This window comes from Homalodisca vitripennis, chromosome X, assembly GCF_021130785.1.
Source record: "Homalodisca vitripennis isolate AUS2020 chromosome X, UT_GWSS_2.1, whole genome shotgun sequence".
Lineage (NCBI taxonomy): Eukaryota > Metazoa > Arthropoda > Insecta > Hemiptera > Cicadellidae > Homalodisca > Homalodisca vitripennis.
The window spans coordinates 128,135,943-128,208,031 of NC_060215.1; the positions used below are offsets into that span (position 1 = coordinate 128,135,943).

At 31.7% G+C, this 72,089-nt stretch overlaps 1 protein-coding gene across 1 annotated transcript; it reads right to left on the reverse strand.

The window, feature by feature from the left end:
• Nucleotides 1–29,819: 29,819 nt before the first annotated feature.
• On the reverse strand, nucleotides 29,820–59,992 carry LOC124369620 (neuroligin-2-like). The gene is made up of 3 exons (XM_046827669.1): nucleotides 59,718–59,992; nucleotides 52,134–52,428; nucleotides 29,820–29,968 (listed from the first exon to the last, which is right to left on the reverse strand). Exons 1-3 carry the CDS (start codon nucleotides 59,826–59,828, stop codon nucleotides 29,820–29,822), a joined length of 555 nt encoding a protein of 184 aa, XP_046683625.1. The 5' UTR covers nucleotides 59,829–59,992.
• Nucleotides 59,993–72,089: the final 12,097 nt, after the last annotated feature.

The window sequence follows — 72,089 nt, forward strand, 5'->3', positions numbered from 1 at the left end:
CAAGATCAGTTTCAAACCTCTAAGAATTATTAGTGCCAAGATTACTGCCTTATATATGGTATTTAAGTTTATCATATACAGGCATGCAACATTTCCAGTTACATTTATATTAAGATTGTATAAATTTAAAATAATTGCATAGGTACTTTAAGTAATAGAAAAGATCACAGGCACAACTCTACAAATATCATTTATATAAGAATTTATAATAAGAACCAAAAGTTATTTATCGTAAATTACAACACATATAGCATAGAACCACTATGTTTTTAAGTATAAAACTAACAGAGAGAAACAAAATTCTATTACTTAGAAGAAGAGACCCACCTTCTTTTACTGCCCGACCTCAATCGCCACTGGACTGTGGGAAGGCTTTGTCGAACAGATTTAAAACTGCGCTTTATCTAACTCAGATATGTTGCCCCGACGTCTTAGAGCGCTCTGCCATCGGCGCTCAGCATAGATATCACACATTAATCTAAATCTTTTACTTCAAAGACACGGCTGCAATGCCACTACTGGTGCACAGAGAAAGAGGTTAGAGAGAGATAGTAAAAATAAAACGGTAGAACTCGCGAAACATTTTGAGATAGAAAACTTTATGTTGCTGACGATTCTTTTAACACGCTTTCATGTTGTGGAAACGCCTATTATATGGACACAATAATATAAGGAACATTATTTTGTCATGGCTAATATTACAAAATATTTTGTATTGCCATAAGTCATATGTACTTTATACTCAGTTCTGGATAAAAATACAGTATAACAAATAATGTGCTCACCGTAAAAAATATATTTCAGTGTTACATTCTTCCAATGTACTGAATAAAACAGGGGAATAACCCGTTTATCTCATAGCTCAAGGCGTATTTTATGAGATTTTTTATACTAAACAGATATACTTGAGATTTTGCTGATGACATAATACCGAATTAGAAAAACTGTAATTTCTGTGGTATAGACAAAGATCGATTGATTTTATTAGGTGTTTAGTGTAATTAAAGCGGGGATATAACTGTCCTGATTTGAATCAGTAACAAGCAACTATACGGGCACGTATTAAATACGTTCTCGTTAATTGTTGACTGTTAAAATATTAAAGACTACAACTCTTTAAATATTTAAACGCAGATACATGTCTTATATTAATGGGACACCAGATTAGAACTTTTACTGTGCATTGACATATTACAGTATTTGGGAGCGCCCATAAACTTTAAAACTGTCTATCCTCAAAATATGAGTATTTTATAGCAGTATATTACTATTAATAATAAGATATACAGTTAAAAGAATCTTCACGAGATTTTGAACGTACTATTTTAGACATTATTCATAATTTTTTTTAATACATTAGGGGATATTAGGAGTAAAAACGTCCCTCTCTTTTTAAATTGTTTTTGTCTGAGGTCACATAATCACTCCGCAGAACTTTTCTGAAGTACAGCATAGTGTTTAAATACTCATAGATTTAAAAACACTGTAAATAAAACATATTTATACAGAGTGTTCACAAAAGGTTGTCACAAACTTCTGTGGGTGACAGTACACTTTTGCCCGTACTAATAAATAGATCATCGTACTTGTAAAATATTAAGTTATAAAACAATATGCTTGACACAGTAGAGAATTATTTTCTGGTCAATGTATTTTATTACTATCTTAATCCTGTTCCATCCAACAAAGTCGTCCCATCCAAATCATTTACCTGAAGAGGCTAACTGAAGCCGAGAATTGTCAAAAACAAATGATCGTGAAGTTTGGTCAACTTCAACAAAGTCAAATGTGCAAGGGATGCCAAGGGTATCCGATCTGGCATAAATTTCTGACAAGAATTTCAGATACGTTGGTTTGTTATGTTTTCTCATACCTGAAGATCTTTTTAGCTGTTTCAGGAGTGACAAGATATTCTGGATGGATAAGGTTAGGGATCAGGAGGTAGAGGTCACCTCATTTCAAGATCCATGAAAAGGTATTTTGGGCATTAATATCAGTGGTGTCTTTTCGAAAGATGGGGAAGCCAGCTCTGTACCAGTCTCTCTGGCAAAAGCAGGCAGGAGGTGGCACACATTTATATCTAGGCTAGCTACAGTACTTAACACTTACAGAACCCCACCAACTATAAGAGTCATATCCCACAGTAGACTTGACCATCGATCTTATCTCTGAAGCCAGTATCTCGAAATTTGTGTTTAGTGATGTACTGCTCCTGGACATCCGTAATGTCGCCTATATTTAATCCCATTGGTTTTGACTGTACCCAGATAGATTTAAAACTAGAACGTATAAAACAGCCATAAGAGAACTCTCCTGGAGATCACGTTGTGGCTAAAAATAACAAAACTTTCTGATTTGAGCTTAATAATTAAAATTATTATTCATCCTACTGCACCGCACGTTGCTAAAATATTATATTGTATATCGTTTTCTTTTTTCAAAATCGCCGTAACGTGGTAATAAGCAATACAGTTTAAACCTATTTCCTTAACCTTTTAACGCTGATTGTTTACATATTAGACGGTTATACTCACACAATGAAGAACTTAAATCCATGGCAATTATAATTTTAGTAATCAGTAATTAGCCAAAACGATTACCTTGATACTCCGGTTCCATATGTATAGTGATCATCGGCCAGGGCTACACATCGCTGGTCAAAATCACTAAAACAACTAGAGTGATTCCACAATTCTATGGGTAAGAACTCCTCACAGTATTAATTTGATTCATGTTTGATAACTGACATAAAACCAACCTAGTAGCGAAGTGAGTAGATTGGTTAATACAAACATTTTTTGGAGGGGACGGTATTTCTTGTGACCGCATTGTCGCAAGTAGCAGTTAAAGTTATCCGCCTTTTTCCATCCTGTATAATGGATAAAACAATTTAGCCTTTATTGAAGACTAAAACCGTACTGAGTAACTGTTATACAACTTGCACGCAATGAGAATTACAGTTGTTTATAGATGTGAAAATAACTAGTTGAAATAAAAATCTAGATGATACTAATGATATAAAGCAACAATGTATAGTTTTTAACAGTAACATATAATTTCACGGAATCTTATATACCCATATTTTTTTTTGGTGTTAAAATATACTGACTCATGTTGTACCTTCATCAAAACTGTTATATATATGAAAATAAAATGTTTTCTAAGAGAATTAATTCCAGGAATAATATGTAGAATAGTAATGCATAGAAACATATCTCTGTAGAGACTTCCGTATCCTGCAAGGTCAAATGAAATGTTGATACGACGTTGGATAGAATTGGTGAAGGTAGTTGGAGCACCGAGACCCTCGTTCATGATTTCGTGAGATTTGAGAAGTACGCTCGCTGACGGTCTCTACGAAGAGTTTACTGGTGAAGGAAGCCAGTTTCATCATTTTGTAGCCACTTAATGGTATTCTGGTCCTTGGAGCTACCTGCCGTCACAGCTCAGCTGCTGCTGCATTTCGGGTTTGCCGATCGAGTCGCGATTCGCACCTCACCTGTCTATCGGATATCGAGCCGTACCGTTTGGGACCAATCGTTGACCTTTCGCGTCCAATTGTTGTGAATGCCAATATAACACTATTTTGGGACTTCCTTTCTCGATCACGGTTCAACGGAAGGACGGGACTCTCTGAATATATACTTGTAGACTTCACTTCTGGAGAACATTCACCCGCCAAACCAAAATTGATTAGTTTATTTTAAGTAGCTTGCTAAGGTCATTTTATTGTTGTCAGATTGTGTATTTCTTGTGTTACTATGTTAATTTGAGCAGCGGTGGCCACCGGTGAAGATAGGAAGTGTTTTGGTTTGTACTAATTAATAACTTATCTCATATTATCGCCACTTGGTATTAAATTTAAGAAGGCCTACCTAATAATTGGTTTAGCTATACCCATATAATACCGGACTTAGATGATACATTGGTAATCAAACTAGTGAATATTGTCACGTTTTTTCAACTTAAAGACTTAATAAATAATTTTGTGAATTGATAGTTTTGTTGCAGTATACTGAGATTATATAAATTCTTGTAATAAGTGGCTATAGTTATAAATAATGCTTATATTTAATAAATAATGGCATTTATTTCAAATATGAATAAATTTCTTTAATCCTGGGAATACTGCTATCTTTTATTCACATTTTGGTATCGGGCCTCAAGAGTATAACAGCAAAAAAATATTTATTTGATGATCAAGAATTACTTTTAATTTTATGCTAAGGAAAACTATTAAATATAATTAAAATTTTCAATAAGCGTTATAGTTATTCATAAATTTATCAGGTTACCATGTTAATTTCAGCAGTGGCGGCCACCGGTGAGGGTATGAAGTATTGTTTTGGTTTGTACTAAATAATAACTTATATCAAATTATCGCCATTTAGTATTACATTTAAAAAAGCCTACCTAAATAATTCGTTTGGCTACATTCATACAATACTAGACTTAGAACGTAAATTAGTAATGGAACTAGTAAATATTGTCACGATTTTCAACGTACAGTCTTAGTAAAATACTTTCCAATAATGTTCTGAATTGATGGTATTTCGCAGTACACCGACAGTATATACATTCTGGTAATCAGAGGCTGTAGTTATGATCATGTTTAAATGTAATAAATAGTGGTATTTATTTGAAATATTAATTAATATCTTTAATCCGGGGAATACTGCTTAGCTGTTATTAACATTTTGGTATCGAACCTCAAGAATATAACAGCAACAAAAATATTTATTTGATGATCAAGACTTACTTTTAATTTTATGCTAAGGAAAACTATTAAATATACTTAGACTTTTCAATAAGAGCCATAGTTATTCATAAATGTATCAGGTATATGGATAAGATTGAATATCTGATTATTTTGCAAGATGTGGGTCGACCATAATACGCAGCATATATTGACGTTTTAACTGTTTTTGAGGGCGGTGGTCTCCTTAATTAGGGAGTATTCTTCCTTGTTGGAATTCTATATCAATCCCTGAAACAAGATGGCGCCCCGGGAAGTAAAGAGACTGCTACATATTTTAGGATATCCATATCTCTCGGAAAGAACTTAGTGACTCATTAGTAGAACCTCTCCCCCCCTTTAACTAGCTTATCTAGTATGCATCCGTGGATAGGTTGCAACGTTTAATAGTGAAATAAGGATCTTAGTCTATTAATTCCTTTCTTCTAAAAAGCCATACATGTCTCATACATGTTGCTAGGTAAACTGCAGTTTATAGTTTTCAAAAAACTTTTTAAATGCCATTAATTTTTATTGTACATAAGAAATAATCAGTTCGTTAAAAAAGCTTTCTATTTCTGAAAGACTAATCATAGAAAAACTTAGAAAATATGGATTAACAATGTTACTGATATATAAAAATAACATGGTATATTGAAGAATGACGAAAAACTCCGTTTAGGGTTTCTATAAAGTTAATAACTATTTTTTTTTTTTTACCTAAAGTATTTATGTATGGATTCAGAACGCAAAAGTAAGATACTACCAATAGTTCCCAAGCGACAACTAACCCGCGTCCCTAAATGATAAATGATTAATAACAAATTATTGTAACCCTTAGTAATTGACACGTAAACTCTTCACTACACAGGGTGAATAAAAAGTCAGTGACCTCACACTATCGTTCTAAAGTGGCGTATAGGGAGATATCCTTTAGGTAGTGGTGGAAAGTGGACAGGAATTTTGGTTTGTAGTTTGTAAAAATGTTTTGTGTAACCCTATAATGCGGGATTCTTGGAAAACTAAAAAATTACAAATTTAAATCCCTCTCAAGTTATCCCTTATTTTGAAGAGTATATAAAACTTTCAGAATTGTGAAAACTAGAAAATCATTACCTATTTCCCATACAAAGTAATATTTAAGTCGAAAAAATTTTAATTTAGTCTTTTACACTTACATTTTTGTTGTTGCAAAGTTAATGTCTGCGTGCAAACCGGTTTATTAGTAGATTGTGTTCTGAATCAGTTTAGGAATGCAATGCATGAAGGATCCAATAAATGTTAGAAATTACACTGATAAGAAGTGTATTTGCAAAGAGTGACCGGGCTTTCTCGGTCCGAACTACGGTTTTAGTACAAAGAAGTCCCTTTTTTATCCAATCTCGTCAGAACAGGTCGTACCTTTAAATTGGTTATTACCCAATGGTATCGTTCAAATATAGGGGGGTCCTGACCTTTTACTAACCCTGCATATTTATTATTCTACAGTAAAATATGGCTAACCCAAATACTAAATTATGTTCTCTTTGAACCCGAGCGATCGCCGAATTAATCTAACCCCTCCTGAACTACAACGCTGTTCAATTTTCTGTCTAGTCCGCGTTCAGTACCGTATTCCCTTATCAGTCAAACTGATCGACCGGTACGTAACAGTCAGGTAGCTTTATCAGCAAGCGTTGCTCACAGTACTAAAGTGGTACATGGCTTTTTATGTGTTCCACGGACTGAGAAGGAAAAAACGTAGAGAAATGCCTTGTATGTTTACTAAATACTAAATAAACAATATTGAAGTTTTATTTTAATATAGTTATTTTTTATAGCGTATAAAAGATTAGTTCATATAGAGAGTGTTATGAACACTCCGGAGACATCTTGGATTTGTTCCTAAAGTGCAGGCCACCATATGTCTGTCTATATGTTTTTTATAGATTGTTTTCTTAAACTAAAATAAATAGTAAAAAAATTGCAAATTTTAACCAATAATTGTTTTATTTTCGAATATTATGATCATCCGTGTAGCTATGGTGAACATATGCTGTTTAAATTGTACACTTCTGACTTCCCCATTTGTGTGCAAAATTGCACGGTCCACATTAATGCAAATGATCGTCAGTGTCACCTGGCTTATGATCCTGGATCAATTATGAGGGCCGTTGGTTTAATTAATCCTGGTATTAAGAATATCAGCATTAGGTCTGCTCACAATGGTCTTCAGTTGACTGCCAGTAAGTGCACTGCCCTTTATCTCGCACCACAAGATTTGCACAAGCCGTCAGCGGCGAGGGGGTGAATGTGAGGCTCGACGGAGAGGGTTTGACTGTGTATCAACAAGTGAAGACTCTCAGATTGTGCTGAACAACGATCTCCCTGTCTCTGATAACGTCACCCACGTCATTAAGCGTGCATTACGTAGATTAGCGGACTTTACAGACCCTAAGGCATATTACCGCAGACTGCCTGGCTTTAGTTATTGAAGTCACTGTTTTTATCACTATTTTACTATTGTTAACCGGCCTAGTTGTAGTGAAGTTGTACAACACTCCCGGTCATCTTGAAGCATCTTTGAAATCTCTTGTATTTAAAAACAAGAAAAAGATGTTTGAAACCATAGCAGTTAAAGTAATTGGTTTTAGTGTAGTTTTTATTGGTTACGTTACAGTTCCTTCTTGTTAGATCAGTTCTAATAGTTTTAATTATTTATTTAATATACTTTCAGGTTCGATATCAACTAGTAAGAAGTAAGATGTGATTTTTTCTGACCTTGATACATTGGGAAATCATTTTAATTTTTATATGCTAAACCTAATATTACTAAAACTGAATCTTATGCCTTGATATAAATACCCTTAATACAAACTAAATGTTTTGAGCACGTTCCTTCATGAAACAATGACACCCACAGTATTCTATAAAATACACCCATCTATCTCATTTGTAAAAGCCGCATTCAAAAAGAGCAGCAAAAGTCTTGGGTAACGTGGGAAGCCAATGCAAGAGCTTAGCGCAAATCTGCTTTGTCTCTAGCATACTCCACTGATGGTTATTGCAAACTTTCCTGTCTAGTTAAATAGTGCTTATGTCACGTAGTGCAGGAGATTGATGTTGAACCGCATAGTGTTATGAGAACAATTAGTGGTTCTCTATAGCTAACCCTAATACCGTGGCTTCCTTAACTGTCTCATATAAATCCTCTTAAATTAAGAGACAAGAATCGCTATTAACTGAATATAGGAAAATAAACTCCCAGATAAGTACTTACCTGCACAAAACCTTTCGTCCAATGTAACCTTGACATACGATTGGTATATGTTTGAGGGACAGTACGAAGCTCGGTCACTGTTCCTACTCTACCATTAGATTGGAATAAATCTATATTGACATTTCTGGCCTTCTATAAACCGTTTCCGAATTGATGTGGATTCATGTGACTCCAGGCCCAGGAAGAGGAGGCCCATGATTGTGAAGGAGAGTCCCAAAAAATAGAACGTATTATGCGATTCTGTCGCAGTCGGTTATTTCCAGGAGATTATATTGAATTCCACATCAGCTATGTGAAGTAATAACATGCCTATTTTTACAAAGCCATCGTTGACAAAATATTTCATTTTAGTGCTAGGACCTTTTATTGACATTGTTTAATCTGTGTACTACCACATAATTCAAGTGCAATCTGTTTGCCACAAATATAATGTGAGTCTGAATTGATAAAAGCATGTCGTTCCGGCGCCAGGTCCCAACTGCATAACTTTACATAATAACCTATTATTTCAATATATATGGGATAAATTTATAATATTCATTATATTCAATATAATAAACTGACTACCCTAGAATCTCAATTTAAAACTTACCCATTCATAAATAAAGTACGTACTAAATAGAAGAGCAAACCCTGTATTGCTCTAAATATACAGGGCTCAAACAAGAGACTGCAAGTTTTATTCAGTAATTGAATATTTGAAATCTGGAAAACGAGGAGTCAAGATGCTTATTTTAAATATTTTAAAAAGTATCGCTTAGGACATATCAACTTCTCGCGCATAGAAAATTAATTAACACAAATCAATACAATACATTCAAAATGTTCGACTTTGAAACTATAAGCTAATAATGAATTAATTGATGATTCATACAGTGGCAAGTTGATTTAGCTTTTTGCCACCTAAAATTTACAACATATTTATTTTAATCAGAGTAACCCTGAGGGAGGTTATTGACAAGATCTGCCTTGTCCATGTTCCTTCGTCTTGGGTCACCTCATGGGGTATCATAAAAGATCTCAAACCAAGAGTCTTGTGATATTAACCGCACAGCATGTCTTTGTGGTTAATCAAAAAGTAGTTTAAGCATATTTACACTAGTTACAAAATTGATCAAACTCTCATTGTTACAAAGTGTATTTATGTCTGCAATGGATATATCAATCGCAATTCCGATTTACAAAAGATGAAACCCTACATCTGAAGCAAATAGTTGTTAATTGTTGGACTATAGAGTCCAATTTCCATTCTCGCAGTTAGGAGAGTTTTGTAAAAAGTCTTCTTCAACAAATTTGAACAATTTCTTTGCCCCTTCAAGGTTCTCTCCTGAACAGTACAGGTTTTTAAAAAACAAATCGACCACCGCTTTCGTAACTAAACTTTTTGATAATGTTGTCAATGGCATGTATAAAAGTGACATGTGATAAGCGTACTCTGTGGAACTCTGTGAAAAAAGGTAAGAGGTGTGTCTCAGAGATTAATATTAGGGCCAGTTCTTTTTCTTTTTTATATCAAAAGATTACATTAATCGCTCGATAATAGTAAGGTGAACAGTATGTTGATAAAACAACTCTATCTTAAATTTAAGTAAAAATATTTGCACTGGAATCATTTATCACTTTTAATTCGTGCATTAACTATTTTTCAAGACTCAATTTAAAAAACAATACCATACAATTAAATTCAATAAGTTTTTGTTTTCAGTAACAACAGCATCGTAGGTACTGTCCATGATAATGATAAATGATTTAGTAAGAATCCAAATCCAAGTTCAAAGTTCCTTGGAATTTACTTTCATCGAGGGCAAACGTATGAAGTTCACATTGACAGTGTCTGCTCAAAGGTTGCTTCTGGAATTTATGTAGTAAAAAATGACATACTTTAGTCTCGTACATCCACATATGTATTAAAGTTTGAAAATATTTAAATCTCCAAAGAAAGCTTTTAGAATTCTTTACAAATTAATTTTGGAGAAACGTACAAAGACGACTTCTATGAGCTTGGATTTCTTCAGATCCGCATCTTCAAAAATATATATTCCTTTTATTTTGTAAAGAAAAAAATAGAGAATAACGATTTTGTGCCTACAGCCACAGAAGGTCTTGGCCGTTTTCCAGTTCACTAAACAAACGGCAGTAAATTTGCATGGGAATTTACTGTTATTCTAACATAAACATAAACACACGGGTTGTTTCCGCGTAATGTGGTTTGCAGTTCTGAATTTTCTTGTTTTTTAAATATAAAAGATATTGTGTGTTTTTAAAATGTGGTTTCAACATGGACATTGAAAGTATTGCACTTATAAAATATATTTTAATTGAAATCCAAGATAAATATCATATTTAATTAGTGCACTTCCCTATATGATAGATTTAATGAGAGCTAGCATTATTAAAATATAATCATTCCATTGATGCTCTCGTATTTTCAATATTTAAATATACCAAGATGACTGACGAATATCAATGAGCAAGAACTATGCGTTGAGGTAACGGCCGCATGTAATATGAACATTTTTGAAAATTTAATGGAAATTATAACTTTTAGTGACTTTTGCACTTTTGAAGTATTAAATGCATGTAGTGACCTTACAATTGGTTTGAATATAACATCTTTGTGAACACGATTGCTCAAATTTAGCTGTGATGTTTTAATACATAAATATAAAATGTAATAGGAGTACTTTAGTATAATAGTCAACTTATAATTAGTTAAAAGCAACAATGAAGATGTGAGAGTGTGGCTACAAATATCATATTACAAATGGGACTTGAATTCAGGTGCGCTTGTAGAGAGTAAAACTCAAGATGTTACTGCGGTACAGCTTACCTACACATAGCCTACACACTTCGCTTTTATGGAAATAACTCACTAAGGTAGAGAAATATGCGACATCATGAGGAATTTAAATAATTATAAAAATAAATGTAATTTCAATAGAGATATTGCTACCGAAGACTAGAAACCTTGTAGCTGTATTTTGTCTAACGATATTAAATTTTATTCGTTTATATATTATATCCGTTTGCTAGAACATGGCAGGTTCGTTTTTCGATGAATCTAATGAGTAGATTGTCGTTTTCATTGAACCATACCCATGATTAACGTCAATAAAAATTAAATGGATCGAAGTTACGACCGTATCTGGCTTAACTTGAGAATTATTAGGTGAATTTACGACGATAATAGTTCAAAATTGACAATATCCAAAAATTACATTTAATTGATAAAACGTTTAAATAAATATTGTTTTACATGATGAGTGTAGTGTTCTCGCCAGAATAGGAACTGTTGAAAGCACATCACTATTGCACTTTTGCACAGACATTCATAAAGTTTGTCTTCACAAATATTAGATTTATTCACAACGTAGTTAAAAATGGCTTTTTTAAACCTATACATTTTCTAGTGCTTATGGATGTGGTTAGAGGAAAATAATGGAAAAAACTTTTTCAAATCTTTATTTCACGCCTTCTTTTAGATAAACCCTAAATACAAGTTTACGTACGCAGAATATTTCAATAATAACCTATACGGTTGATTACACAAACTGTGTTAATCAAGCCAAAATCTATTTTTATCGTAAATCTATTAAAATACCAAAAATATATTAAATACCGTGCTGTAATACTGACGTGGTAGGTTTATTTATGTATAGCTATCGTTTAAGTGTATTGTACTAATAATGTGAGAGTAAACCAATATTTGAATGGGTCCCTCGAACAACGTTGTAACTGACAACTTTTATGAAAATGACTTTTTCGCGGAACAACGTTGTAACTATCATTCTGCATCGTGTGGTAAATTTTGTTTTGAATAAAACCGCCCTGGCAGCCCTGAACGGCTGATCGAATTGGCGGGAAACTGCCATCCTCGCTCAGAACAACGTTGTATCTAGCATGATGTCGTCCGAACCTGGCGTTGTCATTTCACCCGGCGTTCAAAATAGTTTGAATAAGGGAAGAAAACGCAAAATGAAGATTAATCAATGGAAAGACACCAACCGCAAAAGAGCCAGGGATGCTGGGAACCCCTACATTTCCAAGAGGAAGAAGCCCGTTCCTGGAAAATTGCCACCTGAAATGGTAAGCAGAACAACGTTGTATCTACACTTAATACTTATAGTAAAACAACCTGGTATAAACACGTCTTCACAAACACTATGTTTTTTAAAACTAATAATAATTACTAAACTAAGATTCCAATGCATTTTTTAATTAATTGAAATTTAAATTAACCTTTTGTGTTTGATTGAAGCCGATTAAAAATCTGAATCTATTGCTCTGTTCAATACCATACATCACGTATATCTCCAAACTACTCTTCTGATTTGCTCAATAATGCAACAAAAATTTAATTATAACAAAAATAATAAATTGAAAAGGCACCTATATTAATACACTTTGTTTGATTACAGGGTAGACAGTGCAGCTGCAAGTTCCAATGTGGTCAACTTAATCATGAGGAAATCCTACAACACTTCAAGAACTTTCATGGATTGAGCTACAACAGCCAGACTGCATTCCACTCGTGTATCAAGGTAGTTGATATCAATCGCCATACGGTGAGTGAAGATATTTCCAAGAGGCATTGTACTGTTGAGTATTATCTCCCCAGAACAGATAGTAACATTTCGCATTTGTCAAAAAGCAATGTGCCACATTTTTAAAATCACTCCTCGTCGTATCCAGATGCTTGTAGACAAAATCAAATTTAATGAGCCCTTATCTGATTGCCGTGGGTCCCATGGTAAACATGGACATGTTTCTGAAGAGACCAAAGAGCTTATAAAACAGCATATTCTCTCATTCCCATATATGGAAAATCACTATTCACGGAGAGACAGCCAATCAAAATGTTTGGATCCGTCATTGAATGTTACAAAAATGTGGGAACTTTTTCGCATTCAGCATCCAGAGAAAAATGTAAAACTTCACTTATACCGTGACATTTTTAACAGTAATTTTAAATTACGATTTGGTCTGCCAAGGTCCGATACATGTGCCTATTGTGATCGCCTATACATTCAACTTGCAGAGTGTAAAAATGAAAACGAAAGAAATAAAATAGAGGCTGAAAGTAAAATACATCATTTTAGGGCAGATGCTGCTTACAAGGCTCTGGATAAAGACAAGGTAGATGCCCAACAAAATCCTACCGATGTAGTTTTGTGTGTAGACCTTCAGCAGGTTTTGTTTTGCCCTAATCTCACACACAACAATGTATTTTATCAACGACAGCTCTCATGCTACAATTTAGCAGTACACAACCTGGGCAAGAATGAAGCTTGTATGTTTTTTATGGAATGAAACTGTAGGCAAACGGGGATCAGCGGAAATAGCATCATGTATTTTAAAGTATATTGAACTCAACTTTCAAAAGCTCAAACCAGGCCAAACCCGTACACTGAAGCTTTGGTCAGACCGCTGCATCGACCAAAACAATAACTGGAGATTGATCGGTGTAATGCAGCACCTGGTGACCAATCATTTCTTTACTACCGTTGAACAAAAATTCATGACTACAGGTCATAGCTTCCTCCCATGCGATCTAGATTTCGCTTTGATAGAAAAGGCAAAAAAAGGCAAGCACGTTTATGTCCCCTTCCAATGGGTTGAAATAATAGCTCATGCATCACCCTTTTACTGTTTGTCTTATGAACACTGAGGACTTTAAAAAACACAGACATTGTGTTGAATAGCTTGGCCACAAATAAGTTCAATATTACAAACCATGTTTGGTATCAAATGACTGCAGACGACCCAACTACTTTGCGCGGCAGGACGGCTCATAATGTCTTACAGCATATGGTATGGTCATGTATTATCCAAAATAATCAGAGAACGAGATGATGTAAATAGATAAAAGACGAGCACTTCACAGAAGAAGAGGCCTTCAAAGAAGGAGGTGCGTAGATATCCTCCCGTTGTAGTTCAAAAATTCCCACGGGTTATATGAAGGCACCTTACGTGCTAAGCTGCTAAGAAAAAAGACTTACTGGATATGTACAGGTACATACCTCAAGAGTATGTTCCATTTTACGAGAATATTGCGGTGGAATAACCAATATAGTTTATGAATAAAATGTAAAATTTTACATGATTGAATATTTTAGTAAAAATGAACAATGAATACTGTAAAGTCCTTTTTTATAAATACATATCAATTGTGTCTTACTTAAGTATTACATAACAATAAACTACTGTTTATCTGAACTCTAGTGTCATCTTTTAAAGCCCATATTTTAAACTATGACTTGTCCGAAGAACAACGTTGTTCCATAAAATTTGGATGTAAATCCACTTACAACTCAAGTTACGCAATACATTTAAAGTTAATATTTGTTATATAGTTGTTATTTTATACAATGAATAGTTTTACATCAAAATAACTTCATCTCCACAGAAAATATCCCAACCAGAAAGTTTTTTTCACTTCCTGAAAAATTTAACGTTTGTCAGTTACAACGTTGTTCGAGGGACCCATTCATTTATTGTACAAGTTTTGAATATACATATCTAATTGTACCTGATTCGAGGATCGTGCAAGATACAATACAATACGAAACCAATGTAAAACTTAGATATGATGAGCAATTTTGACGTCTTCATTGAGTAGTGTTTAGAAAATCAATCTAAAAATATACATCTATGAAGTGAAACTTATGAATGTGTTTCATATTCTTTCGTTGTCTTTCAGAAAAGAGATTGTTACTACCAAAATGGTAACAAATTAAAAATGTCTTCAGACATTGCTATTAGAGCCGGTTTTTATTTATTATAAGCTTCATTATAAATGGTCTTTCATGTAGTTAGTAAAGAATGTCATTAGTAAGATTAAAAAACCTTCGAATGCTATTTCTTTGTTCACACAAATTTCCATTTACATGATAATGGACTCAACTTAATCAATACTCTCGACCTTAAAAGTCTTTGTAGGGTTTTATCATATTCGACTACATAATCAAACTCTGTGTTTAAGCTTTTTATCGACACCTGACCTTATACCGTAGTTTGTGTTTTTCATCAGACGGTCTAATACATATCAACTAAAAACACAATAAACAAGACTAATATTTTAAGTTAGTTTACACCTTTCAAACAAATTAATCTTATGACAAAAATATAAAATTTCATTTTAAACTCTTCTTTACAGTTTACTTTAACTGTTAAAATAATTGCACAAGTAGTTTATTATTAGTTTATTTTCCTCTGGTATAAGCCATTATGATATTTAAGCTCAGGCTGAACTTGGCGTTTTATTGTAGCTGTAATCATCTAAGATTCTGTGAATCAAAACCCTCTTACCAGTGACTTCTGATTGATACTGAATTTATATTAACTTATGATACCATACATACAGCTCGTCGGTCTACCGCCATCGACCAATTAAATACCTATTTTACCAAAGTGTGGTTAACCACTCGGCTTCCTGTATAGCAGGACATATACAGCAACGACATATACTATCCTTTTTGTGTGTTAATACTGAAATCTCATTAGCTATTGCGGTTCGCTTTTAAAACACATCCACTATGTGGTACTTAACCCCCGCCCCGAAACGTACTATATCAAAATGATGTAATTTAATTTCAATAGATATCTTGTAACTAGTTGCATCTTAATGAAATTAAATCGGGTTTGACACATATTTGATATTTACGGGCTAGGTTGGCACTTTTAAGTACATAAGTTACGATATAATCGACCACATTTTTCATTTTTTTGGCTTAAGTTGAGTCATTGGTATTAAAACTAAACAGCAACTATTTTTCTAATCTAAATTGGCATCGAATTTAGCTCTTACTACAATAGCATTGACACACGCTAAAACAACAATAATGAATCAATAAAATAATACTAATCTGCCTGTATTATGAGTTTTTCTCCTGGTATAAAAAGGGTGAAGAATTATGCAAGCCTAAAGAGATATAACAATTTACAAATCTGGGGAGGTAATAAACTATTTATGCACTGAAACTTTATCAATTATTGCACTCCCTCTAGCTTGGACATGAATCATCATTAACCTTGCTGAAATTTCATTGGACGTAATTAAATCTTTATGGTCTAAATTCTGAGATACGCCTTTTAAAAAACCGAATTTGCACGACTTTTGCAGAAGCTGTAGGCCTCAAAAAAACACTTTTTGTGGGAAATGCGTCAATACAAGCATATTACGGATAATATATGATCTAATTTAACCATCATTGATTAAATAGGTGAAAAGCTTGGTTTTAAATTAATAATTCAATATTTTATGTTATTATGGATTACCTTTACTGGATTTGAAAGTCATGATTTTTTTATTTGTGACAGATAAATTTGAATAACCACAAATTGGATAATTTTTTGATACTGCGCACTTGGTATATGTCAAGAAGATCTCTCTGAATCTGTTACAAGTATGTCTATTTTCCCCTTACATATATCCTTAATATTTGTTTGTTATTTGAAGGTTTATCGAACTTGAGCTTACAGTAGCTATGTGCGTGTGTGTACTACTGGCGTTTGATATAATAGTGTCTGGTAAGATTATTTGTTAATTACTCAGAAATACAAGTTCTCATTCACATTTATGAGAATGATGGGTTCACTAATCCATAGACAGATTCGGGAGCACAATGTGTGCCCTGAGTAATCCCGATAGTCGTGAGGGAAGCGCTATGGTGATAATAAAAAGTTTGCACAATGATGTTTCGTGATGTAAAGTCTTTCGCCTGAATACGTATGCGGTCTTGCGGAATAGATAAGACGCTTTTAAACAGTTTTCACTTACCCAATTTACTACTGTTTCTCCGTATTCAATTAGTTGTTGCTAGTAATCAGCTGATTATATTTTTGATTGTGTACTTGATACATTTTGCAACCTCAATTTTACTAAACCGGTTGACCAGATGTTTTAGGTTTTAGTGTTTACTGTGCTTTCACGATAATGTTTCGTTATTAAAAATCTTTCGCCAGAATAATGATATAAACAAGGGTGATGTTGTAATTATTGAGTGTATAAAACGGGGCAAGAAAGACTTGAAGTCTATTTTTTTGTCTGAGATGCTCCCCTGAGACTCACTATCCGTCATGTTGTCATCATGTCTGCTACAGATTAGAAGGACAATCCGAGGAGAGCGTGGGTAAATGTACCAGAGTCGGCGACCAACTTTCCGCTTAGTGTGCCTTACTATTACTGCGGCTTTCTGACTAGGGAAACTTAGGTAACTTAACTAACTTGTTCATAACATATTACTTAGTATTTTTATGAGAAAATAAATACGATAAAGAATTATGTGCATAAGATAATGATTTCTGTTTAAACACAAAACACTTCAAAGATGTTTTATTGAGTGTTTTTATAACACTTCTTCCTCTACCCAAAATACCTGAAAATACATTTCAGGCCACACTTACAGAAAAAAATACCCAGCAGTCAAATACTAAAGCATGGTCGTGCAGTAAAATAATAAAGTCACAATCGAGTTTTTAACAAATATAAACTATAAAAATATATTTAATACAAGTAATAAAACTTAAATATTCTCAACATAGATATAGGCTAAGTAATTTTTACTATAAATGTAGGTACAGTATACTAATAATTTTGTAAGAAAGTAAAGGTTTGAATTACTTGTTTGCCGGTTAATAAAACTCCAACTTTCAAAGCACGTGATTAGCGTAAGAACGAGAGAAGGACGGTCCATAAACATTTATCGGTTTCACTAGAGATCAGCTTGAATTGGTTTTTGGCACATGGAAGTCTTACCCAACTAAACCATATAATTATGATCACCACGAAATGAGGACAAGATAACAAATTTTTTGTTAGGACGCTTTGTTTTAAGATTTATATTGATCGGATGTATAAATTAATTATTACTTTGATTTAATTCAGCATATCAAGAAATATATGTTATATAGCCTAGTAACCAATAGTTTTATTTTTTTATTCAGAAAACGAATTAAACGGAAAATTCGTTAATACTGAATGACATATTATTTATATACCATTCTACAATACAATCTAGGTTTCTTCTGCAACAACCTCACATACCTGATGCCCTTGATTCGTGAGGGTATCTTGATAAATCTGTAAATGGTTGACAGACATCATCGATCAGCAAGATTAGCGAAACGAGGCCTAGACTTAAACCTTTTCAATCACCTAAATCCGTAATATATATATATATATATATATATTATATATATATATATATATATATATATATATATTGAATTGAATTGAAGTCAATAGCATTTATTCAAGAAATGATACATTTAAGAGGCCACGCTAAGTACAATACTTGTCAGCGGGAACCTATATAACTATAAATAAAATCCTTAATGTAGTATTTTAAATTTTACTATGGTGAATATTGGTATATAATATACATACCACAGTGAATAATTAATTTGGAGTGATTTAAAATTATTTTTTGTAATTACTATAAGTTAATATAATACATAATTTCTATAACACTATCAAATATTTAGAACATACTATTGATTACGTTTTTAGATAACCTGAAAAGTTTGGAAACAGTGAATACATTGGGTGAATAGGCCAATAGTATTGACCGTGGCGAATAGTCAAAACTCATTAGTCTTATCAGTTATTACACATTCCTATCCATTTGTGTAATAATCATTAAAGATGTTGGGTTATCGGAAGAGGTAGACAAACATTCTATTGTAACGTGTCTATAGTAGGGTTATCTTCTATAAACCAATTACAACTATTTTTGTTTTAGTATAAGAGCGATCAATTGTGTTCTGAACTAATAACCCTTTATTTTAAGAATGCACAAGTTCCAATGGAATTCAATAATTAAACTCAGTATAAAATTAACAGTAATTTTAATAAAAATTTGAAAATCAATAACACAGCAACGCCAAGCTATCTTTCTTTACCTTTAATTTATTCTCAATTAAATCTTATTTATAACCCATCAAATGTTCACAAGTTCAGTCTTAAAACTAACAATCAATCAATCATTCAATAATTGTGTCCTTCAAGTTCTTAGTGCTAATGTTTTCAACACAAACTCAAAATAAAAATCTTCATTAAACTTCAAAATAAAATAATCTTCTTCAAATGTAAAATGAAACAAATAATAAAATAAGACTTCTTCTCAAAATAAAAATCAAAACAAATTAAGGTAATATTAATATTTAATATATGAACAAAGACAATGTCCAACCAGTTAAACTCAAAATTGTATCAATTTCAAACTACTTATTTTCTGTAAATTTCCAGTTTACAAATTATTGAATTATCCAGAATTGTCCGCTTGGCTTTGAATGTTAAATTTATGAACTTGTTAAAATATTAATGGAATCTCAGAACATTAAATGAATTTTCTTTTTTAGTAGGATATTCCTGATTAAACCAAATTGTAACAGGAAAATATCATCAAGTAATTTTCTATTTCAATATTAAATTCTAACTTTCACAGTTCTAAATTCTAACCTCACACATCTGCTGAAGACTTCACCAAGTAACCAAAAAGACTATTATAGATTAATTAATTTAAACTTGAGACTTTAAATTTTTAAAATAAATTTTAATCTTAAACTCAACCTTCTTCCCGAAAAATCAATACGGCAAGAGTAGGCTATCACTTCTACACGTACTTCTCTCTCTGAGCACACAGCAAAGAATCCCATGAAAACGTGGTTGAAGCCACCGGAAGGATCTAGAAGTCCCTCCCACCATCTAATCAACCTAACATTTGCCAATCAAAGTTGAGCAAACACAATGTCTGAATTGGATGGTACCTATCCAACCCAGACCTGTAACCTATGCTCAATACCTAGATACAAAAGGAAGCTTCTAGGCATTCCTCGAAACCCGACTCAACAAGAAATTCAGCACTGCTGGAAGGATCACAATCTTACAATTCACTTATTATATTAGTTCACAATTCTCTTAATAAAAACATAAATATACCAATTACATGGTATACTTTAAATAAAAATTAAAAATTTAATAAATAAAAATTTATTTTAGAATTGTAAATGGATAGGGAATAAAAAAGTAAATTTATATTGTAATCCAGCGGCAGGCACAACGCGCTTGGAATCTGGTCTAGACCTGACTTGATAGCAGTGAATGCTAAAAAATAGTTTACAGAGGACTCAATCTTTGGTTAGGGGGCGAACCTGCGTTGAGAGAGATTTAAACAGGCCTGCAGGAACAGGAGCGTAGTCGGTGCAGGCCGAGAAACCACGCTCTGCGAACATTCCGAGTTGAGAAGCGATAGAGTAAAGTCTTTAGTGCGAGTTTAAAGGTAGTGTCGGGCGTAGGATCCGTCGGTATAATTTAATTAATACCGAACTCCAAGACCTTCACGACCAAAGAGCTAAGTACTTTGACTGAATTATTAAATTTTTCTAAATTTGAAATTTGCAAAATTAAGAAGTGAATTCATTTAAAATTGGAATTGAAAATTTGAAATTAACGATCAAATTCTGTTGAGTGAGGACTATAATATATATATGAATTGTAAAGGAGTAATTTATTAAAGTCGAACGTAAAATTTAATTGAAATTCTAAGGATTGTAGTAAAATTAAGAGCTGCAAGTGCTGCACCATATCCTGTAGGAACTTGTGAAAAATTCCTGTTGAGAACTGTTTAGTTTTGTTTGAGAATTTAATTTGAAGGAAGTTTATTATTATTATTTTATTAGTTTTGAGAAGAAGCCTATTTAATTTATTTCATTCAGATTTATTCAAGACTATTATTTTATTTTTTATATTTTATACTCACGTATTTAAAGGACAGTGAGCCAATATTAAATCGAAAGTGCCTTGCCTAAGGAAGTAGTAATTTTAACCTATTGTTCAAAACATTGTTTTGGTGGAATACAAGGTTAATAATTGACATTTGAATTGATTTAATAAACCTGAATATTTCTAAAAAGGTGCAGTTTTAATTTCCACCAGTATCTACTTAAATCTTAAGAGTTCGAGACTATTTAGGGTCATCATAATAAAATAAAAAAATTTTGTATATTAACATTCAGTATACAAATAAGTGCGCCACTCTGCTTTATTCTGGTGAACCTTAATAAAATTGAACTTAGTGGTTGTAAATTAATAAGTGGCTTGGATACTGGAAAATTATAAAGTGTTTAATATTAAACTTTTAAAATGGCACTTAAGGTGGACTTGTTAACCAAGGAGGAATTGGACTATGAAATTAGGTTAAGAGGTGTGGAAGTGTCTCCTAGTCTTAAGGTGATAGATTTAAGGAAAAAGTTACGGCAGTTAATAAGTCTTGATGTAAATAGTAATTATTTGAATCTGAGTGGAAAGGTCGTTTTCAAGGAGGAATGGGATAAAATTAAGTTAGAAACCCAACTATTAGGAACTAGACTGGAGGAATCCATTGAAACAGGGACTAACATTGGACATAGTTAGGTGTGAAACAAAAATAAATCATTGGCAGCGCCGTCTGACTAACTTAAGTAAAATTGTTTTAAAATCGAAGAGAAGGATATAGCTAAACATGTTGAAAACCGGAATAGTATATTAAGTGAATTGTTGTTAAAAATAAAAAAACCTAAAAATTGACAAGGAAACATCTGATAGCTTGGTGCGCAAGTTATCTGATTCCAATCTGGAAAATAGAAGGTGAGCTGGAAGAGGCTGGTAAACCGGAAGTGAAAGATAAGTCTGGTCTAAATATGAGAGATGATGTGTTTGTTTCGGGACGGCCACATTTAAGTTATAATAAACTACCGAACCCCATTGAGTGTTATTTGAAGGAGTTAAAAATCTGCGATGGATTAAATGTTCAAAAATTATTAGAATTCTTTAAAATAATCTTGAAACTTAAAAAGGAAACTAGATGTACGGAAGAGGATATTATGGAGATTGCGATTTCACATAGTCAGGGAGCTCTTTTGTCGAAAACTATTGGAAATAAAACAGGACAATGTCACGGTCAAATTAATGCTTGAAATATTATTGAATTATTTCGTGCCATATCATCAGCGTGAACTTTTGAAATTTGAAAAGGTGCACCGTCCCCAAAGATATAATGAAAGCTTATCCAACTACATTATAGACATTAAGGAATCAGTAGAAGTACTTTGTTGTAATATAAATGAAAGGGATGTTGTGGAATTAATTAAGGTGGGAATTAATCCTGAAACCAGAAATAAACTAGTGTTTATGGGAAATCCGAGCACATATTCCGAACTGGATGAGATGTGTATAAGGGCGAATAATGTAGGTTATGCTGACAACGTGAGGAAAACAGGGAATAATTTGAATGTGAATAGAAAGTATAATGTACCGGTTAACAGCATCAGGGCGAGGCAAGAAACAATAACTTGTTATAAATGTAATAGACCTGGTCATTATGCTTATCAGTGCCGGGAGCTAAACAGGAAACCTGTTGTAAACCAGCGGAGACCTATTGTAAACCACACTCCAGCTATTAACCCCGAAAATGTAGGTCGTAATGTACACGAGTCAAAAAAACTAGTTAGTAGGGAAAGTTCGAACAATGAGTTAAGGAAGGGCGAACTTTCCCGGTTACCTAAAATTGTGTCCAACAAAAATTCACATGAATTATCTGCTAAATTAAATCATACTTGGCAAAAGAAAAATTCGGAAAATATCAGTTCAATGCCCAGCTTAGAAATAGATTTTGGCAAGAATATATCATTAAATGTATTATTAGATACTGGTAGTAGTATAAATATAATAAGTGATAGACTGTATAAACTATTATTAGAGAATAAGATTGTAAAGTGTTACCAGTTATCTAACCTGACATGTATGAGTGCTGAAAATAAAAAAATGTCCGTAATCGGCAGTGTAAATATAAAAATTAAAATAGATATGTTCACCTGGAAAGTGGAATTTCTTATAGTGAAGGATTTAGCCCAAAAGGCAATTTTAGGAGCGAACTTTATAAAACATTCTGGTTTGTTAATAGACTTGAAAAATAATTGTTGTCGATTTGACTTTAATGTAGAGAAGTGTATAAAATTTGTGCAAAATATTACAGTAGCTTTTATGAACACCAATCAAACATATAAAATAGGATGCGAAGAGGCCAGTAATGAAATAATAAAAATTATAAAGGAATTTCCAACGGTATTTACCGACAAAATTGGTAAAACTCTAGATTATGAGTATAAATTAAAAGTTAAAGATCATGAACCCGTAAAACTTAGACCGTATCCATTGAATCCACCTAAACAATTAAAAATAAAAAAAATTATTGACGAATTATTGGAACAGGACATTATTCAACCAAGTGTGAGTCAGTACTCGAGTCCAGCCTTTTTAGTAGGTAAGGAAGATGGAAATTCGGAAAGATTAGTAGTTAATTACAAGGAGTTAAACAAGAAGTTGGAAGGAGTGAGTTATCCTATAGGCGACATGCATGAACTATATTACCATTTGAAGGGAAACAATTATTACTCAGTAATAGACTTAACCAAAAGTTTTTATCAAATAAGTTTAGCGAAGGAAAGCCAGGAGTTAACTACGTTCTCGGTACCTTTCGGAAGTTACAGCTTTAAAAGAATTCCTTTTGGATTATTAATTGGAAGTGGGGTCTTGTCGTCATATATGAATAAAATCTTAGGAGAATTGAGATTTACTTGCACTCTCGCCTTTTTGGACGATATTATTGTGTATTCGAAGACATTGGAGGAACATTATATGCATTTGAAACAAGTGTTAGAGTGTTTAAAGAAAAATAATCTTACTGTGAATCCGGAGAAAGTAAAATTTTGTTATAATGAAATTAAATTTCTGGGACATTTGGTTTCTAAGGACACTATAAGAATGGACCCTGACCGTACACGGACGTTATTAGAATCTCCGAGACCCCGGGACAAGAAAGGTATTGCGAGGTTCATAGGGATGACTAGTTATTTCTCTAAATTTATTCCAAATTATGCGGAAATAGCTCATCCACTCAATGAAATGAGGAAGAAGTCGTCCAAATTTGTGTGGGACCAAAAATGTCAGGAATCGTTCGATAAACTGAAACGAGCGGTTACCCGTCCCCCCGTATTAGCCATCCCTGACTTCAACAAGGAGTTCACAGTCCAATGCGACGCGAGTGATAAGGCCCTCGGTTCCTGTTTATTACAGGAAGCGGACAATGGACATTTAAAACCGGTGGCCTATTATTCGAGGAAATTTAATGAAAGTGAGGTGAAACTTACTACCTATCAAAAGGAAGCTTTGGCAGTAGTCTGTTCAATAAATAAGTTCCGTAATTTCCTAGAAATGAGACCATTCAACTTAGTGACCGACAACTCAGCATTGGCTTGGGTATTGTCCCACTTTCGTAAATTAGGAAAATTAGGGCGCTGGGTGGAGGTTATATTGTCTCTACCATTTAAAATTACGCATGTTAAAGGTAATCAGAACCCAGTAACGGACTATTTATCTAGATTATTTCAAGATAGTGAAGTTGACAACAATGTGTTACATGAACTAGAAAAATTAGTGAATAAGGACAAGATGAACGATAACTCTTTAAAAATGAAAAATGAAACTGTAAATAATAAGGACTTAGTAATAAGAGAGGAAACAGTGTCTATAAACAGTATAAGTACGATGCCTTTTATCTTTATGGACTTAAAAACGCATCAGAAGCAGGATGTAAATATAACTAAAATTATGGAGGGTGTATTGAACTATACCAATAGTGATGTTTACAGTGTGGAAAAAGGGGGTGTTATTTTATGTGAACAATAAAAACAATTCTAAAAGGATCTATTTACCTGAGCACTTATTCAAGGTTGTATACGAGTATTATCACAACTCATTGTCTGGCTGTCACTTCGGCATTTTAAAAACTCAACAGAAAATAAATGAAAGGTTTTATCACCCTAAACTAAATGATTATGTGAAAAATAATGTAAAATGTTGTGAAGTATGTTTGAAAGCAAAAATTAGCAACTGGAGGGACCAAGGACCTTTGAACAGCAATCTGAGCAGTCGTCCAATGCAGAAGTTATATATGGATATTTATGGGCCATTACCTGCATCTTCCAATCGAATGCAATACATCCTGATAGCAGTAGATGACTTTACCAAATATAATTGGATAATGCCACTCAGGAAATGCACCTCAGGTAATGTAATTAATGCATTAGAAAATAATATATGGAACGGATAATGGAACATATTTTGTCAGCGAGGAATTCAAAAATTATTTGTTTAATTTGGGCATAAAACAAAAGGACCATTATACCTTATACTCCTCAAGGAAATAAAAGTGAAAGGCAAATTCGAAATTTAAATCATATTCTGACAGCTTATTATCATGACTGTAAAAAGAATTGGGACAAGGATTTGTACCATGTGCAAATGGCCCTAAATACTTGTCACAATGAAAGCATAAAGTCGTCTGCATTTGAATTAATGTTCAGTTTCAAAGCAAATGATGGTTTGTCACTAAAATGGCAAATTAAAGATATTTGTGATGAAAAAAAATGGAGCAAAGATAAGAATGCAAAGATGGTTGAAGCTATTCAAAATTTAAAAAGACAAAATGAGCTGAATTCGAGAAGAAAACCGATACAACCGAAATCACAGGCAATTAAAAATGTATGATGTAGTCTATTGTAGAATTACAAATCAGCGATATAAGCTAGATCTGAAATATGAAGGACCATTCAGAATAATTTCAATTATTAGCTCCAACTCATATGTAGTTCAAAATTTAAAAGAATTGAATGAGTTCCGTAGAATACACTTGCAGGATGTGAAACCCACTGGGGAAAGAAGAATGCATATTTAAATATAACAAAACAAAATAATTACCGAGGGGTAAATAATTTGATTTAAAAAAGAAAATTTTAAAAAAGGAACTGATTAAAAATTATGACGAATTAAATTAGTTGTAAGAATGAAGAAAAACTATATTAGATGTACGCTGTATGTATGTATGTTTTGATTTGAGAAATTTCAGTGACAAGGAAGATTAAATTAAAATATATTGAACAATTGAGGAAATTCTACAGCCCTGTTAAATTGTAAATATTAACTTGAATTGTAATCTTGTAAAAATGTATTTTAAACTTGAAGAAACCTCAAGAGGGAATAAAAAGTTTATGATTTAGATAAAAGGGCACAGGTGAAGTAAACAGTGGCGATAACTACATGGTTTGGGAGAGGAGGGGTGTATTAAAACAATTCAGTATTTATTTTTCTGAATAATGCACAAATCCGATACTCATGGTCCGTAATTAATGTTATTAACATGTGTTATTTATGTTTGTATGTAAATTAATAACTAACACGGATGTTGGAATATTAATTTAAACTTGTTAGTTTTGATAAAATTTAATGCCAAGGAAGAGGGGAACAGAAGAAAAAAGACTGTTATTTCTATGATAAACAACGGTATAGGTAAAAATAATAAAAATAAGAACTGACACCCCCGTCTCTGGGGATATGTTTTAATTCTATATGAAGCTGCGTCAACCAGTGAATGGGCGAGCCAACACACACAGCCGTGCAGGGCAAAGGTTCCAAGGACGACCCAACTAATATCAGACCGGACCTGCAATAAAACATCCCACAACAACAATCACCGTCTACCTCGTTCGACCCATTGTGAAGGATTATCTGGATGGACTATCTTTATGGTAGGACTTAGAATTGTAAAAAGGTAGGTGGCAATTGGACTCTTAATATTTGCCATAGTTTAGGTCAAGGTTTCTATTGGGGAACTTAATTGTTTAAGTGTTCAAAAACAATCTGACAATGTATGGACTCTTTTAAAAAAGAATTTATAATAATTAACGCTTGGTTAAAATAACTTGACAAACTAATATGCTGCCACTTCTTACAACTATTATCAAAAATAAATTAAAACAAATATTATAAATAAAAAAAAAGGTTTTGTAGATTTTTATGATGCATGTTAAAGCTAGGTGGAAATACAATTTCTAAAGGATGTGAGATAAATTTCTTAGATTTAAGTATTAAACTTGGCAGATACCAAGCGCTTTAAGGGGGGGTGTGTATACCAATTACATGGTATACTTTAAATAAAAATAAAAATTTAATAAATAAAAATTTATTTTAGAATTGTAAATGGATAGGGAATAAAAAAGTAAATTTATATTGTAATCCAGCGGCAGGCACAACGCGCTTGGAATCTGGTCTAGACCTGACTTGATGGCAGTGAATGTTAAACAATAGTTTACAGTGGACTCAATCTTTTGTTAGGGGGCGAACCTGCGTTGAGAGAGATTTAAACAGGCCTGCAGGAACAGGAGCGTAGTCGGTGCAGGCCGAGAAACCACGCTCTGCGACCATTCCGAGTTGAGAAGCGATAGAGTAAAGTCTTTAGTGCGAGTTTAAAGGTAGTGTCGGGCGTAGGATCCGTCGGTATAATTTAATTTATACCGAACTCCAAGACCTTCACGACCAAAGAGCTAAGTACTTTGACTGAATTATTAAATTTTTCTAAATTTGAAATTTGCAAAATTAAGAAGTGAATTCATTTAAAATTGGAATTGAAAATTTGAAATTAACGATCAAATTCTGTTGAGTGAGGACTATAATATATATATGAATTGTAAAGGAGTAATTTATTAAAGTCGAACGTAAAATTTAATTGAAATTCTAAGGATTGTAGTAAAAATTAAGAGCTGCAGGTGCTGCACCATATCCTGTAGGAACTTGTGAAAAATTCCTGTTGAGAACTGTTTAGTTTTGTTTGAGAATTTAATTTGAAGGAAGTTTATTATTATTATTTTATTAGTTTTGAGAAGAAGCCTATTTAATTTATTTCATTCAGATTTATTCAAGATTATTATTTTATTTTTTATATTTTATACTCACGTATTTAGAGGACAGTGAGCCAATATTAAATCGAAAGTGCCTTGCCTAAGGAAGTAGTAATTTTAACCTATTGTTCAAAACATTGTTTTGGTGGAATACAAGGTTAATAATTGACATTTGAATTGACTTAATAAACCTGAATATTTTCTAAAAAGGTGCAGTTTTAATTTCCACCAGTATCTACTTAAATCTTAAGAGTTCGAGGACTATTTAGGGTCATCATAATAAAAACAAAAAATTTTGTATATTAACATTCAGTATAATAAAGATTCCTATAAACAATTAAATAATATAGGAAGCATCCTATAGTACAGTTCAAATAACACACATAATACAGTTTTCAAAAAACGATTAATTGCCGTTCATTGGACAACAACCAACAGTCATGTCGTGTACATACAGACGGGTCGAGGTGAATTATTGATATGATATAAATGCGGTTATTACAATTGTTACAGCTATCCTGATTTATTTATTTTCTAGAAATTATGTATATAAAATTTACTCATTCTTACTTCATAACTTTTCTTAGCATACACGTATTTGATCATATGCTGGCAAACTGTGCGTCGGTTATATCTTTGTTATATGTTGTGTAAAGTGTGATTGAAAGTATTCAACTGTTGGATCTAATTATTAAGCACGCATTTTAAAGCAAGCAGCATTTAAGCATGTAACATGGTTGCTCTAATAAATATGTATATTATTAGTTATGCACTGTATCCTCTGGTGGAGATACTCCATGACAAATAATTATAACCAGATTATTTGGTTTGTATCATAAATAATAATATTTAAATGGAGTTTGTGTTCTGCCAAATGAAATTGTAGTCTTGTAATGTTAAAAATTTTTTTTTATTTATCTTGTTGCAATCTTCAATTGACAATTAATTTTGATGTTTTGTACATTTTTGCATTTCTTAATATAATTTTAGTAAGAGCACATTTCATTATAAATTTTCAATAGTTAAACTATTTTATATTCCTGACTATAGCTTGAATTGTTGTATCCAACAAAAATAAAATACTTCTTCTTAATATATTAAACTAAATCACTTACACCTTTTATTTGGTTTCTTGTCCGGTTCACCGAAAACCCTAATAAGAAACAAATTACAAATCTGATTAGAATTGTAATGTAGTTTAGATTTTATTACTTTGTTAAAACAATTTACTTCTTAGTTATTTAAAACATTTTAGTGAAATTTTATTGATATTTAAAATTTTTTACACAGTAAAGATATGTATGAATTTTTATTTAAATTAAAACAATTTGTTGATTGGTTCAAAGTTCTTATAAAATGTACATACCCGTAAACTGGGGTCTTCTTTCAATCCGGACTACTAACTATGTGCCTACAAGGCTAAACTACACAATATAATGAGCAGAGCTCTCCAGTAGTTTTGTTCTAACATTACAAGACAAGTAACCAACTAGGTTTCCTATTGGTTAGCAAGTTTTAGACCTCTGAACCAATCAAAAAATTCAGTTTCTTACAATGGAGTACTATTGTTTTAAATGTACAGAACTGAACTTGTCCAATTCAAGCTATTTCAGGGATGCCTTATTTTAACATTATACCAATCTTAGGTTTTATTTATTTTTTTTTAATTAAACTAAGCATATTACATATAAAAATATTTGGTTCAATTTTCCATTTTTTTTTTTTTTTTTAACAATGTATTATTGTAACTATTTGCATATACGGTACAAAATCTCTCCCTCAAAAAAAAGGAAAATTTTCCAAAATATTCAAACTTGCCAACATGTCATTTTTCAAATACATATTTGTTTTACACATAAAAACTCAAAATTCAACTAATTCCTATCTTCAGGCTTAATTCTTAAAGTAAAATAATCCCTTTATATCTTAAATCTATTTGAAGACATATAAACTAAAACTTTATTTTATTAAATCATTAAAAGTTCAATTCATCATTCCTTCTACCTGTCCCATGACACTGAGGTACGGGCCCGGTACCAGTAATGTTAGGGGCTAGTGAGAGTAGGAACCAGCCACATGCGGCTGAGGGTGCGGGCCGGGCCAGGGCGCGCGGCAACAGTCAACAATGACAACAATGTCCGTGCCACTACCGGAACCTCCGCCGTGCAGCAACAGAGGTTTGAACTGCAGATACAACTCAGCTCCACAGCACATTCACTACAACTTAAATAGAGTCATTAATCACTGTCAACCTTATCTATTGCACGTTATTTCAATGATGTTTATAGATAGTCTGTTATCATCATTATAAAATAACCTAATGGCATTACAATGTCATTACATCATTATCATTCTAATGATTTCCTGCAATGATGTCTTTCTAATGAATTTCTTATCGTTTTGTAAGTGTACTTTTATCTTAGTCTATTACTGTATGTACATTTTGTTTGAATTACTGGATTTATTTTTAAGCAGGTTAAAACCTTACCAAAACTAGAAAATATCCTGAAAGCTTTCAGTTCAGTTGAGTGCGTTCCGTGGAGGTAGTCGTATCAAAAAGTTTGTTTCGTGATACCGTGATTCAAATTACGTAAAAGTTCAGTGTGTAGTCGCGGCGCATGTTGTTTTGTCTCGTCAGTGTTAGTGTTTCGGTTACAAGGAAAGCTTTCAAGTGTAGATTTCCAAATTTTGAATTTATTTTACATCCAGTGAGTCAAACATATTTAATACACTTTAACATATTAAATTCAGTATTATGAATTCTATTAACTTCAAGTATTTACATTTACAACTGTTTAATGCCTTGTATTTACAATAATTATTTTATGCAGTATATTTTACAACTTAACTAAATTCAGCAATTCTACAATATTTTATGCTGGTTTTAACTGACTAATATGTGCTCTTTTCACAATATGTGGTTCACCAATTTTTTGAATAAGTACAACAACAGGATTTAAGAAATATATCACAGAGTAAATGCCAGTGTACCTTAAACCAAGCTTATTTTTGAAAACTTATTTGCTTTATTACTGAGAAAATGAGTTTTTAAAAATACCTTTGATCCTAATTTAAATGGGTGTTTGACCTTTTCCTCTGAATATCTCACTCTTCCTCTATTGTGTTCTACAGATTTCTTTACATTCTTTATTGCATTTTTAATTTTTATACTAATTTCTTGAGGTGTTACCTTATTGTCTATCAGGTCATTTATTCGCCATAAATTACTTAAAGCATGGTTAGGACTATGATTAAACATAAGCTTAAATGGAGTACTATTTATACTTTCATTTAAAGCTGTGTTCAAACTCATTTGTAAATAATTTAAATCTTTGTTCCACATATCTTGCTTATCATGATAAAAATGCTTGTAACATGCTTTTTAAATTTCTAAGGTATCTCTCAGATCTATTCCCTGATGGTATGTAAGGAACTAACTTATGATGTTCAATACCATACTTAAAACAAAACTGCTTAAACTCTTCACTTTTAAAACAACTGCCATTATCTGACACAAGTACTTGACAAGTTGAAAAATTATTAAAAACAATTTCCTCTAATTTTCTTATGACAGATATACTCTTACAATTTCTTAAAGGTATTAACCAAACAGTATCTTGTCATATCATCAACCACAAATTAAAATATTATTATAACCATCTTTAGTTCTAACTAAGCTACCAAATATATCAATATATATTCTTTCCAAGGCTTGTTTGGCATGAGTAGCGATTAATTGGCCCTCGTATATACGTTGAGCAGGCTTAGACATTTTACATAAAGCACAGTTCTTAATTTTATTCTTAATTTCATTAACTAAGTTTGGCCTGTAAAAATGTTCTGTGACTTTTGCAATGGTTCTTTTTATACCTGGATGACCTCCAAGAACACTTGAGTGATAATAATTAAAAATCATTTCAATCAACATTTTTGGCAAATAAATTTTACCCTTATTTCTATCACTTATTCTAAACATAAGTACACCTTTATTTAAATAAAACTTATCACTATTTTCTTTTCTCTCTATACTTTTAACAATATCTTGAATTTCTACATCATTTTTCTGGTGTTGTACAATTTTAGTGAACGCTAATGGGAAATCTTTTATAACATTTAATTGAATAACATCAATTTTGTCATCTTTAACTACCTTCTTATTTACACATCTATGTTTCTTGTATTGCCTATTTTTCTTATTACTATTATCTGTACTAATTTTATTCTTATTATTAGCTTCATCTAGAACAATTTCATGCATCCTTGATAAAACAATCAGCCACCTTGTTGTCACTTCCTTTCACATGCTGTACTCTAAATGGCAAGCTTAATATTCTTTCTACCCACCTACCTAACCTACCAAGCTTTCTAAAATGACCTAATACCCAAGAAAGTGCGCTGTTGTCAGTAAATTAATAAAAAAGGCTGAATTTCTAGGTAAGAATGAAACTTTTCCATGCTTAAAATGACCAGAGAGTGCTTCCTTCTCATATACTGACATACATTTCTCTGCGTCTGTGAATTTCTTTGAATAGTAAGCTATTGGTAACCTATCTCCATTAAATTCCTGAAGTAAGGTACTTCCTAAACCAATCTCGCTTGCGTCACACATAAGTATAAATGGTTTATTAAAATCAGCTATCCTGAGCACTGGGGGGTTTACTTATACATGATTTTAGCTTCACAAAAACTGTCGTTACACTCAACTGTCCAACTAAATTTTACTTTCTTTTTTCTGAGTTCATTTAATGGACTAGCTATTTTAGCATAATCTTTTATGTATTTAGAAAAAATATGATACCATTCCTATAAATCGACTGACTTGTTTAACATTCTTTGGAGGTTCAAATTCTCTAATTGCAACTGTTCTTTCAGGGTCTATTTTTATTTGATTTTTACTTATTTTATGGCCTAAAAAGCTCACTTCCTTATAGGCAAACTTCACTTTACTGGGATTGACTGTTAGATTGTGATCACTTAATCTTTTAATGACTTCTTTTAAATGAATAATGTGCTCTTCCAAACTTTTAGAAAATACTATTAGGTCATCTACAAAATTCATACAATACTGAAATTTTATACCATGAAGGACTCTATCAAGATATGAGCTTAATAAGCCAGAACCACAATGCAGGCCGTAAGGTACCCTATTCCACTCGTAGCTCGAAAATGGAGTAGAGAAAGCTGTTAAGTGTTTACAATTTTCTTTAATCTTTATTTGATAAAAGGAATTACATAGATCCAAAACTGTAAAATAAACAAGCTCCTTCCAAGTAATGATAACTTTGATGTAAATCACCAATAGGATAGTTAACCTTTTCGAGCTTTGAGTTCAACTTAGAGTAATTTATGACCATGCGAAATTTATCACTGTTTGGTTTACCAACTAAAAAGGTAGGACTAGAGTAGCTCGATAAACTAGGTCTAATAATATTTTGTCTTAATAAGTCATCTATGATTTCCTTCATAATTTTCATTTTTGGAGGGCTTAATGGGTAAGGTCTAATGTTTACAGGCTCTTTATCTTTAAGTTTGATTTCATACTCAAAGTCTATTGCTTCCCCTATTTCAGCGGTAAATACATTAGGGTAGGCATTGACTAGCTTACAAATTTCATTTCTAGCCTTAAAACAACCAATCTGGATATTTTCATTTACATTATTACTCATAACATTAATGTTGTTAACAAGGCCAATATTTACACTTTTATTAAATTTAAAATAACATTCATCGTTGTTCAAATCTATAACTAATCCAACATCTCTCATAAAGTTTGCTCCTAATATCATATTCCAAGCAACATTTTTCCCAATCATAAATTTAACATACCAACTAAACTTTCTAATTTTAATTTTAACAATGCAACTACCAATAAGCTCAATTTTATCATTTGTAGCAGTTTAAACATTCCCTGTCAGAAGGATACACCTTTTTTACAAGTTTTTCCTTAACTAACATATTTAGCATGGTCTCGTTAATTAAATTAATGCTACTCCCTGTGTCAATAAGGAACATTTTCTTTTAAATTTTTACTAAATTCAACTTCTACACTAGGTAAAGTACAACTTTTATTTTGATACTTAAACCAGTTTTTACTATTTTCATTGTTTAACTTCCTTTTTACTTTATACATTTGCTTTTTAAAATTGTTTTCTTTCATCTCTGGCTTTATCTATAAATAAATGTACATAACCTCGCTTTTTTATACATACTGTTTTTTCAAAGTACTAAATTTATTACTGTTATACATCCATTTACTATTTACAAGTTTAACTGTTTATTTGGGAGAGGCTTCCCGAGGGGTTGTAAAACCTCTCCCTTGATTCAAGTTTTTTTGTTCAAAATTTCTTAGATTATTTCTAGGTCTGTAACAATTTTTTGCAATATGACCTACACGATTACAATTAAAGCATTTCTTAACTTCCTGAATATTACTGACAAATTTTGGCTTAACATTAAAGTTTTTAACATTCACATTTCTTCTTTGGTGATCTGCATATGCCACATTTTGAGCTTGTATACATAACCTATCAAGGTCCTCAAAAGTTTTTGGATTCTTCATGAATACTAACCTAGCTCTATCGTCCTGATTTATTCCAAGCTTAATAATTTCCACTAGTTCTTCCTCACTGTAGTTGCAATTTAAAATATTTTGAGTTTTCCCTAACCTCAGTTATATACACAGAAAGGGGTTCCCTGGTTTTTTGTTGTCTAGTTACCAGTTCCCTTTTTAAATTTTCTTTTAAGCCCAGTGGTACAAAATAATGTAAACAATTCACTATGTAACTCCTGAATGTCTTTTTTGTCCGATTTACACTCCATTATTTTGGAAAGTAGAGGTCCGGTCACATAACCCAAGCACAGTTTCTATAACTTCTGTATCCAATAAATGTGTTTCGTTCTTTAATTTTTAATAAGTTTTTTATGAACTCAAGTAATTCACTAATATTTAAACCATTCGTAATTTTAAAGTTTTTTAAGTGTTTCTCAACCGGGTTAGGAAGTTTTGAAAATATTGATGTATTAGTAACTTCATCATTACCACACTCTCCCTCTTTTCTATAAGTTAAGCCAGCTATTGGGGTTTTATCACTACTTTTACTTGCACTGAAAGTTAGTTTATTTTCAAACACATCACTTAAGTCTTCTTCCTCCATATTTGTCTCACTTAACCTTCTAACTATATCTTCTTTTAGCTTACTGTCAACTTCGAGGGTTTTAAATTTTGTTTCAGCTTCTTTAAACCTAGTTTTTTTTCATATATTTATGTAACTCTTCCTCTTTAGTACTATCCAATTTAAATTTTAGCAAAATTTTTTATTCTAATTTGTAAATGATTTAATTTTTGTTCGAACCTAACAATGTCAATAGTTGATTTACTTATTAATATTTTCTTCCACTGAACTCTCAATGCTTGATACTTTCACTTTTATTATTTCAAATTCCTCAGCAATTTTAAGTTTATTTTGTAGGTTTAAAAAGTTCGGCTGGACATTTAATTTTATCACACTTCTTAGCCTTTTTTCTCAAATCTGTTACTTTTATCTGTCTTATCTGTATTTACATTCCTTAACATTAATTCATAAAACTAGTTCTTCTTTGGTGAGAAGATCAACTTTGAGTGCCATTTTAAAACTTTACAAGTACTGTAAATCAATAAAACTAATTAAACTGTTTCACTTTTCCAAAACTTTTACACTTTACTTTGCAGATACACAACTCCATGTTCTTTTTTATATAATTTACTTAATAAATTTTTTTACTAGCAGATTCGCGCAATTTGTCTTGTAACATGGTTGCTCTAATAAATATGTATATTATTAGTTATGCACTGTATCCTCTGGTGGAGATACTCCATGACAAATAATTATAACCAGATTATTTGGTTTTGTATCATAAATAATAATATTTAAATGGAGTTTGTGTTCTGCCAAATGAAATTGTAGTCTTGTAATGTTAAAAATTTTTTTTATTTATCTTGTTGCAATCTTCAATTGACAATTAATTTGATGTTTTGTACATTTTTGCATTTCTTAATATAATTTTAGTAAGAGCACATTTCATTATAAATTTTCAATAGTTAAACTATTTTATATTCCTGACTATAGCTTGAATTGTTGTATCCAACAAAAATAAAATACTTCTTCTTAATATATTAAAACTAAATCACTTACACCTTTTATTTGGTTTCTTGTCCGGTTCACCGAAAACCCTAATAAGAAACAAATTACAAATCTGATTAGAATTGTAATGTAGTTTAGATTTTATTACTTTGTTAAAACAATTTACTTCTTAGTTATTTAAAACATTTTAGTGAATATTTTATTGATATTTAAAAATTTTTTTACACAGTAAAGATATGTATGAATTTTTTATTTAAACTTAAAACAATTTGTTGATTGGTTCAAAGTTCTTATAAAAATGTACATACCCCGTAAACTGGGGTCTTCTTTCAATCCGGACTACTAACTATGTGGCCTACAAGGCTAAACTACACAATATAATGAGCAGAGCTCTCCAGTAGTTTTGTTCTAACATTACAAGACAAGTAACCAACTAGGTTTCCTATTGGTTAGCAAGTTTTTAGACCTCTGAACCAATCAAAAAATTCAGTTTCTTACAATGGAGTACTATTGTTTTAAATGTACAGAACTGAAACTTGTCCAATTCAAGCTATTTCAGGGATGCCTTATTTTAACATTATACCAATCTTAGGTTTTATTTATTTTTTTTTAATTAAACTAAGCATATTACATATAAAAATAATTTGGTTCAATTTTCCATTTTTTTTTTTTTTTTTAACAATGTATTATTGTAACTATTTGCATATACGGTACAAGCATTACACACAGTAGTCACACAAATTACTATTAACACCAGTACAAAGTCATTTTAATAAAAAACCGTGTATTAGTATTAATATGAACCCTAAATTAAAAATGACCATAAATTTTCCCCAAACTCGTAATTTAATATAGCATATATATTTTCCTCTTTTTATTTGTTTATTATGTTGGTTTTTATATTTTACTACTAACGTACTGTGATCATGGGCTCAATCCCTAAGCTATTCAGTAATAAAATATTAAATATTTTAATGCCACATTGGTTTTTTATATATTAATAGTATGCCTAATTAAGAACAAGTTCATACAAGATATAAAGTATATTATTACGTTAACAAATTTAGGCAGTGCTTACTACATTCTGGGACTGTTTAGAATTACTTGAAAAAAGACCAAATTGAAAGTGATTTAGATAATTGTGAAATTATAACTGGTAAGAAACATGAATAAGCAACTTTATTTGCAAAGCTTGCAGAAATTAGAAACTTTCCATTCCGAGGAACAATGTTTCAATTGCGGCCTGCTTTTCTGAACATTTTCCTTATGCATGAGAAGTGTTAAATCACAATTAAGTGATTTCTTACACTGTTAATTTTTATTTAACAACATATTCTGCTTTCTGTCTTCTGCGTCGTATTGTCGTTATATACTATGTTCTCAAATATCTAATGAAATTTAAAGTCAAATGTTTGTATAAAAAGTTATTTATGCTGCTTAATTATCAGTTTTACATTAGTCATGTTTGGTAGAAGCACAGTATTTTAACAAACACTATAATGATGATAAATATCATAAAAGTTTTATTTAAATCATTTAAATATAAAAATAACTAAATTGAGTTTGATAGTAGCTGTTTGGCCTAAATCTATTCCAAATTGATCTGAATTGATTTTGTAGACTAATAAGTCTAACAACATGTCTAACAACAAATGTATATGGCTGATAATCATTGTACATGGGGAAACTAGTTTTTAAGTTTAGTTATCATTAGCAAAGTACTGTCTAATGAAAAGAGTTTTTAACACCAGTTTATTAAAAATGCTAAAGTTTATTGTAAAGCACATGTGTTGTAATTCAATAATATATTTAAAACAAAATTAGCGATAATTTTCTCATTAAACAGGGTACCTTTTATCCGGGAGGTAACATGTTACCGTCCTTATCCAGCAATGTAACGTGACTGATCCAACAAGATATTGTGACTGACACTGAGTTCATGAATGCGAAACGCTTAGAGTCTTCAATCCCGAATGGTCGCCCACAATAGACCACACGGGACCACACGCTTTAATAGGGGATTCCAATGGAATTGAAGCTTTGTAGGAAGCAATTTGATACGATCTGTGTTAATGCTCAAAGGTCAGGCCACTACTTGACCCTACACTTGCTTATATCGAACAAGTGAGAGGTCTCTTAGATGATTCGATTAAACGTCTGGTACAAAACTGGAAGGAAAAATGAGTATGCTCACATCTACTGGTAAATTTTTGTAGGACTTTTAATGTAGATTTTACCTTACTTGTACTCATGTAAATGATCATTCACTTTGCTTCCATTTTACTAATTTCATTTATTTATTTCAATGGCTCCAAAATGTTTAAATGAAAGTGTATAGATACATACTTATGTTCAGTCATTGGCCACAATCTTTCAAATTGATCACAATAGGAAATAATATTTTCTTAACAACCTAACAAAATAAGAGAAAAAAAAACTAATAATTAGCCTTTAAGAATAAGGCCTTTTAATATTTTTAATGACAACTAACTAATGATAAATGACAAAAAACAATAAAAAATGCAAACAGAGACAATAGATAATGCCTTTGCAAAGTGTTATCTATTGTTTAAGTAAGTAACAACATTAATTTAGGACCTATTTATTAATTACCTACCTACAATATGAATGACTTACTGTATAAATAATTTATAAAATAGAAACAAAACAGAATTTAACATAGGGATTGAATGGGTGAAGATATAATATAGTGTGTACGTGAATATCCCACTAATACTATAAATGCGAAAGTTTAGAGAATGTTTGGATATTTAGATGTTTGGAGGTTTGTCCTCGAATCATGCTGAAACTGCTATACGGATTGTGCTGAAATTTGGAACAGGTATAGCTTTGGTCTGAATTTAACATTTAGAGTGCTTTTTACCGCCCATAACACATTCATTTCACCAAATTAAAGTTGAATTCAATAGAAAAAATAGTTTTTTTTTTACATTCGAATGTTATTTAAGAACGAAACGTATTTGTGACCAGCTTTAGTTCCAACAAACTTTCTGAAAACATCCTGTTTACATTTGAATTTTATCAATAATAAGTAAACAGTGCTTGATCGGTAGTGTAATGCAGATAGTAAATAAAACATTAATATATAAATTTTACTCCAGATTGCGCCAGTGACGAATTAAAAATCATCTAATTCATTAAATACTGTTCATAAAACTAACCTTAAAATGAACAAAGTTATGAATGTTTTTTTCACATAAGTTACTTTAAACTGGTGGGCTTCCTTGACATTATGATATAACATTTAACAATGGCTTACGGAAAAAACAGAGAAATGAATTACTAACATACCTTAACGATTCATTCTTTCCCTGGCTACGGTCTAAAAAACAAGTGTAACACAAAACTTCAATAACGAATTATTTAGGAGTGTTGCATAACCTTAATAAAGGATTTCCCCCTTATACTGGTAGTACATAAGAAGTAGGTTAGGACTTCCCTCTAGGTTAGGCTTTTCAGTCCTAGCAAACTCAACTATGTCAACACGATTTTGACCAAAGTAGATTTCCAAGAACTAGATAATCGAACGTATGTAAAATTTTGATCGAGGCAATATGGCAAGCTAAACTGTGACATAGTAGGTAAGTGAATTTAAGTGGTCTTAAGTAGGCACTATTTAACCGAAAGTAGACATCTCGGTCCTACGTAAGTATATATATATATATATATATATATATATATATATATATATTTTCTTCTTCCTTAGAACAACAAGGCAAACTCTACTATAGTACTGGAAAATATCATAGGACCTGAAATATATGGACAAGGACTGCAAAATATACGCTTTTTTGACCCAAGTAAGTTTCCGAGACCTGTGTGTGATCTGAGATGTGTGTGTTTTCTTGATCGGGATCACAAGGCAGATTCAGCTGTGACGTTATGTATATAATTATTTAGAACCAGAAATGCTCCTACACGTGCCAAACACGATATCATAATTAAGTTTTACTCCGAATACTATTTACCACGAACTTACATTATATCTACCTGATGTATGCCTACTTACGTTTTTAAAATTTGTGTAGGACTCCCATCATATTACATCATAATTGCTTTTACTAAGTAATATAAGGAATTTGGTTCTAAAGATTACTTGCGAAGCCGCGGGTAAGAGCTAGTGCAAATAATATTTTTCCCCAGGTTGCATTCATGGAGTTGGAATATCAATATAAAGTATATTTTCCGTAGGTGGAGTTTCGTCTCACCAAATATGTATAAGTCAAGTCACCTATAAATCTCAGAATACTACACCAAGCATTTTTTTTTAAGACGTAGCTCATGGGCTTGAATGTTTCTCCAGAAAAAGTAGTTTTAGTTGGTTATTCATTCATGAAATCCAGGCTTATACATTATTATTTTTGTTTCGGACATCGTATAGATGAATGTAGCACATCATATTATACAATATTTTTAGCACTAACATTACTTTTAAAATTGTAACTTTTAATATTCATGAGGTTTTCTCACGATTTATGAAGTTCGCAATGAACAAATAAGTGAAATTGTATAAGTACCAGAGATATTCCAGATTATCCTTGAAAACTCACGTGTAATCACTTCAAACAAATGAATTAACAAATAAATGACTATTTAGTCCTAGTAAAAGCACTCATTATAAGTAAATATAGCATGCAGTGAACGTCAGGTTTTATAAGATTGTACCTGGTATAATATATAACTACATGTTGTATACATGTGTGTGTGTGTGTGTGTGTGTGTGTGTGTGTGTGTTGTGTGTGTGTGTGTGTGTGTGTGTGTGTGTGTGTGTGTGTGTGTGTGTGTGTGTGTAAAGTGTGTGGTGTGTGTGTAGACTGGCTCAATCCTAGTGGTCCTGATGTTGATGATTCCTCACGTTATATTTTTGATCTGGCAGCAACACAGAATATTTATCAAAAGAACCATATACAGAACTATCGTGGTGTCTACCTTGACCTTATACACTCCTCATTACCTTCGATGGTGGTCACTACTGCTGATGATATATTACTTGCTGAGGACAGACATCATCCTGCTCTTGGGTTTTCCTTTGAACTAAGACACCCCTCTCGTTCAACCTCTTTCAAAGTTCATCCTTGATTTTTTGGAGGCCACCTCAACTCCCAAAATTTGGCCTATCATGCATGTAATGATGCTAATGCGGAATCCTCTTTCGACAATTTTTGTAGTCAACTTGGTGAAATCGTCAAGGCAAACACTCCAATCAAAAATGTTGGCGTCCTCCCATTTTCCTGTGTGGTTCTCCAGGTATTTTGAAGCATTTACCCATCAAGAAGAAGATTCTATCTACCCAAGAAGTAATAAAGCTACCTTATCAAAATTCTACTACTATCAACGTTTTCAGTAACTGAGGAATGTATGCAGAGGAAATGGCCCGTAAGTGCCACCTGAATTACATTAACAGAATTGAAGAATCGTTACTTAAAATAACATAAAATCTTTTTTGGGCTCATTTTGGCGGTTTGCGACGTACTTCCGAACATTCCTAAGAAATTGCATCTTGATTCGACCGAAGCTACTGATCCCCTCTACTAAAAGAGAAGTTTTCGCACAAATTCTTTTCTTCCGTTTTAATGCTGCTGTTATTACTATACCTGACTCCCATTTTGTTGCTGAATCATTCACTTTCTAACTGCACTGTGTCTGCTGTTGATATACCTAACAAACTTAAAGCACTGGACATCAAGAAAGGGGCTGGTCCCGATGATATAATGAGTGATGATGATACCGTCCCTTAGCCCTCTGGAACATTTAATCTCCATTTCAGCAAGAGCTGATTCTCTCCTGGGGTTCGTCATGAGGTCTTCAAGAGACTCTAATTCTCCTCAGTCCCTGGTAATTTTGTATACATCCCTCGTTCGTCCAGTGCTTGAATATTAATTCCGTTATCTGGAATCCTTACTATCATTGGACATATATTTCGACATGGCGAAATACTTGAAAACGTGCAAGGTCCGATTTGTTAGAATGCTGGGAACAAGACTGGGAATTTACCTTTCTCGGTACCCCCTGTAGCTGCTGTTAAGCTTCAGTTTTAAACTTCACCCTCTAAAACTTCGGCGTCTATGTATAGATCTAACTGTGCTCTTCAAGTTGGTAAACGGCCTACTTGGATTGTCCCGATATCCTGAGCAACATCGTGCTGGTGGTTCCTCGTGGCAATCGCTCAATGACCGTCTTCCGCAGGAGAATTGAGCCAACTTATTATGCATACCCACGGTGGAATATGAAGGCTCCTAAGGATCGGAAATGAGGCTGCAACCTGGATAGACTTCTTCGGGGTATTCTTTGCATCTTTAAAAAACTCCCCATCTTGACTAATGGTATACTTAGTCCACCCTTAAACCTCACAAGCACATACATCTGTACAGTCATTCGATTACCATTCTATTGTTATTACACCTTTTTGTTTGCTTGTTATTACTTTTTTATAGCTCTTGCCACTTTTTTTACGTTGTTATTTTTTTATACCATTGTTGATTACTCCTGTTACAACTGATTTAATTTCATCTCGTTTCTTGTGATTCAATTGCAATTTTTTTATTGTTTGCAATTATTGTTATTTAGTTTATATCCATTTGTTGCAAAGATATTTTTTTAATTTAGGATGTGTTTGCATTACTATACATCTGTACATATATATGTAATATATATATATATATATAAAACAACGATTATTTGTTTATTATTGCGTTCATGTATAACAGTATATTTTAAACATAATTTATAAGTTTAATATGCCAATTATTATAATGCCAACGTTGACATATATTTAATCTTATTGCCAGGATATTTTTATTGACTTTGTTTAACTCTGGTACAGCCGTTATAATTCCAGTACAAGCTATTAACCACAAATTTAATGCGAGTCTGAATCGATAAATGTATGTCCAGTTCAGCGCGGCGCAAGGTCCCAACCGAATAACTGAACATAATAACCTATTATTTCAATCTATATATAGTTTGAAGGATCTAAAGGTGCCAGTTGTTTATGTAAAAACCACGAGATATTATAAAAAAATTAATTACAGACTTCCCTGGATATATTACTATAAACAATTTGGTGGTGGTTTTAACATTTTGGTTGTGTAAAACGTTAACTGAACATAATAACCTATATTTTAATCTATATATAGTTTGACTGATTTAAGTGTACCAGCTGTTTATTTAAAAAACCACGAGATATTATAAAAAGTTAAATAGAGAATGCCCTGGATATTTTACTATAAACAATTTGGTGGTTTTTAAATTTTGGTTGTGTTAAACGTATACGTTAAACGTATCCGTTTAACACAACTAGATCTATGATTGTAATTCAAAACAGAATTATTTATGTTTTAAATCGGGTATAAAATCCACTTTTAAGAAATCTGTATTCTTCTTACAATTTTTCATTAACCTTGACGTTTATATATGTATTAAGGGTTTTGGGATTTAATCTTTCTTCCACTAAAGGGATTGATTAGAAGTATCAATATATTTTTTTTTCATAACAAATATAAACAGGATTTGGTTTCAAAAATGAAACATTTTACATCACAAATCAGAGTTTTAAAACCCCCCCCCACCCCCCCCCCCCCCCACCCCCCCCCCCCCCCACCCCCCCCCCCCCCCACCCCCCCCCCCCCCCACCCCCCCCCCCCCCCACCCCCCCCCCATAGGAAGCGGCAGCTGTAGTGTGAATTTTTGGCAACCTTTTTTGTCTGTAACAACTTTTATTTTACAATCTATGAGTGGCAGTATATGAGTCGGGGTAGGCGATCTGACATAAGTCATATCAGTATCGATTACCATAAAAGTTAAAAAAAAATACTACAAGAATACGATAGTAAATTGTAATGTCAATTGTACTTGCTACTTACTTTTTAACTAGCTAAACGCCTTAATAGATCTGTAATGTACCGTGTACCACCAATAGACAACCATAATTTAATTTAATTTGTCACTAAAACGAGGGGAAAAGTAGGGGAATATTCAAACCACATCATGTTTTTATATGTTGTTTACATTACTCTACAATTGAACACAATCCATGGTACAATAGAAAGTATATGTCATAATTAAAATGGTGGCATAAAAACATATCAGACTGATATGTTTAAAAATACCATTTAAATGTACGTTTAGTTTATGGAAATGTTGAGGAATTTTTATGTTAGAGTCCCCTAACAAACGCTAAAACCTCAACAGTGACATTAAAGGGATTAAAAGTAATATTTCCAAGCGTACCATATAGACGCTGACCACCGATATAGGTTTTTGATATTAAAATAACCTTTTATTGATGTCCGTTAATTTATAAAACAAGGTTATTTCACGACACTTAGACGCAATGTGGAGGGACATCACGATCTTTGACAATAAGTTACAGTATTACTCCAAATTAAACCATTGTTAATAGGTTTACACAAGTATATTTTCACTTACACATGAACATTTGTAGTGTTTAAAAATATGACAATATTAGCATTGTAATAATGAAATGTAACACTTGTAAAATTTGGAAGAGCTAAACATTGTATGAAGTCGTTCACTACATTATACTTATAAGTTGAATTATTACTCCAGTTCCTATTGTAGAACTAAAAAAATGTAAGGCACAAGAGAGAATTGATAGGTCTAAACTTTCAAACATTTCTGCATGGCCTCTTAGCCTTGTATTGATGTTACAATATAATTTTTAACTAACAAGATTGTTATCTCTGTTTGAGGCATATGTGAAAATGACAACAATAGAGACTCGGAACAGTAAATGGAGGCTTAGTGCTGTGTTATTTCATAAACTACGGCGGTGACCTACCTGTTAGATAGCTTATCATGGAGGCTGGTTATCTATTACGAGTCCAAGTAAGATGTTGATGAAAGTAAACATCTCGTCGTGCGCTATAAATTAGCATTTGTCTATTCTTTATTACTAAACATGATTTAATGCATAGGGCAATAAGGCAGTTTTTCAATGTGATGAAGCTCAAACTGCGTGTATTTCTGGGATTATATATACATACTGAAATGTATTTTCTATGTTGTCAATTTTCATTAAATTTTTATGTATAAAAACTGAAATACTAGCCATTTTATATAAATAAAAATATCAACTATAACTTTTAGCTTTTTATTGGGCGTGTCTGGTCCATAATATTTTACAGATATATTCAGTATAATCGTATTATAGGGTGTTAAAATTGTGGATTTTTCTACAGCAAATTGAAAAGCCCATAACAATAATCTAACAATATATTACTATAACCTCACTCATTACAACTATACAAGTAACACAATATTAATTCCTCGTAGACTAAAGTCTGTGGATAAATCAGTTGTAGTTTATAAATATTTCAAACGGAAATGCCTTACCTAGGACACCGAGGCGAAAGTTGACGGTGATGAAGATAACATGACCATAGCCGGTCAGGATGCGACCATCGTAAGCGTTTCCAGAGTTTCCACTCGTAAGACTCGCCGTGCACGTACACAATAACGGCATAAGGAGCGTACATCCCTCGACTCCCTGTAAAATACGTGTACCAATAAACGTTTACTCTAATCAGGTAGTATTCTTCGATCACGTTTATACATGTTCTATTTCTACAGCTTGGAACTACTTAATGTAAGACAGTTCTTTGCCAAATCATGTTCTTTACAACAGTATTTTCTGTTAATCACATAAATCAAAGTGCAAAAGCGTGAATTAAACAGTAAATAATACCATTGACTTTTTTTCTCTTCTAGGAATGGGAGTCTTACTGGAGCCTGCTATTTCAGCTATTAGATGTAGTTTTTTTTTGCCTCCGCTGCTGATTTCCAGCTTAATGTGAGTATTCAATTTGTGTTTCAACAAGACCGGCACACAACGCTCACCCTACCACTAACTTTCTGAGTATCACTTGTCAGACAGAGTAATATCATATCAATATTTATTTTCATAGAGTATTATGTTCAATGAAAATAATTAATCATAGTTCTGAAATTTATTTGACTAAATTGCCAAAATATATATGATCTCACATAGGCAGACTTTCCTGGGCATGTACTGCAAGCAGCGAGTGTCTTTCCAAGTAAAAGTTTTTATGATTATAAAGAGTTAAATTATAAATTATTTCAGCAATATGTTTATAATTTAAAATCTAATGTTGAAAATATAAAATGTATTTTATTAAAGAGAAAGAGAGAGCGACGAATATATGTGATTTTTTTTGTAAAATGTTTCCTTGTCAAAATTAAACTTAGTATTATTTACAAGCGGTTTCACTTTGTGATGTTAGTATAAGAAAATGAAGTAACTTCCACTTAGTCCAAAAGAAATTTTGTGCTTGGCTTTCGGATAACAGGATGTTCGATATGGGTAGTATTTGGGTGTAGGGACCGCCCTCTGTCAAGATCCTGTTTTACACTCAACTTAAGGAGGGCACTATATCACTCATTTCACCTTGGAAGAAGGGGAGTTTACCTTTGTTCCAGCGACTTCCAGTCAAAGCGGATAGGATGCAGTTCTCCTTCATGTTTAGGCTTGCAATAACCTTAAGCATTCAGCGATACCCACCTCCTCCCACAGCCATCCAGTGTAGTAAAGTAGACCCGTCGGATAAACACTTCAACCCTTGTATCTCGAAATGTTCGCATAGTCATGTACCATTTTAAAAACCTATTGGGTTAGCCAGATGTAGGTGGCACATCAATATATGCTGCTCCTAGTGTATGTGCAACTGATAAGTATAAACTTGCAAGAATTTAGAGGTTATCAAACGTTTATCAAGGCATGATTAATACCAAAAAAATATTTTAAAGATTATTTAGTGATTTAGTGTCGCGTTTGAAAACCAAGTGAAAACTTTTTTTAACATTTTACTAAGTCATTGCCTTTTTATGTAAATATTTTTCCCTTTTATGTATAACTTATCACCACCAAAAGAATACCTAACACCAACTATAATATACTCAGGTTACCCGAAAAAAAACTCACTATACTCAAATTTTCGAAAACTGTAATTTATCACGATAGTAAAAAGATTAAAGTTTTATACAATTTTTACATACTAAAATTCTAACTTAAGGTGCGCTGAATTAATTTTATGAACTTAATTTTAGAAAAGAAATGTGCTTTCTAAATATATTTTAGATCATAATAGCTTGTTTTTCCCAGTCCATTTACTTTAACATTTTTTCAACACTAACTTTTACACATTGGTTTAAAATATTTATACATTTAATAGCTATATATACATTTATAAACATTTCAAAATTATGTGCTCCTTAATTTTAATGTGCCGTATTTTACACATTCCCTAAACATAAAAAGCTAAGCACTTTTCCACATCTAAAATGCTTATTTGTTTCCTTCTTTACAGTATAACGTTACTCCTTTTATAGACTCTGATTCAAGTAATTTCAAACTATTAATCACTTTACTCAAGGGTAAAAATAGTTATAGGTCTATAGTTTTCTATCTGTCTGACTGAAATGTGGCCTTATAGTTTGGCGCATCTTCAACAAAAAACTAGCTGTAAAGAAATTAAAAGTTTTTAAATGATACGAGCCCTATCAGTGTATCTAAATATAGAATATTTATTTTCTAATAATCATGAATACACGCCACTTCTAATTAAATGCTAATACATTGCGTAGTAGTATAATGTATAAAATTTAACTGCTTATGATCGTAAATATCGTTACGATGTGTTTGTTGTTTATTTCATTTATTTTCAACTGATCAACTGTTTTTACAAATACAATATTAAAATGCACAACATGCATAAATCAAGTAAGATCTCATCAACAAAAAATGCAGTGGTTAAAAAAAGGAACACAATACGTAACAATTACCATTAAAGAGTGTTTTCAACAGTATGTTTATACAACTGAGATGTTATTTTGTAATACAGTACATAATTTTAGACATAAATGTATTACAGAATACCACACATATATGTGTTACTTGAGTAAGTCATGTATAAAAAGGAAGTAATATGTTGCTTGGCATAGCAAAAGTATCGATGGATGGTTGACAGAGAGCAGGAGATGAACGTGTGGAGGACAATACAGACAAACATGACGTTTGTGTAAATAAATTTAAAACAAGATCCCTTTTTAGTACCAATCTGAGAATGATACCCGGTTTAATTTAACGACCGTGCTAAGCAATAGAAGACCAATTCCCGATTGCTTAGGTTTCACCAAAGTACTGGCTGCCAGCTGATCACCCACCCGCTTTTCGGCCGGATTTGAATTTTATTAATATAACATTGTTTTTAATTCCCCTAGTTACAATTTTTTTATTAGAATGAAATGGGCTAGTAAATAGGTTTGCACTATTCATTATAAATATTCTAACTAATGAAAGTCAATTCTTTGTTTAGAGATTGCTTTTGACTATAATAGAACATAGTTCGGGGATTTTAGTCTATCCCCTTCATCAGGCTAATCCTGAAGATATAATGAGATCAACATGATGAAGGTCTTTAAAAGTCGTGTAGAGCATTTCTCATTGAAATCTGTCCTTTTATTCACACTTTAAACATAAAGCATAAGATTAATCGAACACAAACAAATACTATTAAATTTTACACCTGACGAAATGGGTAGACTTTATAATGGTAATAGGAATTTTATAGGATTAGCGTTTTATTGTAAAATACAATAGATACAATAAATATCCAATGGGAAACTTGTTGTTTTTAACGAAAATGTCGAATAACCACTTTACTGATATCAGTGTACGGGATGATTTCCAGAGAGCACAAGCAAGCATGTTTATATTACTGGAGTAGTATGAGTTTTCTAGTGTTTGACAGTTCAATTAGCAATTCTGTCATGTGCCTGCCGCTGTCACTGTTCTGTTTCTGTTGTGTTGTACGCCACTGATCAACATTTCATCACTTTTAAACCACACGACGTACCATTTTTGGTGTATTTAAGCCTGTACTTTTTAAATAGTTCTGTAATTTGCTTTTTGTTTTCTCAAACATTCCGATAATTTTTAGATTCCTTACTTATGAAAGGGACATTTTCTCATCCGATAACGCTGTTGTGTTTTCTTTCAAAGCAATACTTTTTATCCGCCTGGAGAATTGTAGAATTTAATAAATAAATATCTTAGAATAAGATTTAGTGATCAAAACAGTGATATTTAGGTAGTCATTAACATTTCAAGTGCTGTTAACCTTTGACCTCATGAAAATAATAGTAGAATGAAGAGATTTTGAATTTGGTTGGAATTTTTTACTGACCTTAAATTCAGAATCTGGATTGTTTCTTTCCTTCATCATTACTTTTTAGATGTTGAGTGTTTCCTACTTTAGTTACTGTTTCACACTTCCCATTACAGTTCAATTAAAACAGTTGCTTAACCATAGCTCAAGGTTTTCCTCTTCATACTTCCTTTCCTCCTCAATATATATTCTTCTGTTAGAACTTGCGTAAAAGGCCCAGTGATCGCCTTTAGCATTTTCCCAGCACAAAAGTGTCTTATGCATCTGTTGGGAAGTTATACAAATGGTGATAGTGTGTGTGTTTTATAATTGTCGTAGGATATTTCTTCCTCTTGCCCAATAGATTTTTTCGGAATTCGGAACTAGTTACATGATCTATGTTAGGGGCTGTGTCGTTACACAAACAAAAGCATTTATGACAAATAAAAAACCATAACCTTTTAAAACTCTAAGTCATCCTATGCCTAAATAATTCAAGCTTTCAGAAGAAACTCTACGGTAGTTTGTGTTATTGTCACAGTACACGTGAAACATTAAGTATGACATATTGGATATATGTAGTATTTACAAATTATTTACATGAACTTGATGTGTAAACCCTGTCATAGAATAGTACGACCTGGAACTCAGTAAAAGTAAATGCACCTCCTGTTGTAATCTTGTGTTAATGTTAACGTTTCTTTTTCAATACATTGGTGTTACGTATTTTTATATTTATGGCCTTGATTTTCATACCACATGTTAATATTACTATTTACTAGTGAGTGTAAGAAGTGTATGTGATATTTAGTGCAGTTTACTTTTTTAAACCCTGTATGAGTAAAAATTTAGTTTTGAATCCAGATTTTAATGACTTGAAACTGATTTTTTTCTCCCTGTGACTTACGCTAGGTATTGTTATAAATTTCATTTAAAAAAATAATTACTTTGATTTGTCACCTAGTATTGTTAGTATATGGCATGTAGATAATATTCTCGGTATATGGCGATTGGACTGCCCGTAGACCTTATTATAAAAGTAAATTGTTCACAAGATATACACTAATTGATCTCTTTAAATTCTGAAACAGTTAAAAAGTTGAAATGGTTTATAAAAATTACTTTTAACATTATTTAGTCTCTACCTAAACACAGAGCAGATAACAAATATCAGTCAATTGTTAAATTACCGAAACTAGAGGAATGATAAAAAGTTTCATTTTATCTTGGGCTTTTGCGTATATGAATATTATACTTTGGACTAAACCATGGAAGAAACAATACGGTTACTTAGGGTTGATGGAAAACCAAAAAAGTTAATTTTTATTAATACAAAACTTTATATTACTTTCATTTTAAAACGAACAAAACTTGAATCATCTTTTCAATAATATCTAAACATTAAATATATACGGTCACAGTGATTTATAATAAACCATTTTAAACATTTTACATTAGTACAAATTATCGGGTACTCAGATAGTCCTTATGAAAACGTTCAATATGATTTTTTATTCCTGCATTAAGTAAATTTACTTTGAATATCAAAATATTGTATAAGGACAATATTTTTACTATACACATATAGAACTAAAATAATATTTCGTACCTATGAAATATAATACAATGTGTCTTTTCTGGACACAACGAAAGTACAATATGTTAAGTTACATGGGTTTTTGTAATAACGATATAAGTTACATAAGTAAAGGAAAGTACAATCTTAATAGTAACACTTAGATCTAATAAATCTTGAAAACGTTTAAGAATTGTTAAAACAGTTTACGGAACGTTATAAACGTATTTGGGTGTTGCGGGTGCTATCGATTAACGCCCAAATATGTAAAATATATGGAAGAGACATAAAAGTATATTATTATTACTATTATTTAGTTACGTAAAAATCCAAGTACAGTTAATGCATTGAGGGGCTATTAAAATACTAGTTTTTAATTTTGTACTGTTTATTGTATATTTTACGCAATAAACTATTAAATTAATGTAATGTATTGAGTGGCTATGCAGCAAAGACGATTAATGAAGTTCTACTATTGCTTAAGGGCACCAGAATGTTTTTAAAGGCACGTAAATCTGAACACGAGTGGACGGAAGTTTTTAGTAAACCTTGCGGAAATTAATCCTTTTCTCTCACTGATAAAAAGTGTAAAGACCTTCGTTCATTTCCTTTTATTTAGAAACCAGACAAATTGAATTCATTAAGGATAAAGCAGAGATAGAATTTCGTCGTTGCCCATCAATATAGCTGGCAGTTCATTGATGATAAATCTTTAACATAACTTATATTAATTAAGGATTTAGTAAATCTGTTTATGCATTACGTAATTAGAGCAAATAGCAAAAATGCTACCCTATGGCTTTATTTTTAGATTACGCAATAGCGCTTGTGTGAGCTAATATTGCGTGATCCTAAAATAGTTTAAAGTTAATGTGTTAAGCATGTATCGATTCCCTCACTCTTTCTTTATGGTCCTTTGTGCACAGTTCAAAGGTGACATGATTGATGTAATCACTTCTCATGGAATCTTGACAACAGGATGTCTCTTTCCTAAACCTTACACATCCTGAATACTGTGCCATTCCGCAAGTAGTGCAAAGTCCTCTTAGTATTATTTGCTGCAATGAGGGGTTTTATTTTTGCCCAAAGTTAACAAACAACATTAAAGACAGCTATTGTGCATTGTCACGTAGTAAAACCCACGTAGTCAGTCATGATCAAATCGAAACACGCACAGAGCGATCGATTTAAAATCTCTTAACGATACTGTCACAATCACAAAACAATGACACAAACGAGTACAACATTCATAAAACGCTTCTCAGTCACTCATGAGGTATCATTCAAAGGGTATCTAATGTTATCAGTAAAGTCAAATGATATAATTTAAAATTTTACTCAAGGGAGAACTTTTAGCCAGTCAGACTGAGATACTCTCTATGATTGGCTATGGTACGGATGGTGTGTATTTAGTATGGTGTGTGCAGCAACCTAGAATGAACAAAGAAGGATACTGTGTACATACCGCTCCCCGGTACGTAGATGTTGAGGTGCAGACAGTCCTCGCTCTGACGGTGGAGAAGAGGCAGCAATTGTCGGATCTGTTGCAGGCGGGTTTTCGAGGTCGCAGACACATTGGTGATGTCTGGCAGTTGTTGAGGACAGACTGGAGGCAGAGTATCCGCTAGCCGCGTACCTACCCATGCCAGGGGCTCCTGTGCTGCCGTAAACCTCCTGGCACCCACAGGAGGTGCCGCGTACGGGATCCCGTAAAATATCTCTACAGGCTCTACGTGGCGAGAGTTTGAGTTCTGTATCACCTGAAATAAAACATTTCCACGATAATAACTTAGGTAGCAGTAGTTTGTCTGTGGTCCATGAATAATATCTGAGGGTTAGAGTAATTTGCTCGTAAGAAGTGCAACAACTGGGGTAACTGAAAACCCCCTATGTTTGATGATAAATTCAGGTACCTAGGATTGTTTTATTATTAATATATCCATTATAACATATAAAAAGTTCTACTGATATATTAGTATTTAGTGTGGGCTTACACACAAAGAAGGATGGATCACGTGAACATAAAACCGCGTCTGTGGGGTAAGACGGGGAACAACCCCACCTTAACCCATTCTAAACTCCTTATATATATATATATATATATATATATATATATATATATATATATATATATATATAATATAAAATGTATATATATTTAGGTCCACCGTGATGATTCGTTTAGGAGAACGACCAATTACACTTGAACGAAAAATAAAAATAGCCAGTCAAAATATGCTAGGCCTAATGAAATATTTACTGTATCTGCATCAGGTACGGTGTACCAATTAAAATAATTCCTTAATTTTTTCCCAAAGATTTGATTTGATAAAACCAGTATTAACTGTGGACGACGCAACATTTCTTGTAAACTATATACTTAAAATGTAAAAAAGATTATTTTGATTAACCTCTTATGACCCCAGGATACTTACATATAAATGGGCGGAAAAACTAGGCAAAGAACATAATTTTTTTTTAAATCAAACACATTGCTGGTAAAGATTGAATACAAGGGTTTAAGCGCCGACATCCTGATAACTCAGTAAAATAAGGATGCAACCTCGGAATGAAAGATAAGAAGCTAAAAATTTGCATACGTCTTTATTTTGATGGTATAAATCTTACCTCAAAATTCTCATATAATCACGTGTACGGTAAGTGTAATGTGGAGACAAAACTGTATTCATCGAAAAGTTTTGATAAATACCCTCATTCTAAGAAACACATATTATATTTACACGCGTTTAGTGGGTGTGATACGACTTCTGTGCTTTATAAAAAGGTAAAATATCGTTTACTAAAATGTTCAAAACAAAATCACGATTTAAATCAATCAACTCAACTATTTAAACAAAAAAACTGCTCTGTACAAGAATTATTTGAAAATGGAGTACATATTTTCTTAGCAACGTGTAATGCTCCGAAATGTTCGTGTCTATTATCAGCCCTAATTTGGTTGGGAAATGATTTAGAACCCCAGGAAATTGGCTGGGTACTGCAAAATGAACTCCTGGAACCAATAACAACATTATTACCAACAGCACCAGAAGAACTGCTGAATAAAATATTTTGCAATTGCAAGAAAGGTTGTGGTTCTAATTGCGGATGCAGGAAATCAGGATTGTGAACAGCCAGAGGAAGAAGAAGAAGAAGAAGCAGAAGAAGACAAAGAAGACGACGATGAACCAGAAGAAAATTTAAACAAAACTATTAATTATTAATAATAAAAAAAATTTTATATTTGTAATTTTAATAAATTGATTATAGGATCAATAAATAAATATATAATTATAATTCATTTGAAATATTTCTTTTAATATTGTATGTTTGGTAAAAATAAAATAAGTATTATTTAGAGAATATATAATTTATAATTAATATCTATAAATATGGTATATTAAATAATAAATAATAGTAACAATTTAATAATAATGATAATGATAATAACATTAATAATATTATTAAGTAATAATAATAATAGTAAGTGAATAATTAACAATATAACTCATTTATTTATTGTATTCTACTGGCTGACCTCGCATTCTCGTATATACAGGTAAGCGGTCCCCTACTCTTTGCGCTGTATATCAAAAAGGGTTTAACGTACATAAAATTACTACAGACAAAAGTTGAAGAGAATTCTCCGTTCTACAATTTCTCTAACTACCTTCAAAGTCATTTAAGGTAAGGAAAACGAGATATTTGCAAAAAACTGATTTTCGTGATCTTTGACCTTTAATATCTTAAGTCACGTACACGTGATTATATGAGACTTTTGAGGTAAGTTTTATACCATCAAAATAAAGACTTATGCAAATTTTTAGCTTATTATCTTTCATTCCGAGGTTGCATCTTTATTTTACCGGACTATGAGGTAATACTAAGAAAACCAGAAATAACAAGTGCAGCTAGGGAAGCGCATTTTACAAAATGAACGTGACAACATTTTTTGATTTGCTAAAGACCGTCGTGAATAAACATAAACTTACGGCTAGTAAAATATATAACTGTGACGAAACTGGGGATTCGAGCTCTGAAAGTAAGAAAATAAGTTGGAGTACTGACCTCTGCTGAAAGAGGAAACACAGTAAAATGAGAAGTTTTTTTTCAAATGCTGCATGGTCGTACATGCCATCTATGTTTGTATTCCCTCGAATTCCAGCCAATGATCTGTTGCTGAATGAATGTTCCCTTCGTGCTTTGGCAGAATAACCAGTAAAGTTGGATGCAATCCAATATTTTTTTAATTGGTGTAAACATTTGTTGAGTTGCTGAAATACTAAAGAGATTCCAGTTCTTCAACTTCGATGGTCATTTTACTCCCACAAAAACATGGAAAAAATATACCAAATAAAATAGGGTCCCCCGCCCCACTGCACCCACCGCTTATAACCTCTAGACGTAAGTTTCATGAAAGCGCTTAGTGTGTATTACGATTAGGAAGTGTTAATGTGGCTGATATAAAACCCAGGGAGGGATGTTTCTATGTATCAGATCTCCAAACTGTATGGAAATGCATTCATTATAGTATCTACAATGACTACTGCACTTAATGGATTTAAAAAGACTAGCACTTGGCCTGTAAACCTAGCAATGTTTAATGATAGTGATTATGCACCATCTGAGACTACAGACAGACAATTAGCTGATCATTGTCTTCAGCCAGCTGCATTAGAAGGCCTTCATTCTGCTGTCCACATTAGCCTTCAGCAAGCTACATCAGCAAGCCATCATGTTGCTATACCCACAAGCCTTCAGCCAGCTGCCTCCGGCACACAAATTGCAGGGAAAAGCAAAGTTCCAATTCATTCAATATTGCTTACGCCAGAAGATATTGTACCAAATCTCAGTTGCAGTACCATATATTTTAAAAAGAGGAGTCAAAAGCATGGGAAGACTGCAGTTTTAAATGAATCGTCCTACAAAACTGAACTCTATGAAGGAATAAATGTTAAAAAAGAAACAGAAACTGCAAACAAAAGAAAGGGCTAAGACGAAATTAGAGAAGAGTTTTTAAATTAAAAACAAACTTAATGATAAGAAAAATAATACTAACTTGCATAAGCCATCTACTAGACAGTCTAACAAAAAGAACAGCACAAGGGGGAAAGTATTAGTCTTAATTAACGACACTTTAAAACGAAAACGCCCACGTTCCTATTTATCAGAAGACGACTCGAAGCTGAATGCCTTTACTGTGGATATTTATATTCACAGTTTAGTGAGGGATGGGTGCAATGTTGGAAATGTAACAATTAGGTCCACTGCACCTATGCAGGAGAAGAGGATGAAGATGCAGAATCAGTGCATCTGTTTGCACTTTGCCAGTGATAGCCCCTTCATTCCCTAACTGGGACCCCAACTTGCCCCACCCGGTGGGGCAAGATGAAGTTTGACAGACAGTTTGATAAACATTAAAAATATTTGTTTAACTTAAATGTAAAATACATATGGAAAATTGTTTAAATATATAATTTTATTTTATAGCCTCTATCAACCTAAAATATCTAGTGACCCGTGTTATCCCACTCTTCCCTAATAACTAGAGATTTACCATTGATTTTTAATTTTGGTTACTATTTTGTGTGCGTTAAAATGATCGAGAACATGGTTCAAGTTATATTTACTATCGTTGTGAATAGTGTAGAAGCAAAAACCTGTAGAATTATGTACACCATGTGTTTGCATTTGAAAGTTTTGAGGTTCAAACGTGTGACCTGTGGTTTGGGACACTTTGTATCTTTACACAGTTTAAATAAATTTATCAAAATTCCTTAGGTAAGATGTAGTAGGGAATCTGTTTAAACTACATTTCTGTAGTTAGCCATTAGACAACTACTAGACGTTGGAGACAGGTGGTTTGAGACACCATATTTACATAATGGCTCAAATGAACTGCAGATGTTGAGGGTATGTTATATCATGACAAAGTAAATGTTTTAAGTTTAAAATATAAATTCAATATTCATTGGTCGTTAATTTACCCAGTCACGCAATTGAAATCGCAATGTATTAACGTAGTGCAGATAAGTGCGTACAAGCCTTTATAATTAAATGAAGTTTCGAGGCAAGGTTATATACATATTTGAATATATGTGAAAGACAATCAAGCTGGAGAGCAATGTTTTTATGTTTATAAAGATTCATTAAAATTACAATATAAGCTCTATACATATTTTTATAATTTGGGTATATTTTAGTTTACATTAGATTAAGAACTATTCTATAGTATTATAATATAATTACTTATTTGTTCACTCTAAATTTACAGTCAACCATAAAAAATGGGCTCTAGTTATCTCAGTGAAGGTTATTCGGTTATTGAAGTATTCACTGTTACTGATGAATTAGTATTATTATTGTCGATTATAAAACTATTGGCTACCAAATACTGTTTGTTTTGTATACTGTTGTAATTCACATAATAGGCCCTTAATTACGTAATAAAGAGCTAATTTCGATTGTGTCAAGATTACAATATCAGTAACAAACACAATACCTTATGTGCCATACTTTTCCCTTAAAGTTAAAAATCAGTTTTATTATAAATGGGAGACGAATTTAAGGTAAAATTTGCTAAAGTAATTATGCACATCTCATCTTAAAGTGAATATTATTATATACTTATTATTTATGCATAGTATTATACATATATAACATTGCATTGTTATGATAAGTACAAACTGCCGTTATGTGACAGCATTGCTAGTGAAGCACAATTATCAATTGTGTTAATTTTGGCTAATGTTTTTCAGTTTATTACAAAAAACCATTCTAAAACTAAAAATTGTTAAATAAGAAACATAAATTAGTGGCTGATTGGGTGATTATAAAGTACAAAAGTTATTTATGATGTACGATAATATGATATTATGGTTTGTCTTTGCTACAGTAATAAAACCTGGAAAGGTTGGTAAAGAGATGTTAAAAATTTATATACCTAAGGACCTAAGATATGGTTAATATTCTATATGTGGTTTTAAAATGCTTACAACGTAAACGTAACAGTGGCTATTTCAACCATAATGATTAACAATAGCCCGAAGTATAACTAGTTGTTTGTTCCCTATTTACATCCAACATTATTAAACCCTCACAGAATAATGCATAGAGTAATTGCATAGTAAATTACTTGGTTGGTAATTAGTGGTATTAGACAGACATTATATGTATCTTGGATGTTAGACAAGCTCGAGAAACTAGACTAATCTCTGAAAAGTTTTGTTACACAATTTCATTACACACAAAATCTATTCCTAGCCTACAAAAATGATCCTAAAAAATGTAAGAATGCATTGTTGTTTTTCTGTAGTAAATATCAAAGGAACTGAGGCTTATCGATATCTAAATATTTAATTTATTTTACAAAGATTTTAATGACGTTCAAAACTTGGATGATTAAGCAACTTGCCATTTTGCTACATTAAATTCCGTTAACCGTGTAATTGTTATAGTTTGAGTTCGAATAGGTTTTGGGCAAAAGCAACTATAAGAAATACGTTTATTTTTCAAAATATAAATGATCCCAAAATAACTTATTTGAAATTTATATATTACATAGATTTTAACCTTTTAATAGAAAGTATACCTGAATCAATTTGGAGATTATTTAAGTTGTACGGTATATCAGACTTTATCTTATCTAATGGTATTCTACTTTCTTACTGATAGTTAATATTTTTAACTTTCAATGATAGTGTATTTCTCAGTCGCCCAGAATTGCGAAAAACTCCATGAAAGTAGATCTATGTAGAATCAGCGCTCGAAGAAAGTTTAGAAGAGTAAAAAACATCTTTTGTAAGTTAAAGAGTTATCCAGATAGAAACAGTCTTTTAAATGTAACTATTACAGCTACTACGAAGCAAAAACTAAAAACCAAGCATGTACGTAAATTAATAAATAAAAAATATACGGATAAAATCTAGAGTTTGCTAGCCACGTTAACAAGCTACATAATTATGGATTTCTTTGAGGCGATTAATATGTATATAGTAAAATCGTAAGAAATGACGTTCTTTTCAATTTTCAAATAAATTCTTCCAAGTATATTTAATGAATGGCTTTCTATATAGGAATAATAATTGTACGTTCGATTTTCAAACGATATAAATCTAACTAGAGATGGGTTGAATACAGTTTAAATGTAGTATGTTGTAATAACGTAACAGGTCAGTCTGTTATATTATAAATAAGACCGAGATTCTTTGGACAACTTAGACAAGGAGGTCCCTCTGGGGACTAAACATGACATGAGTAAGCATGGGTGGATCGTTAACCATATTTTAAAAGATTAAAACTTTTACTCAACTGCTTCCAGAAACAAGAGGAAAAGAAATTGGAAAATGGTTGCATTCTAGTTCCCCAGGTTAGTAGTAATGTTATTAAACTCAGTGACGAAATTTATGTACATTTTGTTTATCTTCCACCTAACTACTGACATTTCAAACAATCGCCTATCATGTGGCATGTTACAGGGCTTTAAAAACTTGATCCAAGTGTGAAACTTGGCAGAAATCATAGTCACATAACCTTTACTGTAGTCAGTAAGGCATTTATAATTGACTTGAAGTAAAGAAGAATAATTAAGTTTCAGTATAGGTAATCAAGATGAAGGCACTGTATATATCTCTTGATCGCAAAGGTACACAAACAGTAACAGATACACTTGAAATTTGCCTTATATCCTGGATTAATTTTAATGAGATGTAAGTGAGTATTTTTGTCATACTTTTCAAACTTTCTTGAGGGTTGTATTCAAGCAAGGAGCCAAGGTGTAACGATTGCTTTGACTCTGAAGTTTTTGTAATTTTAAGGAGAAAAGATTGCATAAAAAAGGTAAAAATTGCCGTATCTCCAACTATGATCAACGGAAACCATAGAGCCACGTGTTTTCCCGTTTGGTAAGTAAAATTTCTATGTTTTAACTAATTTCGTTTGCTATCTCCCACCCTCCCATTCTTCACTGCCACTCTTACACAGTTGTGCCTTTAGGTCGAGGATATTAAAGTCCGGTTCGTATTTGAATGAGACGATTATCAAAACTCACCCCACGGACCGGGCCGGCTTGCGTGTCCACAATGCGAGAACTGTAGCGAGGCCCCGGTTCCACTGGAGCCAACATCAACACGAGCGCTATGAGACATATCCACATTGCCATCCCACATCATACGAGGCCGTGGCTTCCATAGCTCACGATACACTGATAATATCCCATTCTTCTCGTCATCTCTCTTGTTTCCAGATGTCTGTTATATTAACAATATCTTCCATTTCTGTTTCCCTCCACGTCTGTCTTCAGCACCTTGCGTGGCTCCTAAAACAAAGATAATTACTTCAACAGAATGTTGAAATTAACAATTGGCACTAAATATTAAGCATAGACACTATTAAAAAAGCTTGAAATTTGAGAAAGTTAAACTTATTTTGTTTATAGGGTAAAATATTGTTTTAAAATCTAAAGTAATATCAACATTACTAATTATCATTCGTTCTAGTATTTAGTAAAAAAATTCACAATTCTATATATTCGAAAAACATATTAAGATATCATTAAATTGATCTAAAACGTTTTTTATCTTAAGCTCTTCAGCTTATACAAGTAAAATTAACCAATTTTAATTGTGACTCTTTTTTATGTATAAACATTCGTTCGGTTTGTGAATGAAATTTTTAACTTTGTAAAGAGTTTGTCACGGTAATTATGATAAAAGTACTACGAACATTGAGCAATAGCTATAGTAGTCCTCCTAATAATTGAAGATAATCAATGAAAAAATGAACTTGGTAATCTTGTTAAAATATGAAATGTAAACTTCATAAATAACGAGAATAAGTGTTCAAATCACTAAAGTACGATATAATACACCACGAGTATCAAATATATTTTGCCACATCACCACTGAAATTATGTTATATAAAACTACAAAATTGGAATAAAAAATAAATAAACAGTGTATGTATAAAATAACACATGCAAATGCTGTCTCCTAAAACAATATTTGCACTTAATACTTTATCTCTACATTTTGATTCAATAATAAACTTTTTTCTCAATATTTTCCTGATAATATCCTTAAACTATTTTTAAATTATTGATTATAAGTTACATATTGTTTCATTAAAAATGAAAAAATGAACTTGGTAATCTTGTTAAAATATGAAATGTAAACTTCATAAATAACGAGAATAAGTGTTCAAATCACTAAATTACGATATAATACACCACGAGTATCAAATATATTTTGCAACATCACCACTGAAATTATGTTATATAAAACTACAAAATTGGAATAAAAAATAAATAAACAATGAATGTATAAAATAACACATGAAAAATCCTGTCTCCTAAAACAATATTTGCACTTAATACTTTATCGCTACATTTTGATTCAATAATAAACTTTTTTCTCAATATTTTCCTTATAATATTCTTAAACTATTTTTAAATTATTGATTTTGAGTTACATATTGTTTCATTAAAAACGTGGACCTGCTTGTATTGTGGTTTTTATTACAAATAAACTAACATTATATATAAAAAATATAGCCTGTCAGTATATCATAAATTATAAAAGTAATAAAAATAATAAATAATAAAAACTGATAGAAAATGAATTGATTATTTTTCAATAAGGTTACTGACTCTAATCGTTAGTCTTAGCTTTACTCTGATTGTACCTCTTAAATGTATAAAAGTATGTGCCCTTATTCTCATAAAAAATAGCATGATTAAAGAATAAATATCATTCCAATGTAAAGTAAGCAATTTTCATTATGTCCAACGGAGAGTTTTAAATCCTCCTCAAAGGAAAACTAAATGAAGTCAATTTTCTAACAAAGTGATTCAATCTAATGTTTCTACTGTGTTTATTCCATTTGAAACATTACTTATAAATCTATGGTAATCATTGATATTGAATTCCGCATGTCTTAAATCGTTTGAATAATTATTTCTTGTTCTAAAGCAATTTATGCTTGTTTTAACAAGTTTAAGGAAATTTTCTTGTTGATTCTAGATTCAATGGACTAAATAACAACATTTTTATTCATTTTAGTTTTTAATCGTTGCGATAAATAAAGGAGATCTCAAAAACGGACCTTGCGGCACTTCGTAGTGAATATTAACTTAATTTTAATTGGTACAATTGTGTTTATCAGTCATTTCAGGATTTTAAACTACCTTGAAGGTAATAAAGTCATCAAACTAGTTAATTTTTATTTTTTAACTATAGTTTTTATTTTAGTAATACGCAGTTTATGATCTGCACAATTAAAGGCTTTGGATAGGTTATATAAAATACCAACAGTATACCGTGGCCGTTTGAAGGCCTCTACCATGCTTTTGATTTGCTACTTTTTTAATGGATACATACTGTCCATTTGTAATTAAAGTATTGCTTTTCATGAAGGTAACTATCATTGCGTCGATTATAGATTGCCAGGCCTACAGTTTACGCGTCCGTTTTTCAGAGCCAGTACGGTTGTTACAGCTCCTTTTTTTATCTCGAGGTTCGTACAATCCTAGCTGTATAACATAAATGTAAATGGTATCAAATATTATTATTTATTGTAATCTTAATAAAACTAAAATCTTACATTTTTGTTTCACTGCCAAGTTTAACGATGCAGAAGTTAACGGTCGGAGAGACAAAAGACGAGGTTCACATTATTAACGTATTGTCAAGTAGTGACATGACAAATAAAGAACTTATAGAACATTTAAAAGGAACTAGTTTTCTTAAACGATGTAATATATAATTGTCCTACGAGCATCACGTGGTCTTGTTATGATCAAGTGTCAACCTCGTATTGGTTGCTGCTGACTTCAGACGTTACGGTATCTTAGGGTCTATTAAATAATAATAATGCTAAAATCAGGAGAATTTAACACAAATAAAAGACATTTTGGTTAATTTAAACCTTCTAATAATAAAAGTCCATGTCAGCCTGACATACACCTCTGGTCATCAGCGTAGGCTACGGTAGCGCCATGGTGCTGGCTGTCCTATATTAATAGCGACATACGAAATACTGTACTCGAGGTAGGATATATCACAAAAAGATCAAATTCTGGATGGTCTGATCATTTTCTACACTGCACGGAAAAAAGGTAAGTGTGGTACTAATCTGTCCTGACAACAAAAAACTCAGATAAGGTATCGGGAGCAGATAACGCTGAAAATCATAGATAACAACAAGCACAGTACACAAATATAACCACAAGTTGACATTTATCTTATTATAAAAATCCTGCTTATTAGTGATTTACACGCCCTAAACTCACATTTACATGTATGACTCAAAATCCTATATTTGAATATTTACATTGTGTTAGTTTGGTAAATAGTTAACAATAAAAAATAGTTTATTACCATAATATCCTCCTACCGCTGACTCTTAGATTAATGTTTTGTGGTACTGCAACAAGTTCATGTTAAGAATATTCTGGCAACAAAAAGGGTGATCCGATTGTCTTTTAAATCTACAGGACGAGTAAGACGCCTTAGGAGACTTTGTAGTGAAGTTATGTGGGTGAAATGTAGATAGAACGATGTATGGTAGATGATTTTAATCTTTAACAAATTTTACATAAACTAAAGGAAAATCGTGTCATTAAACTTAAGAGCAATATAAAATCCTAGCTCGGAATAGTAACATATACGCAATTATATTTTAATAATAGATTAAAATAACTATATTTATTATACCTAGCATGACTAAGTTAAATGAAGAACCACACACTAGTCTTATAACAGCCACAGATATTTTAGTGTACGAAAGAGAACCAGAAACAGTAATTGTTCTATTTTTTGCCTAGCATCAGATAAATCTCGTGGAAATCTTATTTTATTTTTTACCTAGACATTTTTATCTTTGTTTAATGAAATTGTAGTATTGGGATATTTTTAATTTGATTTGTTCACAAAAAAATTCTATTTTTATTTATAAGGCAACGATATAGTAGGCAACATATAACATTGTTTGATTCAACTATTATGTTTGAATGAATTAAAAATAATGAACAAGACTTAAACTTAATGTAACATATTTATGCAAATCTAGTCCATTTTTACGGTTATTTTTTTCTTACTGAAACTTACTGGGCTTAAAAACTGTCGTTTTTTGCATAAAAAGCACAAAATACAAAAAATGTATCTTTATTAAAAGATACAAATAGAAAATAAATATTCTTCTACTTTAAAATGGGTAGTACAGATACAATAATATATATATATATATATATATATATATATATATATATATATATATATATAAGTAGATAGTAATATGGCGGTTCTAGCTCACTTTTGGGACAGACGGTAAATCAATGAAAAATACTGTTTAAAGGACAATAAACGAATCTGTAACTCACGAATGAAAAATTACCGAATCTATAGCTGTTTGCTTCTACTTTCTTGAGCTGTCAAATCAATCTATTTGAAATGTCTGCTACGACGAAAAATCTTCTACTCTACAAAATTGATAGTAACACAGTCTTTATCTTTAATAGTCTTCTTTCCAGTAACAACCAAGTGTAATTTTTCATTTTTGTTTAATTCTTTAATCTTTTTCTCATCCAAAACAGTCAAAAATCTGTTCGGTAAGTGTACTTTACAATCTTCCAACTCGGCAATTATTGTAAACCCGAATTTATCTTTCATTTTCTCCAAATTCAAGATTCTATATCTCTTTTTTCTTCCAATTCCACTAATTTCTTATATTCTTTGAATCTTAGTTCACAAACCTTATTCAACTCTTGTAACAGCGCCGCCATTTATTATAGAAAAATCTTTATCTAAATTTAGTTAAAAGATTTTTCTATAATAAATAGAACAATCTGAAAACATTTGACCAGAAATTGTGCTGATTTGTGTCAAGTTGTCACAAAAATCACCACTTCTCAAAATTTTAGTTTACAAATTTTTGCTCTTTAAATATGGAGCGGAAAAAGATAGAGTGCCCATACTGCAAAAAAGACATTTTTGAACATCACTATACTCGACATTACAATTCGAAAAATCATTTGAAGAACAAAGAAATTTATAATAAAGAATTGAATTATTTAAGACAATGGGCTAAGGAGAATCAGATCGATGGTCACGAGAAGATGTACAATATAGAAAAATTGCGTGAATTAAAGAAAAACTTTAAGGAAGATAAAAAAGATCTCAATCTATTTAATGATGAAAAAATTCAATCAATCGCTGAAAAATTGTCCATAGAAACAAACGATAAAACTAAGTCTGAAATGATCGAAGAAATTGATAAAACTCTTAACGAAAAACCTGAAAATATCATAGATGTAGAAGTTTTATCCTCTATACATGGTCTTTTCAAAAAATACATTTTAACGAATTTAAACGAAAATTTCATGTCAATTTACAAATATCTATCAATTATGAGGCCAGAGATTAAAAGTTTAATAGAAAAATTTCAAGAAACCGTTAAAAATATGAAAGGTTATTTATCTTTAGAATGCGAATACGAACGAACTTTAGTGAACGGTGAACCACAAACTTGTCCTATGTATTTTACTATAAAAGCGGATGAAATCTTCGATGTGAACGACTTTATTACTAAGCAATTTAATAAATTAACACATCGAGAACAAACGAATCATCCAAATAAAGGTTCTGGATGGACATTAAAACGCTGCAAACAACTAGTTTTGAGCCTTAATAAACACGAATTTATGAACGCAGGATCATATATCGATTTACCACAAGAGATCAAAGTAAAGAAAGCTTGTGTAAATATCAAAAATAAAGATGATTTCTGTTTTGTTTATTCTATCCGATGTGCTATGGGAAAACCCGAAAAGAATGCTGACAGAGCAAAGCAATACGAGAAATTTGTAAATGACGAGATATTTTCGGGCTTTGAGTATCCAATGTCTTTAAAAGATATACAATTATTTGAGAAACGCAGCTCCAATTCCAAGTACAAATATCCAAAAATGTCTATAAATATCTATACTTATGACGAAAAACTCAACATTGTTCCATTACAAATTTCCGAAGTTTATAATGCCGAGTTAGAAATCGATTTATTGTATGTTAAACAAGAAGACAAATCTCATTATGTGTTGATAACAGATTTAAATAGATTAGTGAGTTCTCAGTTATCTAAACACGAACATAAAAAATTGCTATGTAGAAGATGTTTAAGCCATTTCTACAAATCTGGAGATTTAGCAGATAATTTAGAAATTTGTAAAAATCATGAAGTTTGTAAGCCAATTATGCCATTTCCAGGTCAAACAACTAAATTTACTAATTATCAAAAGAAATTTAACCATCCGTACGTAATTTATATGGACTTTGAGAGCATATTGGAAAAGATTCCGACATGTAAGAACAATCCAGAAAGATCAACTACAACCAAGATTCAGAGGCACATTCCTTATGGTTTTACTCTATATTTAGTGTCGAATGTGACCAATCGCATGTACAAACCGATATGTTATCGTGCCAAAAATGAAGAAGATTTGAAAAACGTCCCGACAAAATTGTTTGAAGAACTCAATAAATTATCGAAATACATAGCTACAAAATATAATTCTAAGAACAAAAAACCTATGAAATTGACTGAAGAAGAAGAAATTTCATACCAAAATGCAAACGTTTGTCATATTTGCGAATGGTCTGCTTATGATGTTGGGTCAATTCAGTATGGTTTTACTCCTGGTATTTGGAAAGATAAGAGTTATAATAAAGTGAGAGATCATTGTCATTTAACCGGCAAGTTTCGAGGCGCAGCTCATGCATGTTGCAATCTAAATTTGAAATTTCCTCAGAATATTCCCGTTTTCTGCCACAATATGTCAAATTACGATACTCATTTGTACATAAAAGAATTGGCTAAACAATATGGAAATGTTGATTTGATTGCAAACACCGATGAAAAATATATAAATTATTCTGTAAATTCTGGATATGGCTATGAATTCGAAGGTGATAAGCCAAGAAAATTCATCAAGTTTTCGTTTGTAGACACGTTCAGATTCATGGCCTCGTCTATAGAAAAGTTAGCTAAAAATCTAAAGAGAGAAGACTTCAAACATACAAATCATTTTATACAAGATGGAAGAATATTGAATGAGATAATAGAAAGACAGCCAAATGACGACGACGAGATTTTTAAAATTCTATCTGGAAAAGGAATATTTCCCTATGAATTTATCGACAGTATTGAAAAACTTGATTACACAGAAGAATTGAGAATTCAAGATTTCTATTCACTTTTGACAGATGAGAGCATATCTGAGAAAGATTTTCAACACTACTTAAATGTTTGGAACAAATTAAAAGAGAAAAATCTAGGAAATTACTCTGATCTCTATAACATTCAAGATGTTCTATTGCTCTCTGATATCTTTGAAAATTTTAGGAATATTTGTTTGAATTGCTATAAGCTTGATCCAGCACACTATCTAACAGCTCCCAGTCTTGCATGGGATGCTATGTTAAAATTAACGAAGATAGAATTACAATTAATTAGTGATTATAATATGTATTTGATGATCGAAAAAGGTATTCGCGGAGGCATTTCTCAGTGTATTAAACGATATGTGAAAGCAAATAACAAATATTTAAAAGATTTTGATAAGACAAAGCCCGAAAACTATTTACTCTATCTCGATGCAAACAACCTTTATGGGTATGGCCTCATGCAAAGTTTACCATACGGCGATATCAAGTGGATGGATCCTAAAACGTATACAAAAGAAGAGTGGCAAGAAACAATTTTAGAACTCACTGGCGACGAAGATTATGGCTATATTCTCGAAGTCGATCTTGGATATCCAACAAATTTACACGAACATCACAAGGATTTACCTCTTGCTCCAGAACATTTTAAAAACAAACTTTGCACAACTCTACTGGATAAAACTGAATACGTTGTTCATTCGAGAAATTTGAAATTCTATCTGGAACAAGGAATGGTGTTAAAACATGTGAATAGAGTTATCGCATTCGATCAGAAGCCTTTTATGAAAGAATACATTGATTTTAACACAAACATGAGAACCAAAGCTACAAGCGACTTTGAAAAGGACTTTTATAAGCTGATGAACAACTCAGTTTTTGGAAAATCTATGGAAAATGTGAGAAACAGATGTGATATTAAGCTTGGAAATGAAGAATTTTCAATGAAACAAGCTAAGAAAACAAATTTCAAATGCTTTAACATCTTTGACGACAACTGTATAGCGAGTCACATGTACAAACAAAAGGTTAAATTTAACAAACCGATTTACATAGGATTTTCAGTTCTCGACCTCTCAAAATTGCTAATGTACGAGTTTTATTACAACAAATTAAAGAAGTTTGATCCAGATTTGAATCTGTGTTACATGGATACAGACAGTTATTTCCTAGAATTGAAACGAGATCCTTTTAAAATTATTAAAGAAAATATAGATGACTTTGATACAAGTGATTATCCAAAAGATCACGAATGTTTCACTACTAAAAATAAGAAGGTAATAGGGAAATTCAAAGATGAGTTAAATAGCGAAGTTTTAGAAGAATTTTGTGGTTTAAGGTCTAAGATATACTCGTACAAATATCTAGATAAAAACCCAGTTAGGTGTAAAGGAATTAAGAGAAGCGTTGTAAATAAAACAATAAATATCGAAAACTTGAAGAGATGTTTGTTCGAAGATAAAGAAGAATTTAGGGAGATGACAGTCATCAAAAGTTATAAACATGAGTTGTACACTGTTACCATAAACAAGCTGGCACTGAACGCTAAAGATGATAAGAGAATTGTCCTAGAAAATAAGATCGATACAGTACCGTATGGCTATAAAAATGAAGCAAAATCTGATATATTAGACGAATTAAATAAACTTGGAAACTTTGATATGTAAATGGAAGATGATTTAATTCATTGTCACAAGTGTAAAAAGAAAACGAAAAATATAGATTCAAAAATCGTTCAAACTCAAAATGGATTGTATAGAATTGCTGCAAAATGTTCAAAATGTAAGACAAACAAGAGTAAGTTTATAAAGAATCCAAATCCAAAACCTGTTAAGCAAGAATTGAAGACTAAAGATGAGATAGAGATTGAAGCTCGAGAAATTCATGCACCAGTACGAAAAAAGTTTAAAAAGAGAAAAATTATAACATTAGGAATTGACGATTTATGGGCAGCAGATTTAGTTATAATGTCTAACTATTCAGATCAAAATGATGGATTTAAGTATATGTTAAATGTTATTGATACTTTCTCAAAATATGCTTGGTCAAGAGCTATCAAAAGAAAAAACGGCAAGGATATTTCAAAAGCTTTCGAAGATATAGTAAAAGATGCCATAAGGATCAATCACAAACCTCCTAACCTACTTCATACAGATAAGGGTTTAGAGTTTAAAAATAAAGAATTTAACGATGTTTTGAGGAAATACAACATTAAGATTTATCATACTGAAAACGAAGAGAAATCAAGTATTGTAGAGAGATATAACAGAACTCAAAATGAGAGAATGAAAGTAATTTTTGAGATTAATAAAAACTTTAAATGGATCGATATTCTTCAAAAAATCGTAAACAATTATAACGATACAGTTCACAGCACAATCAAAATGAAACCGAAAGACGTAGATAAGGATGCAGAAAAGGAGTTATTAGAGACCGTTTTCAAGTATGTTCCACCTGAAATTCACACGAAAACTAAATTTAAAGTCAATGATCATGTAAGAATTGTTAGTAAAAAACAAACATTTTCGAACAAATATAAGAACAATTGGTCAAGAGAAATCTTTGTGATTTATCAAATTAATAACACAGATCCTGTAACTTATAGTATAAAAGATTTAAATAATGAAGAAATAACCGGAAAGTTTTATGAATATGAATTGAAGAATTCAAAACTGTAATATAAATTTTCTATATATAAATGGCGCATCAAAAGAAATGTACAAAGTGCAAAGAATTTAAAGATTTAAATGAATTTTATAAAGATAAAAATAGGAAAGATGGAATGCATTATAATTGCAAAGATTGTGAAAGGGAATATCATAAAGAATTATATGATAAAATAGAAAAATTAACTTTGGAAGATAAAGAATGTCTTAAATGTAAAGAAACTAAAAAAATTTCAGAGTTTAATAGTGATCACTATAGTAGAGATAAGAAAGACTCATATTGTAAAGATTGTGTAAAGAAGAATCTTCATAGATTATATTATGAAGATACTCATTGTGAATGTGGAAGAATTATAAAATGGTTAAATAACTATGAAAAACATTTACAAACCAAATATCATAAGTTAAGAGTTTTTAATAAAATTTAGTAACATTTTCATCGTGTAATAATTTTTTCTATATAAATGGAGTCTCAAAAGAAATGTACAAAGTGTCAAGAAGAGAATAGAAAAGACTGTTATTGTAAGGAATTATACGTTAAAATGAACAAATTAACTTTAGAAGAGAAAAAGTGTTACTTTTGTAAAGAAATTAAAAATATTTCTGAATTTAATAACTGGCAGTATAGTAAAGATAGAAAAGATGCTTTTTGCAAAGATTGTGCTAAAAAAATTTTCAGCGAAAGTTATAAAAACGAAATGCCTTGTGAATATGAAAAAAAGATTTTACAATGGTTACCTAGTTATGCTAAGCATTTACAAACAAAATATAATAAATCGAGAGTTTTTAGTAAAATTTAGAAACATTTTCATCGTGTAATTTAGATATTCTATAAATCAGTCGAGATTCTGCCATATTTGTAGTAAAATGATTTCCGTTGTATAAAATATTCAAAGATTCTTTCGTTTCGTTGTAGAGATTTTTACTATTTGGATCTCCATGTCTTAATAAAATTTCCATTTCTGGGTAATCAATTTCAAGTTCTTTCAATCTTTTCGGTATTTCTCTCTTTTGAGCTCTGATAACGTAATAAGGATATTCCCACATGTGATTCTTCTTAATTAATACAAAAACATGGTGTTTTTTCTTAACAAAATCTTTACAAACAAGGTCTGGTTTCATTAAGTCAATTTTTACACTTTGTTTTGCGATTATTTCCGTTTTTATTTCATCTTTAATTTGCAAGTGTTTAACTTCGTCCTCTAAATATTTAATCTTGTTTTCAAGTTTGTACTGACCAAATTTACGAATACTTGGCAAAACTTCTTTTGTAACCCAATTTTTGAAGATTTTTGCCTCTTTTTTATGTGATCTCAAAATTAAAGAATAAAGTCCAGATTCATTGATAAAAACAGTGTCAGGATGAAGATTGTTAAGGGGCCATTCAAATAGCCCCTTGTTTTTTAAGTAAAAATATTGAATTTTGTCATCATCATCAACATTTAATTTAATTGCGTGTTTTGTTTTTTCATAACCTAATATTTCACAAACATCTTTAGCCTTAAACCAGATTACATTGTTTTCGTCAACAATCGTTACAATGTCTTTATTATTGAATGTAAGTTGATTATTGAGTAGGTCTACAACTGACTCCATTTAGATAGAAAGAAATTTAACTAGTTACTTGCAATCTTAAATATATTGTTGTTTTACTCTCATTATTTAATAGATTTCCTTCAGAGTCTTGAATAGTCAGAGCGATTTTTTGAATTCTTTTAATATTTTTTCTAATTGGAATATAATCGATTTCATTTGGTTTTTCACTGATTTTTGATCCATAAGCAACATTTGGGAAAAAAGTGTACAAAATTTCAGATTCTTTGTGTAAATGTTCGGTATGATTTTCAAAACTAGGTTCAACGAGATTGCAGTGCACTTCAATTACATCAAACGGTCTAAATTTTGGCGTTTTATTTCCTAAATATACCTGATTTGGCTCAATAGTTTCTTGAACAAACCCTAACAATTCTACAATAATTGCTGAAAACATTATTCTTACTGGTGATTTTATTTGAATTTTATTAGAGAGATAATTGTTTTGCATTTCAAACTTGTTTTCGTCAAAGTTTAAAAATTTATCTGATTGTTTGAATGTTTTCAGATAATTTTTAAGGGAATTTTTTATTTGATCGAAAGTATAATATCCTTTGTTTAAACCATAATATTTTGTTATGTTCTTCTCACTAAATCCTATACAATAAGGAGAACTTTCACTAATATTTATTACAAAATTGTCAGAATAAAATCCGCTTAAACCGATAAAATAATTTGATTCTTCCTCTAAATGAATAGGATGTTCCAAGTTTAAAACTAATTTAGAGCTTTCTGAAGTCAACTTGAACAGCTTCATTTTCGCAAGCGTTGCTTCAAGATGAAAATCTTCTATTTAAATGGAGAAATTTTTAAAGCAAAAAGATCAGATAAAACTTCAAACGTTTGAAGAAAATAAGAAAGATCAACCAATCAGATTGTTAATTGTTGGTTCAAGTGGATGTGGAAAAACAACTTTATTATTGAATTTTATCTACAATAGGTTGATTCCTT

Coding starts and splice junctions, on each gene's coding strand:
- LOC124369620 (XM_046827669.1), bottom strand. CDS start 59,828: ATGGCAATGTGGATATGTCTCATAGCGCTCGTGTTGATGTTGGCTCCA. Junction 52,429..59,717: donor AAGCCGGCCCGGTCCGTGGG/GTGAGTTTTGAT, acceptor GTTTTATTTCAG/GTGATACAGAACTCAAACTC. Junction 29,969..52,133: donor CATCTACGTACCGGGGAGCG/GTATGTACACAG, acceptor TGTGCTGTGGAG/CTGAGTTGTATCTGCAGTTC.